Source organism: Poecile atricapillus, chromosome Z (assembly GCF_030490865.1).
Source record: "Poecile atricapillus isolate bPoeAtr1 chromosome Z, bPoeAtr1.hap1, whole genome shotgun sequence".
Classification (NCBI taxonomy): domain Eukaryota; kingdom Metazoa; phylum Chordata; class Aves; order Passeriformes; family Paridae; genus Poecile; species Poecile atricapillus.
In genome coordinates this window covers 35,406,493-35,478,581 of record NC_081289.1, presented here as the reverse complement: position 1 = coordinate 35,478,581, position 72,089 = coordinate 35,406,493, and the positions used below count along the sequence as shown (strand labels likewise).

The window sequence follows — 72,089 nt, the reverse complement described above, 5'->3', positions numbered from 1 at the left end:
TAACATTTGTATGCGACCTATAGAAATCGCTGCTTTTGCATATTTTTAGTTTTCTCAGGGTCCTTCAGACCTTTCCTTATAAGGCTGGGAAGACGGGTCTTAGCTTAGTTTTATTGGGGGAAAGAATGTGTTCTGGCATACCAGCCTGGTTTCTTTGAATTATTCAAACCGTGCTTTTATTTGTATTTCTTCCTTAGCCTTTCTGGCTAAAGAGTCATATTTATAATTTCTTTCTAATTCTACCTTCCCAACAAAGATCAAATCCAGTGACTATTGTAGAGCTGTTTGCTGTGGCTGGTACAGATGGTACTTTCTGACTCTGTCAACTGAAGTCCAGCTGTGACACTCCTGTGTTACCTCTCCACTCATCTTCCAACAGATCATTACTCATAAATATGTCTTTTAGGCTGATTTTGATGGGAGTCCAAGGTAGACCCACATAGATATAGTTACCACAGTTGTTTTCCTGGATATGCTCTAAGTCTCAGAGTGAGAAGGGTATAAGATTCTCCCACAACTGATTAACTCAGCACAACTAACATCTTTCTAGATCTTTTTCCTTTTGTTGACACTACAAAAAATTAATGGATGGATGCTGTGTACTATGTTTCATCTGCTTAGATTCAAGAAGTTCATTGTAAAATGCCAGTCCACAAAGTGTTTATTATAGTGTGCTCTTGCACCCTCTGCAATATAATTCATGTGTCTCATTTTAATCCATGCATGGTATTACTCCTCTGTGTAAATAGTTCTTATCAAATCCAGATGTTGCGTATTCTCCTTTCGTAAACTTGCCATGACATTTGATGCTAGAGCTGTGATGGCATCCATCCTCTGTCCACAAGAATAAGAACATTAATACCTTGCTCTCCTAATCACATACAGCTAAGCACCTTTTCAGCTCGTGTTCATACTAAACCAACTCCTACAGAGTAGTATCTTTGAAAGCCCCATTTTTCTTTGCTGTTGGCCTTGTTGCAGCACATCAAAGATAGTTGGTTTGATATTGGGGAACAACCTGCCTAGATGGAAATTAGGCTGGTAAGGGTGATCTGTTGGGATAGCCCTGACACAGAGTTTCAGCAGTGTAAAGACTGGGCTGCCCTGTGTACCCTGGCAGCATGTCCTTTGTACATTGTGTGAAAAATGATCAGGTACAGTGGTTTGAAGTCAGCTTTTAGACAGCTGTTCAAAGAGAATCTTCTTGTAGCACTGGTATTTTACCTCCTTGAAACTTGTGATGTTAGAAACTGCTGAATTTCTTGATGGTGACTTGCATCCTGAAGTATTTAAGAATATGACTCTTAATTAGTAAATTAATTTAATAAATGATGGAGACAACCCAGCTACATTCCTGAGAACAAAGCGGTTATTTATGCCCTCTAATGAATGTCACATGACTGGTGAACAGAAAAAAATAAAAGTTCCTGTGAAAAACAAAATAGATTTTTAACTTTTTTATGTGAAACTCTAATACTGCATTTCTGGCACAATGGGATGCTGTTCAAAGAAGGAAATTAACAGTACTTCCTATCACTTTGTCGCTCAGAAATCTGCCCTTAAGCAAAAACTTATTTTTTCCAATTTCTTAGTGTAAATGAAATCCAGAGCAACCAGCAAAAGTGCGGGCAATACTGTTCTTCAGGAATGTAACACAGTTAGTTTCCCATCTCTGCTGGAACTCCTTACTAAATTTCGAACTCCAGTTTTCACATTATCCACATTTTTTTCTTTAATATTTTTACTGTGTTTTCCACTGAACTCTCTCTCACTGAGATGTTAGATTTTTCTCTCCGTAAGAGTCTGTTTGTGCTTCAGTTTATCTTTCTGTTCATCTCGCTATAAATTTGTGGCTATGAAACATAAGCCAAAGTTTTCAACTTATGTTCTCATGTAATACATTGAATTTACATGTTTGGTTATGTGGTTTTTATCACCTTAAGATAGCATGAAGAAAATGAGTGGCTTCAGGTAAAACTTTTAGTCTGATCAGTTATAGACATTTAATTTGTAAACTATTACTTCTTCCTCAAGATCTTTTGTCGCCAGTCATTTGGAAGACATTTTTGGATGCCTTTATATTTGAAGGTATTGACAGTTATTTACGTAACTGTTAATATGTATATTTTCTGTTTAGTACACAGCTACTTCTAAAAATACATGAATGAAAAGTAAGCAAAGCTACAGAAGGGTGAGCTTAGTACTATTTTATACCCTAACCTCACATGGATACCCTCAGGAGTAAAAATACCATTCCTCTGTGTGATCCGTGTAATTGCTGCATGCATTCTGACAGATAAAGTATGGGGGCAAAGCAATCAACTCATGTATTTTGTTATACTCCATGTTTTACAAAGATTTGTTATTAAATAACCTTCTGAAATATCTCTTAGTGTGAAAACATGTATTGTTTTATTTATTTACCATCTGGTGGCCTGTGAACTCAGACCTGTGCAAGTCCTCATTCTTGAAGAAGGCTTCCCCTTATGAAATTGCTGTAAATCTGACTATATCAAAATAAAATAATTGCACATGTAATGATTTATTTTCTCAATATAGAACTCACATATATTAGCAGAATAATATAAACTTCACATAATTGTTTATAATGGTATAGGAACCAAATTTAGGCAGGTCAATAAAATGCAAATGTTTATTAAATAACGTGAATCAGTAGTAAAAATGTGCAAGTCTCAGGATTTCAGCTAAAACAACTGAGAAATTGAACAAGTTCAAATGTCAGTCTACAGGGTATAATTTCATTACTTGCAGACTTTTATAAACTCAACTGCTTGCAAGAAACTAAATTTAATTGGAAAGTAAAGATGGAGAAGGTTCTGCATAAGCATATTTTGCCCTTTCCTCTACAATTTTTAATGGGAATTTTTTTTTTTTTCCAAACCTGAAAACCCAAACACTGATTTTTCTTCTTAAGGAAACTGAAACCTGAAAAAGACATTTTTGTCCATAAAATTCAGAAATTTGTGTATGTGTTGGCTAAAGGGTCAGCATTCTTGCCAAAATCATGTGTTTTTCAAAAGAGTTTGAGGGAAGGATGTGCTCTTTTTATTTAACTGAAAACTAGTTTAGCAATTAAAAAAACATTGACAGAAAGTATTTCTTAACACCAATAATAGGCCAAATACTGTGTGATAAAGGCTGTCCACCCAAAGGAACAACCACTTTTTCATCTTTCTGCTATCAAACATAGTTTTAAAAGCATTTAATGACAGTGGTGGCCAGGATAATAAGTTTTCATGCTCTGCAATCCTATTCTTATTTTTTAAACTACCTTTAAACATTTCTCCTTATTTCTCTGCAGTTGAAGCACTTCAGGGAAAAATTTGAGTTCAAAAAGGAGTGGGGAAAAAAAACCCAAGTTATTATATTGAAATTTTTGATTGCACAACTAATTTCATGTTTCATTTTGTTTTAAAGTAAATACTATAAACGAATACTTTTCCTTTGAAAGCAATAAGATTTCTGAGGGTTTAGATTATGTAATTATCTGAAATCCACAGAAGAAGCCTGTATTGGCTGAAGCCTGCACTTTGCTGCTCTAAAAGAAGTAATGATTTAATTTAGTTCTTTCTTTAATAAATATTTAAAAGCCAACAGTAACTCTGGTTATAAAAGAACAAATACTAAAACCCACAATAAAAAAACAAACAAACAAAAAAAACAACAAAAAACACCTTTCCTGTTTTGACCTTAAGGAACATTTCACTGTGTGGTCTGGACAGGTACTTCTGATCAAATTACAATAATGAGTCAGATTTCATCTCTTCTTTGTGTTGTGAATAGGGAAGGCAGTTTATGTGGAATCAGTTTGGGAGTCATCCTTTATAAAACAATGTACTTTATTACAGGACCCTGCAAAAGATAGCAGTTCATGTAATGATTTGTTAGCAGCACACAGTTACCCTTCTGCCTCATGGCATGAAGGCTGGATAAATCATGTTTCCATACCCAAGCAATAGAACTTCAATGTGTACTGTAGTCTTGGGAACACCTGTACACCAACCTTGTCATGCCAGTAGAGATTACGGATCAAAATGCTTAAATAATTCACCAGTTTTACATCAAAGAGAGACAGATTCTGACAAAACAAAACAAGCTAGAATAAACAGAATATAGAGAACAGGAATTTCCTGTAAAAATCTTTGAATTCTCCAGATGTCACTGTGTAAGTAAATTCTGAAAAAAACAAGGGATCACTTTAGCATCCTGTAAAATGTGATCGTTTGTTTGAACATTTTTGTCCAATGCTGCATAATGTGCATTTACCATTGCATTGCCAGGTTCAGTTTTAAAAGCTATATGCTTTTCAAATGGTGTGAAACTGAAATGTAAAATGAAATTTAGTACTGTATTATGTACAGAAGAAAAGCTTATTAGACTTCAGAAATAGTTAATAAAATCCGGTATTGAGACAGAAAATAGATTTGCAAAGCAGAAATATGAGATAAGACTTTTGTCTCAATCAAAAGGACTTTTCCAAAATGTGTGAAATGTAACAGAGAACAAGGTTACATTTTTGTCTCATTTTTAATAGCTTGCGAAAAGAAAGTACTAGAGCCAAAATGTTGCCTTTAATGTTATTTTCAATATTCCATCATGATTTTTATCAGTCATCTCCCTTTATAACAAGGCCTTTTTTCTCTTTCCATGTTGGGGCCAGTCTTACTACAGAGCAAAACAGATCTTCATTTCCTTTTTCATTTTTAACCTAGTCAAATGGTGAGAAGAAACATAGCAGTCTGATGTGTTCCCACCCTCTTTTCTCTTTTGTAAAATGAGACATCAATAAAACCCTAGATCATTTCAAAGTGTTAGTTACAGAATATCTAGCTATCCTAGGTGCTAAACATAATGGGAAAATCACAAGCCATGTTTTAAAGAGCATCAGTTTTCAACTGATTTTACAAGGACTATGCAAAGAAGGTGAAAATAAAACAAAGTATGTTTAAAAGAAAAAGAAAAATATTTGAAGGAAGACTTCTTTCAGTATGGGGGGAAAAAAGCTAAAACAATAAAAACCAAGACTTTTTAATAGGTGTGGGGGAGGTACTTGTAAGCAGTTGAAAAGAATCAGAAAATGAGAAATCACAGGGTGAAAAAAAGTTTAAAAGGTGAAAATAATGAAATGTAAATAAATGAAACATAAATCAGAACCAGACTGGCTAGAATAAATTGAGCAGAATTTACAAGGGAAGAAAGAAATAAAAAGAAGCAGATTTATTTCAGAACTAAAGGCCCTTCAAAGAAATCCAAAATGTATAAGAAAGTTGACTTAAGTGAAATGATGTGCAGTTAAGACTGGAAACATAATTAAAAGTTAAGTGGTTGGAAATATTATTATGAACAAAAACCTGAACACTTAAAAATTTAAAAGAACCAAAGAATAAAAATTAACACTGCTGACTGAAATATAAAACTCAAAGTAAATAAAATATAATTTAATTCAGACTGCAAAAATAATATGGTACAAAAAGCTGCAAGAGTTAAGTTTGTTCATTTCTAAAACCTACCCCAATGGAAGAGATTTGACCTTCATTTTAAATATGCAATCAAAACGGGAAACCATTCTTTTCCATAGGCAAAACCAAAAACTGTCACTTTTTATTTGCAGCACAGTTATGTTTGGGTTTTTTGTTACAATTTCTCAACATGGAAGTTGGAAACACACTAAAAACACAGATCTCTTATTTTTCATTTTACTGACATTGCCTTGGCAAACACATACCCTCAAACAAGCTAAGATCATAGTCCTTCTTCCCTGATGCCTCGTAATAACAGGCTCGATATCTTCGACTCTCTCGACTGACAAGTGCCTACAAATGGACACAGAGGCTTGTTCATGCAAAAACTGACTTCTTTTCATGTATTTCTATACCAAAGGAAAAAATTAATATTTTTTTCGATGAGAGGAAGGATAAGAGAGAAAAATAAAGTTTCTATCAACTTCCCTGAAGTCTTGTGAAAGATAGCATTACATTTCCTTAACTGACCAGCTAGTCAGGATGAAGTACATCTTTATATTATGTACTGTACTGCTACTTGAGGCAGGGACCTGTTCTTTTTCTGTACTCATGGTGAGTATAGAATCTGAAGATTGCATATCTGGTTCCTACAGAGAAAGAACAGATGTTTAACTCACCAAAGACTTCATGACAATCTGGTACCTAGGCTTAAATGCTCTTTCTTTTCACTTAAGAGCTCTACTAACTTCAGTTTGAAATCAGAAAAAAAAAAACAAAGCTGCAGTGTGAGCCTGGTGAAATGAGGCTGCCAGAATATATTTCAGATATTTATACTTACTGTTTCTAAAGATCTAGATTTGTTAAGTTTTTATTCATGGTATTGCCTTGAATTTACTGCCTATATTAAACATCTCTACAATAAATACTTCTATTTCTTGTTCCAGTGTAATTTTCCGGTTATAGTATATGGATCAGAACTAAGAAAAATCAACACATCTGCTACTAAAATACCTTCACTTACCTTAAAAAAACCTAAACCTTTAAGAGCACAGCATGAAGTCATTCTGATCCACATTTACAGTAAGAATGCATGTGACAAAGAGACTTTCAAAACTCAAAATCTTCTTAATGAGTATAATATTTCCTACTATTGGAATAATCACCATTCTCTTTTCGAGTAGAGTATTTTATTTCAAAGTATTACCTTTGGTTACCACTGTAGAAGCAACACCAATGGTTTTAAAGTTTTTGAAACCTGAGTTGATGCCAGTAACAGTGAACTCGTGTTTCTTTTGAAAACTCTGAAATGTATGGAACAAGCAGCTATTTGAAAAGATATCCTTAAATAAGAAACATTCCTTAATCCAACATGAAACGGAGGATTGCTGCTCTCCATACTGTAGAAATATTTTCTAATTTCATATAAACAAAATGGAAATGAAACTTCTTTATGTGTAGCTTTGGTGTATCCTTAAATGTATAGTAGCATATTCAAGGCTGGCATTGAGCAACAAAATTAGAGAAATTCATGTTGCCTGATGATTTGGCTAATGTTTTGATACTGAGGGACAGCCAGACTCTTCCCTGTTCTCTGCAGGTCAGCTGGCACAAGCACTCATGATGGAGAAAAATGGTATTGTCTCATTTTGTTGAAAAAGATAAATGTCAAGGACACCCTACACTGGGATTGCAAATCCATCATGACTCACAGGCTAACATACAGCTCATAGGCTTGTCACAGCAATAAGAGCACTGACACAGTATCAAGAGAAAATGATGCTTACAATAAGGAAAAGGAAAGATGGACATCTGGAAGTGTAGCCAAAGGCTGAACTGCCACAGATACCTGGACAAAATCCTACAAACTATATTCCACAGGATACGAGCTTGGGGTCAGGATCATTAAACTTTTTCTTGGTTTCTTTTTGCCGTACTCTTATTATTTCAACAGTGCCAATGCTGCTGGCTTTTGATGCATTCAGACAAGGATTCTGTGTTGCTAAGACCCTTGACTGAAAAAGGAAGGGAATGTTTACTATGGACATTATGCAGCCTCCTCTACCTCAAGCAGTTTCTGAAAAGTCTTTGTGAACATGAACTTCTCCTAAGGAGATGAAGGGAGGGGGAAAAAAGGTAAAAAAACCAATCTTTGCTCTTTTGTCCATTCTTACTGTGCCAGAGAGGAGGTTTGCAGTTTCAAAAAATTAATGAGTCTCCCAGTTAGAATATGTCCCTATACTTCAGCATAATTTTCAATATTCTGTTTTGTTATCCATAGTGAGTTAAATCACCTGTATCAAGTGTTATGTTGTACAAAAACTGTCTGAAGAAACACTATCAAAATTTTATGACAAAAGGTATTGAATTTCCAGAAAGATGATTATCTGCTCCTTGTCACCAAACTGATGTGTGATTTAGAAGTTTTAAATACAGTTCTTAGTTATCTAGAGAGAATGAACAGATATGAATACAATGTGCATTTGTCACAAAGTTGAGAGGACAATTAAAGTGCAAGAATAAAGAATACAAAGTAATCTAATTAATATGTATGTGGTTAATGATTTTTAGTATGTTTACTGAAACAAAACATGAAATTGCTTTTCATTAAATTTGTAGATGACACACAGAGAGAAAGAGTATTTATATTCAATTTATTTGGCAGGGTTTGGCAGCAGAGGAGCTGCTGGAGTGGCTACTGTGAGATCAGATCAGCTTAACACACCACAGTCTTTTCTGGTGCCACACGTGGGCTCTGGAATTTGAGAAAAGGGCAGTAACCAAGAGAGGTAATGGGCAAATCTTGATCTGAATATTACCAGAAAATGGAATATTTGTGAGGACTGTTTTGTAGTTGTAATGTGGTATAGGGGCAAAAAATGTGGTGTGCATGTGTTGTCCACCGACGTTGGTGCAGTCATGATACCAGTTCAAATTTGGTGGATAATACTCTTCATCAGTGTATGTGAGGTTTGTGTAGACTGTGTGATGAATGTATATTTTAATGATAATTTTAAAATACGTTCTTTGCAGAGGTGAGGGAGGATATCTGGGGGGCAGATTACCCAGTGCAGGCAGAATAGATGTAACCTGAAAGATGCTGCAGCATCTTTCAGTGGGTGGGGGACCCACATTGGAGCAGCTCTGGAAGAGTTGCACCGCATGGAAGACCCTTGTTGAGGAAGTTCATGGAGTATTGCATCCCATGGGAGGGACCCCACAATGGAGCAGGGAAAGGGCATGAGGAGGAAACAGGAGCAGACCTGAAGCATTATGAACTGACCACAACCCCATTCCCTATCCCCATGTCCCACTCAAGAGTTCGGGGGGCAGAGGTACAGGAGTCAGGAGGATCTGAGCCTGGAAAGAAGTAGCAGTGGTGAGAAGGTGTGTTTAGTTTTGCCTTTTCTTCTCACTATCCTACTCTGTTTCCAATTGGAAATAAACTAAATTATTCTTCCTCAATTTTAATCTCTTTTGCCTGTGACAGTAATTGGTGAGAGGTCTCCCTCATTCAACCCATCGGTTTTTAATCTTACATTGTTCCCTTGTCCTGCTGAGGAGCAGAAGCAGCAAAGTGGCTGGGTGGGCACCTGACAGCCAGCCAAGGTCAACACACTGCAGTACTGAACAATGAAAGGGTAGTTTCTTACCAGTATCCCTGTTCTCTGCAAAGTCTGTGCAGTTAAAAATAAAGTCAATAAGCTACACAAAACTGGAGGGCAACTTTTAAAAGCTGTGACTAAGAAAAAGGTACTGAGAAAACCAGATGAAAGATAATTGATTGAAATTGCTTTCTGCTAAGTGCAATTTTTGGGAATATAATGGTGAATTTATTATGTGTAAGCAGAGCATAAGGATTGGAAGATGCAAGTGTAGGTACTGTGATTTCCTACTGCTTTTCTCTGTGTGGCATTTGTGAAATAATTTTCTGATGATGCCCACTTCTATTTATTCAAGAGAATATCTTGTTATCTTGTTTATTCAAGATAAGAATAAGGTGATTGCATTCCTTTCTGTAGGTATGTGTGGAATAAATTTCTTAAAGTACAGACATCTGTAACAGGCAGAAATTTCACAGTGTACAGTGGCTGGAGGCTTATATAAGACAAATCCAGACTAATACTGAGGAATTTCTTTTTAACACAGAGCAGCTAGCCATTGAAATAGCTTTCCTATGAAGCACTGAACATTATATCATATGTATATGTCATCTGAAGTCTTTAAATAAAGGCTAGATCATTTTTCTAAAATGTCTCTAGCTCAGAAGTTGCAGAGTGGATGTATCACCAGTTCAAAGCCTACAGCTTCTGCAAGCAGGTCAAGCTATGATGATTCCTTATAGACTTGGAATCTGTTAATTCTTAAGAAGTACATTAAATGTGAGTGGTAGGTTGGAAAAGTAATTGCCAAGAACAAGGAAACTTGGACACAAATTTAGTGAAGTGCATGTAGAGGTGAAAAAGCCAAACACAGACTTGTTTTAAAAACACAAAGGTCTGCATCCAAAAAAATATGTGGATTCAGTGCGTGACAAGTGATTTCATTTTAATACATCTTAATATGGATTTCGTCTTGTAAGATGAACTGGAGAGATTTTTAAGAAAATCAACAATTCTGTTGGAGAGAATTTCTTTTTTATTGTGGTATTTGCATTTAATTATGTACATTTTTTGTCTGAATTGTAACATTTTAGTCAATAGTTGCAAATGGCAAAGAGAACGTGGTGCAGGACACTCATCTTTCTGAAATTCAGCTCTAGAATAGGGTGAAGCCAGGTGCTTATCACAAACTATATTCTATATATAGTTGCAGATCATTTGTTATGACTTCAGCCATGTGCCTCCATTCAGGCTGAAACTTTCACTCTTTTTTGGAGGTGTTTAGAGAATGCTTAAAGATGAAGAAATTTCCTCATAAATTTATTCAGATTGGAACAACTACCATAGCATTTCTCCCTGGACTATTCAACAACAAGAAGCTGACTTTATGCAGCTGCTGACAGCAGAAGGAGAAATCAGCAAGGATAAGGTGTCTACCATTAAACCTGGAGCAAGCTTACAATTAAGCAAATAGTGAAAAAACTCTTATGGCTGAAACCATACAAATATTTTGGTTTTGGTTTTTCTTTTTTTTTGGTTTCCAGTCTGTGGATCCTATCAGAGTAACCATATGTTTTTATTATATTAACAATAGTGCATTGCTTCAGAAAATAAAAGTGATTAATGATTGTTTTGCCATTGCTCTGTACTTTACCATGTGGTTTTTGCTATGCTTCAATTTAAATGCAAGCTTTATTGCGAACAGCTTTGTTCTACATCCCTCCAAGATTGCTTTTACACAGTAGGAATAGCAAGGAAAACTGCCAGAGGAAGGCCAAACTTTTCACATAGCACCTGTGCACACAAGAGCTGCACATCCGTAGTTTGTCAGAGGGCAGACCAAGTTGATCAGTATGGTTCCCTTTTCTTTTAAGGACAGTGTGTCTTGTGGGGAAACAATGTCTAAAGTTTGACATCCTGTTACGAACTTCCTCATCTGAAAAATAGAAATTAGGGTTTTTCCGGTTCAAATGAGGGCTATTCAGATTTGGGAGTCAGGTACAGACAAAGTTACTTATTAATAAGTCCATTTTCCTTTCTGATTTGATTCTTCCCCCTGGCTTTAGCAGCCTACCTGGTCTAGCCAACTGTGTTCTCTCCTTTTCTGGATGGCATTCACAGGCAGATCATTTTTTACCTCCACACTGGAACAGAGTTTTCCTGGAGTAGTTCTTCTTTCTCCGAATGGAGGATGACAGTTCAAATGTTCTTAGAGCCTTTGCTAAATGGATTTTGGATGGTTTCTTAAGAAGAGGCAGAGCTGGATACTGATCAGGATGTCTTGCTGTACTAAACCAAGATGCATGGGTGCAGCAGCCTTAACCTTTTTTTCATTTTCTCCTTGACTGCAGGGAAAAGCATTGTATTAAACCACAGCAGTGTAGATTCAAATACAGTTTGGAATTTCAAAGGCAGAGTTTGGAATAATTTTATGATAAGTATCCTTTGATTCTTTCTCTTCTTGTGGGGCCCACTAGTTCACTACCTACCTGCATGCCTAACTAACTAATTAACTAACTGGCCAACTCTTAACTAAACTGGCACTAAACCCCCATCCCTGCATCTCTTAGAATCTAGGAATTTCAACAAGTGGAGCTGATGCTTTCCTTGTGCAGTAGGTGAAGTGGCAGCCACTGACACATTCCAATATTATATCCTGCTTCTAAACAATGTTTTTCCTGTAAAGCACATTTACAGTAATCCTACATCATTGAATCTTTTAGTATTCATATTATTCATATCAGCTGATTTCTACTATCTTTTACCCTTCAAAAAAAGTTAGAAATCTCTTCCACATGTGATTACCCAGAAAGCTGGTTGTTGACTATGTGTGAGTCACTGGGGGAAAGTATATCACTACTTGTGAAATTTTAGAAGATACACCACAGTTCTCATTGTGTGGTTTTATGAAGTTATGATGCATTCAGTTGGTTTGCTTCAAGCTATCTATTATCTGGTTCCGTTTTACATGAGGATAGAGTACTTTCCAAGTACAAACCCAGACCATTTATTATATCAAATAATTGACTCTTATCCACAAAAAAAAAAAAAAAAAAAAAAAAAGCAAAGCTAATTCCATAGAAAAGTTGTAAAACAGATCATGCAGTTGATTTAGGAAAATAGCTTTGCTTATAGTAAAATGCAACTAGAAGGTAAGTGGGTATTTCTTTTCAGTAGCAGAGGTAGTGAAATTTCTTCCTGGCTCATATTTGTGGATTGAAACAAATAGGTGCAAAGTTCTCAAGCAAGGGGTTTTTCACCTTTGGAAATATTCTCCCTTCATATTTTAAAACTAAATTTATTTTCTGTATGTAGAGAAAAGAAACTGAAGATCTAGTGATAAACTGGCTTTTTCTGAATTTTGGGGGGGTTTCTGTAGTCCCTTGTTACTAGCCAGAATGAGACACTACAGCACCTCATGTAATTTTTTTCTGTTTATTTGGCTGGCAGTACTGTAAACCTTCAGCAGCTACATGGCTATGCTGCACTGTGTCTTTTTGTGTCCATGAGTATGTTTCCAAGGCTCAGAAGTCTGATTCAAAGAAACCATGAAAATGCACAGGCAGCAGAAATGACAACCTACAATATCTTCTGTGGTTCACAATGGATGGGAGCCATGACTCCTGACTCCCCTTATTTTGTGTGGGTGGTCACTTGACAAGCTATCTGCAGGAATATTACTAACACACTGATACTTTTATTTGAAGTCCAAGCCTATCAGTTAGAATGAAATCATGCTGAAGAACAAACACATTTTATGAGGACAGTGAAAACTTTCTTTGAAATTAAACTTCGCCTCATGAAATCCACAGCTCTGGCAAATGTCTCCAAGTGGATGACCTATTCATCACCAGCAGTCTCTGTAGCTGGTTGAGGAAAACTATCAGCAAAACACCTCATTCCCATGAGCATCAGAACATCCCTGCTGCCAAAAATAGTCTCATTTTTATGACTGCATAACCTGCCAGCTTCTAAATATGACTATTATCCACAACACTGTGGAGAAAAACTGCTTTGATTTTGTGAGCTGAGTACTCGCAGATCCCCGTTACGCAACAGTCCTAATAAGAAATCCAGGTCTCATACGGCCGCATTTCTAGGAAGAGCTGCATGTACATTAGTCACAGAGGTGTTTTACTTCATGTAAAAGCCACCAAAACTTCTTGTACCAGTCTACACATGGTAGAGTTTTTCTGAAAAAGCTAAATATATTCTCCCATTACAAATAAAATCGGGCATTAATAAAAGGTTTCAACATCTGCTGTTCTCACCCTGTTTCTTTGATTTTTTTTGATTTTTTTTTTTACTGGAAATAACTGGGGAAAATGTGGTATTTTCAAGAAAATGTCAGTACCAAATAAGCATCTTTCTACCTCAAAGAATTTCTAAGCAGCTATCAACTACAGCTTGTCAACTTCACAAAATGATAACAAAATCCCAAACCTTCCTTGAAACCTGCACATAAACCATGATTTCTGTCCTGCAGTTCTCTGAGTGGAAACAGCCTTGCCTGCATTCCCCTGTATGTGGTGTGACTGAATTAACAGTGCCAAATTATGATACTGAACTTCTTGAGAAGAGCTCCAGCCGATGTCCGTGCTGGATGCTTTTTTGAGTTCCATTCTGTGTGGGGGCAGCCTTATGTATCACGCTGTCTAACCCATTCATAATTGATTACCTCAAGCCTCTGTCCATAAAGCTGAAATATTATGCACAACACTGTATTGAATGGGCTGGATGCACACTTATGACTACACTTGAAAATGAAATGGGTAGACACTCTGCCCTGAATATAGTGCTCTATACTGCCATAATGGAGGAAACATAATAGAGTGTCACAAAAAACTCTCAGGCATTTCTGTCATTGAGAATAATGGTTTTCATGAGGATTGACCAATCTATCTATCTCTGTACCAATCCATATTTCTGTCTTCATTAATCTATTTCACAAGAGATATGCAATGTTTCTCCAAATATGTTGCACAGATTGAAATCTGTGTTCTTATCAGCAAATCTTTTGACCCAAAGCACTTCTGCAGTGTAAATTGAAGGACTCACAAGAAATTAAAATCTTCATTTGCCTACCAATCTGTTAATCTGAGATGTTATTTTACTATTTGGTTTGAATTTGTGGGCAAACTTCTGACTGAAAGGCTAAAAATCAACTTGAATCTCATTCTGCCTTGGGAGTGGCAGAGTTTTATTATTTCGCAGATCAGGTAATTGTTATTGTTGTTACAATGATCAGATTCACAGTTTTACTACTTCACTCCCAGTGTAGTCATATACTGGTAGAAAATTGTATCAGTAGATCAATGACTCTTGCATTTACAAAGATAATTTCTGACCTGACCAGCCACAGCCTAACTAAAAAGAAAAGTGAAGTTACTTATAAACCTAACTATGAAAGTGCTAAGCCAGCTTCCTTCAGAGGAAGTGGGAGCAGATATTTATGTCTCAAAGTGGCACAGCATATCTGGCTTAAGATACAAGCAACCTCACCTGAGATCGCAGGCTATGAAAAATATATGCTTTAGCTAAGTTAGATGGTGGCGATTGTTTTTGGCAGAAAGGAAAAGTGAAGGGATTCTCCACTGCCAGTGGAGCTGGCTGAGTCTAATACTGACTGCAAGAGACCTAGAACTTTATCACTGCTAATCTGATATACCTTTCCTTCACTTGAGTGTACCTAGAATTTCTTATACCTTCTTTAAATGAAACTCAATATAAAAACAGAATATTGATTATTAACTGAAAAAGAATACTCACTCTGCTATTTTGACTGTCTTTAACCTAACAGTGAAAAATTCATTATTATTGTTATTGTTATTATTATTATGGGAATATTAAGATATGGGTGGCAATATATTCAGAATTTATGCAGAAAATGACAGGTAGTAGAGAGATGAATTAAACGAAATCACACAAGAAATCTCTGTCAAAGTTAGGTTTAGAACTAGTATTCCCTGATGTATAACTCTGTTCTTGGACCTTAAATTCTCTCCTGTCAGATACTTGTTGCATATGCAAAACATGTTTCAAGCTTACATTTTATACCTGTCCTGACATTCTTGGTGCTCAGCTGTTTGGCCATTTGTGCACCCTGTGTCACAGCTCCACATGTGCTGTCCAGAGCTCCACAGCACCTGCTGCCAGGCAGTCTCATTGTCCCAAGGCACAGTCATGTGCTATATATGACTGCACATCATCAGGAAATGTCAACATCCATTTGAATTTTCTACTTTTAAAGCAAAAATACCCAATTAATTTTTTTTCCACCTTAAAAAAAAATGTAATAGGAGAAAAAGATAGCTAAACCCCTCAATTAAACTAGGGAACTGCCTGTTCCCTCTGTTAGTTGAAGAAAAGCTATATAAAGCCCCCTACGGTAAACACGTTTCCAAAGGGTTATAGGGCTAGTCAGCTCTGCACTAGGTATGTGAAATTGTATCAGTATCCAGTGTCTCCTAATCCCACAAAATACATTTCAAAGTAAGGACACATTTCTTTCTTTGTCTTCATAAGGAAAGTGTCAGCTTCTTTCTCTCCTTTCCAGTGACCATGATGTGATCTTTGTTTCAAGCACATCTGTCCCAAACTTCATTTGTTTCCTTTCTAGTTTTTTTTCTTCCCTGCACAATGGAGATCAAACATCCTATTTCCTGGGATATTTGTGTAAATACAGATTTAAAGTAAAAAAAAAAAAAAAAAAAAATTAAAAAATAGAAAGCATTCATCATGGATCTCACAGTGATGGGAAGGGGCTAAAATGATCCAAATTATTTTTGCTTTCTCATAGGCTTAGAACTGTTGGAGAATTAGTGTTATTGAAACATCAGCAAAGAGGGAAATCCTGTGTATGTTGTGCACACCCCGTGCACTGCCTGCTGTTTTGAGCAGCAATGACAACCCAACCCATTCCCAATTGCTGACAGCATCCTGCCTGCTGTAGATTGGTACCTGCCCCTCTCCAGGCATAGTGCAGTGCCTGGGAAGGGGGAGTATCCCATGGAAATTGCACACAGTTCTACCTGCACAAGAAGAATCCTCCCACTTGCTGATTTGGAGGTTTTTACAAGGTTACCAAACATTATTCATGACAAAGATGACAATCTCTCAGGTTTTGTAACAAACCTATCTCACTGGAATCAATTCCCAAATCTGTAATCTGTTTTTATTCTTATCTTCTTCTTCTTAGTCTCTTTTTTTCTTTTTTTTTTTTTTTTTAATTTATTTTATTTCATTTCTATTTTTTATGAAAAGAGATGAAAAGTTAGAGATGGGGAAACACCAAATTACACAACCACCTACAAGCATACTCTTCCCTCCCATGAACGATACTGTCTTGGGAAAGGATTTTTTTACAACTCAAATAATTATTTTTAATGGCACCTATCAATGAGTAGAACTGTCTCCTTCATGTAGAAAGGAACTAGCATTTGCCAGCAGAGATGGATCTTTCTAATGCTGGTGATGATGCAGCTATATTAGTTCAAGGCTAGATTGTCAACATAAATTAGAAGCCAGAGCACTGTAAATCAAAAAGATACTGGCACACACTACACAGTTTGGCACAATTTTGTGACATGTGAGCCAGGATGTGTAGCACATGAAATATTCAAAAACCAAAATCTTCATTCCTGATGGTTGCACAGGGATGTCTTCAAAGAGTTAAGCGGTGTGACACCCATTAAAGCAAACAGAGGTTTAAAGCTTAAATCTTCTGTCCCACTTTCAAGACTTTCCACATTGTAGTGTGACTTTCTTCATACAGAACATGAAATATCATATTTTCCTTTTAAAACCTGAAGTCAACAAAATGAGGGGTTAATCCCTTCAGTTTATGATGCACTACCTCACCTCCTAAATATCATATACACAAAAAATAATAAAAAATATGAAGAGAGGCATTATTTTCTCAGTTTTGGAGTGGTTTACTTGTTATTTTTTTCTTTTAAGAAGGGCAAGTGAAGAGGAATATGTGAGCATCACAGTTACGGTCTCATTTTGTTGCTGTTGCATTTTTCTCCCCATTTTAACAATTGCAATAAATCTGGGTTTAGGGAGATGCAGACTGGGGAAACAATGATGCTACCCCACAGGTTGCTTCTGTCCAAAAGGGAAACTGTAAGACTGTTAAAGATCTCTGAACTTGGCTCTTGTTCTGTTTGTATTAAAGAATTATATCCACATCTCGCTAAAGATCAGAATTCATTTGTCCTTTCTCAGTAAAACACTCTCTTGAGGGAACAGTAAGTATCTCTCACTGGGTATGTTTATCTATACTAGTGTCTGTCAGTACCTTGCCTGAACCAAACCCCAGTTTTCTTCATTTCTAGTCACAGTCTTAAAATCTGTTACACCACATGCTGAATTTCTGAAATATTTTGCCTGGGCAGACTTCATATGTCTGTAAATGTGCTAGGAGTCAAACCTCAGATCTGACTTTGGACAAATTTGAAGTCTTTAAATAAATGGTTTGCCATACATTGTTAAACAAAATTAGATATTCAGTATTGTGACTTATGATGATGAAAGATCAACAGCACACTCAATCCCACTTCAAGACAGGGAAACTTCCTGAGTTAGTTCAGCAGTAGTAGCAAGCAAGCAGGGTTAAAAACTAAAGGAGTGGCAAATTATTATATTCACTTTGAAGACAGGATATGGCTCTAATATTCCCCTCACAGTTTTTTCCAGACGTTACTAACGTGCTTGAATAAGAATGTGCTTTATGAATTTAACACATATTGTGAAAGTTCATGTACACATAAGATAGGCTTTCTATTGATACAGGGGATTTGAGAACTGCTCCTTCTAGGGCAAAATTTAGATTATCCAATCATACATCTCTGTCTTGGTGTAATGCTGCATGATTGAGCAGATATAATAATTTCATTACTAATAAATGAGAGCTGTCCATTCCCTATCCCACTTCAGCAGTCTATTCCTTTCCTGACTGTACAGCGCCTCCTCCCTCCTGCACCTGTGCTTGCACTCATTTCTTCCTGTGATTAATCAGTTTGATTCACAACTTAAGAAAAAAAAATAATTGGAATAACAGGAAAAACAGTTTTCTGAGGTAATGTAATGGATCTGTCCATGAAGGTGTGATGAATATGAAAGTGGGCAGGAGTGAGAGTAGGAAAATTAAAAGAATCTCTTCCTCCTCCCCTTCACCAAATTGCTAGATTTGTTCAGTTGCTTGTTCAGCACATCCCATAACAGGTGCTTCAGCTAAGAGTGGTTTGAAGTGTTGCAGAGAATGAGAATTAGATGTCTGTGTCCTTCACACAGACAATACAAAGAGATGCAGGATGTGTACGCAGCCAGGGTGTGCTCTGGACCAGACTCCTTCTGACATGTGCAATACTGGCACAAATGTTTTCTGTCCAGCACAGCAGCACAGGCTCGGCTTCTCTGCGTTCAAATTGCAAAGGCGATTAAGAAAACAAATGTAGATGATTCAACAATTATTTTTCTTGTGTGTGTGAAGCTGCTTCTGTGATCTCCAAATACTTCAACAAACTGTTGAGTCCTGAAGATTGCCAGTTCTGTAAGGGGTATGGAAGGATATGGATGTGGAAGGAATATAAAATAAAATATATTGACATGGAAGGATACAAAATGTAATCCTGAAAACAGAAGAAAAAGGCTGTGTAACAAAGCTTAAGATTTCTGATTCAGTTTTGGTTTTAATGATTGCTATAAAGTCATTATTTAGTGCCACCAGCATTTCTTATATGGGTGTATGGCCATATATTTGTACTCCATGTGTTGTCTAATTTTCAGCTACCTGATAAATGTAAATTATATAAGACTCTTATGAGGCTGGATACTTTTGCAATTGTTTATTTGTTCATAAGATAGTTTTCATAGAGAGTACTGAATATTTCTAAAGCTGAAAGCAAAATTCTATGTTTCTTTCCTTGGTGGCAGTGCAGGTTTGAGCAATTTCTGCTCTCAGCTCTTCCTTCCTGTCTCCACACCACCACATCCATTGTGCCAGCACAGCTGTTTGTGCAGATTGTGGTGAAAATGGGAACCATCTGAGAAATCCCAGGGCAGCAGAGAGGAATCAAAATCAAAAGGAAGCTTATAACAATGTGTGAATTAAGATGTATGAGAGGCTAACCTTGCATTGTGACATCTATGGGGTCTATGGAGGCCTTATTAAGTTGACCCTAAAGGATCTGAGGTCTGGGGAAACTTTTAGAGTCTCTTATGAAATTTCGAAATATGTCTAAAGAACCCTCTTATTTATCTGATTCAAAACCTTTTTCTCTATCTAGGGACCTTACTTTTTAGCTGTTTGCTGCTTTGAAGATTCTTTATGGAGCAATATTAAACTTACTCAAAAATAAACCTTCCTGAAGAGTTAAGACAGACCCTTAAGTGCCAAGTGTTCCATCTCCTTTTTGCTCTTTCAGAAAGTAAGACAAATTGTAGCTAGATATATGTTAATGTAAACATTAGGTAAAGGGACTGTGTTCCTATAATCTTTGCAACATATTTGAAAGCCACTCTTTTTTTGTGTCAGGTAAGCAGTTTGTCTGGTTTTGCTGCCTGTGGGAGAGAAGAATATTCATGACAGCTTTCTTAAATGCAATATCCATATAATTAAACACAGTTTTATTCAAAATATTTTACGCTTGGACAAAGCCAAACATTTAATTTCTGCAGTGACCCACAGACATTGGTGTCTCACCGGTCTGTTGGGCAGTTTTTCCAGAGTGCCTCAGTTCCTTCTTTTGTTGATAACAAGGGGTTCTGTCACACTTAAGTCTCACACCAAATGCTGCCCATTTATAGGCATATAATTTTGGAGCACTTCACTGTCCAGATGCTTTGCATATGGGAGGCTGGGTATCTGGTTTTCATTCCAGGGACCAGGCAGTAAAATGCATATCTTTTAGGTGCTTTGAGATTTTGGTTAATTTCAAGTCTATGAATAATGGTTGGAACTATTCATACTCATTTTGCTAGGCAAATGCCCAAGAGATTTACTGAAATGTTAAATCACAGTAACACAGTGATCTCCAACTCAGAGCTTTTAGTCACAAACTCATTTTTGTTCATCTCATATTCTCATACATTGAGTTTTCTGTGTTTTTAAGTAATTATTTTTCTCCGTAAACCTTAAATACATAGCAAAATTTCACTGCTATTTTACCCTGATAATTTTGTCTTCAGATCAGACAGCTAAAATGAAGTCATTTTGGAAAGCTGCATTTCCTTAACATCTTTCCCTAGAACATCTCAAAATGCATTATGAAAGATAATCAAGCTCTTTGGTATGTCAGAAATGCTTGAAGGGAACTTAATTCTGCTCAAGACTTTCTTCCCAGCCCAGTGTTCTCCTGTCCTGATTCATTCCTCCTCTCTCCTTCTCCTCCTATGCTAACAAAACTTCACCTACCCTTGATTCATACCTGTTAAACAGCTATATCTTACTGCAGACTATTTCTTCTAAAGGTTTGATTACACCACACTTCACCAGCCATCAAAACCTGTTTTCCTTCTAAAGTCCTTTTTTTCCCTCCCCATACCCGTTTATTTATCTTTCTTGATCAACTAGTACCTGTCAATTTACACTTTGTCATTTATTGAATGAGTCTTATTTCCTCAGTATCTTTTTCCTTCCTCTTTTAGTGTAGTCCATTTCAGTTTCACCCCCTTCCATCAATCTTTTGACATGTTTCTTAATTCTTTCTTAATTCTTTATTTGCAGGACTGCAAGCATGACTCTTTCTTTGTATGTGTTTCCTTTTTGCTTGAATCAAAAATCTGAAAATCAACTAGACTTGCTTTGAAGGAAATTTGTTTTGCCTTTTCACAGCATTCTTCTCTTCACTAATCAGTTCAACTCCTTTCAGTTAAGAGAGTATGTCATATCTTTGAACTTCTAGTGTTTGAAAACATATTTTTCTTTTTTCACCTGTTGAATTTGGTTTGGACATGAAAGATTCAGAGAGCATCACAAAACCAGAAAATTACATGGGACTGAATAAAAAAGGGATAATGTCTATATCTGTTTTTTCACTGAATGTTTTCTTTATCTTAACACCCTATTTTAAAGACTATGTCATGGGAGCTCTCATTGCAGTTCCGTGTACTTTGCTGGATAAAAATCACTAAAGACATGTACTGACGCTGATTTCAGACAAGGTTGTCTTGGTTAGTCTTCCTCACTCATTTAGTTGTCAGTAATGATGAATACAGTATAAATGGAAGGTACAGTGGTTTTGTCAGAGCTAGTGAGAAACACTTTATACCTTCCTTACCAAAAGAGTTAAACAGATGCCCAAGGCACATTTACTAGCTGTACTGCTCTTAAAAAGGTACCATATATCCCGGTAGCTGCTTTCCTCAGAAGCAATGGTGCAGGCCAGAGTCACTCCTTCAGCTGCTGTCTCTTCTCAGTGTTCCTTGCTACCTCCCCAACACCTTTCATCTACCTCCTGGCAACTTTAATCACTTACTGATGATAGCAGTGAGAAGCATTAAAGTTTTTAATATCATTATCAGTGTTAGTAGTAATATTTGAGTCAGAGGTTCTCTTATTCCACTAATTGGTCGACTATATTACTTTGCTAATTTAAGAAATAAAAATAGCAAGTAATAATATATTTTAAAAATAATAACTAAATAATAAATAGTAATAATAAAAAAGCATGTTAGAAAGTACTGATTCTAAATACTGACTCAAGAACCTGCTGCCTGCTGTCAAGACCCAAAAGTGTACTACTTGGCAATGGGATACTGACAGCTTGGTTTTGCTTTTGATAGCATTAAAAATCTGTGAGTCTTGAAAATAAAAACCCAAATATATAGGAAAGCTGCTGAAGCAACACATTATTAAAGTTCTGAGCTTCAGCAACATCATGGTCATTCAGAAATCTTGTCTTGATAGATAATAAAAATACATTATTCTGCCCTTTTCAAAACTCCCGAGCATTCCGTTTCACCAACAGACATGACACATGAGCACCATCGAGTGGCGAGGCACGTAAATTACAGCTAGTATTTAGACCCTCCTTTTTTCCTCAAACCACGGAATCTAACTAGGCATTTAGATGTTTATATTAAAGTTTCTGCATTTTTTAAAAATTCACGTAACTGTCTTTCTGCTAACTTCTCAGAGATGTGGTAGAAGTAGAAAGATTCTTTGGAATACTCTGCATGTCACCTAAACAGGGCATTTGAGTGGTTAATACAGGCATTTTCACAGTATCTAAAATTATTTTGCAAACACATCTTTTTTTTTTTTTCTCTGCTCTATTATCACAATCATAACCGATTTCTCCCTTGTGTGACAAGACTACTGTTCCCCTCATGGAAAGATAGGGATTCACCAACTAAACTGTATCTGCTGCTTCCTGAGAACAGGGTTACAATTGCTCAACTCTTCTTTCCCCATTTTCATGTTTATTTTTTTTTTCTTGCCCCCATTCTTTTTCTTTTCTACACTGCATGATACTCTTTAAGATATCAATAAAACTTTGATCCATCAAAACACATCCACTAAAAATAGGTATTGTATGTTTATCCTGCACGTCACTGAATTTGGGAACCTCTGCTGAAGAGTATAGAGGTAATTATGTGGCCTTCATTTGTGCCACATTAATGATGACTGGTTCTTTTAAATTTCTGTAGCAAAATCAGATCCCAAAAATCACATTGGTTAAAGAACCCTTATGCCTTCTGCAATAATGATATTGGAAATCTATTTTCACTTTCCACACAAATGATTCTGCTCTTAGGCCATTTCCTAATATCAAAATTGTGTAAGACTCAATTTGAATTTTCTTTCATTTTAAGCATGACTGACTTTTGCAATGATCTCTTCCTTAAACCACCCCCCTTACCCCCCAGATTAATTGTAGCTATGACTGACAGGACACACAGACATTCTGGCTTTTAAGCAGGTAAGTATGAAATCTCTCTTTTCAGCCCTCTTCTTTTACTACTTCGCTCCCAAAGTTGAAGTACCAAGGCAGTCTAAAATTCCCTTGCCTTTAACAGCAATTGTACGTACAGTTTCTTTCTTTGCTTCAGTAGTTCTTTCATTAATATGTAAGAACCTGGATGTCACACTTTATAGCAATTAGTTTTAGATTTTTTAAATCTTCACATCTGGCTATTTTTTTTTGACCAGTACTGCTTCTTTAGGCTGGACAGACTGTGCCTTTTTAAGAGGCATAGACCATCATACTAAACCAGAGCTAAAGAACTTCTGCACTTGAGTGTGTTCAGTCACAGCTATTATCAAATTATGAATTGAACACCTGACAGTCGACAGGACATACATTTTGGGTTTTCTCAAGCCTGAAACATTTCATGAAGCCGAGGTGTTGTGCTAACTGGAGTTAATAGAAAGCAACCAATAGAGAACTAGTGGTTTAAATGAGTGGAAAATCTTAGTACTCATTAAAAGTGTTGAAGTAAAGAGCAAAAGGGCAGATATATATTCCCCAGCAGAATAATCTCCAGCAGTTGCTAAAGCAGCATTAGTCCCCTTTGTGATGCATTAAACAAAAGTGGCTGTTGCACTTCAATAGTAAGATCTTGCTCGCACTCATTTTAACAACTCTTTTGTAGCAGCAAACATTTGACCGTGACTGTACACTGAAAAAAACTAGAGTTTATGTAAGTAAAAGCATGTGCCAGTACAGGTAACTCATCTGTAAGAACAGAATTCTGCACTCTGTGGACTGGGCACAGAGGTGTGCATGGGAGCAGTCACTTTAGAAGCCTGATGTATGATGTTGGAAATTTGCTGTTGCTCTGCCACATCAGGAACATTTTGTACATGGTGAGCCATTACATAAATACCAATATTGCCAATACATCAGTTATAAAAGAACAAGCTGCTTAAATTATGCCAGCTCTACCCCGTACATTGCCATACATGCACTTTAGAGGACTTCTTTAAATGCTTTTTGAGGTGCAGTTTCACATGTAATATAAGCCTGATAATTAAATATAGATTTTTGTCAACTAATGCTACTAGTTCAACTTTCTGACGATTGGAAATGATTTCAAAAGCTCTCAGGTTAAAAGTGGGAAATTATCTGAGATTACTCTCCTGTGACAAAACAGTTATCCATAAGGAATTTTGTCAAGTTGCTAAAGTGCTTTGGTTTAAGATTCTGCTCCTTTCCATTTATTTGACATACCTTTTCCATCCTGACATGGTTAAAACTGTAGTCTCAAGACACACAGCTGCAGAGACCTGCATTTACATCAAATAAATTAATCTGGTTCTTTGATGCCAGGACAATGCAAACCAATTCTGCCTTTTGCTTATTAGAGGTAGAAAATGTCAGACTTTATGCCTAACTTTAAAACACTTAAGGTAAGGAGCAGATCACGCACCAGCTTCCAGAGTATCCTGCCAGTTTACAATGCTGCATCACCTCCTGTATTCACAGTAAATGGCCTTGTCCAATAGTTTATTAAAATGACTGATTTTTTGCTTTGTTCAAGTTCTTTTAGCATCTTTATTTATCTAGCAAATATCATTCTTTCAGGTAGTCCAGATGAGGAAAAAGCAGGCTGTGTTATAATAAGTGTATTATGGTACCACAGAGAAATACTTTATCAATCTCTTTATTTGTAGGTTAAAATGTAATGCCATACAGTTCTTAACAATTACTGACTGAAAAAAATTATCTGCATAAAACAGAAGCAAAACTGAAGGAGACTAATAAAAAAAGCCATCTTGCTTCAACTTTTGAAACGATTACATACAGAATAATATACATATTTACATTACAAGTATATTATATAAATATAATATATATGTAATCTTGTAACCACAATAAATATCAAGGTCTTTTTTAGGCACACAGCATAGAAAAAAATGCAGAATCTGCACAATCCTTAAGATTCTTGGAGTGACTCACTCTAACATTGTTTTCACACTGAAAAAGCAAATATTTTACACAAAATATACAGGCACAGTTTATGCAGTCCCCAGTGAACAGGGAATTTTTGATCGCCTTCCTATAAGTCTACTCCTTGATTTTCTAATACTATTGCTCTATACAGCTATTATATAAGAAAATAGTTTGCAGGTTTGTTTTTTACTCAGCTAATAGCCTAAGTAATTATCAGTGCTAATAAAATAAGTACAGCATATCTACATAAGGTATATACAGGTGTTTACACAAACAGACTTGGTGAACTAATACTGAGCTCACCATTAATACTTGGGAGTTAACCTGAAATTCAGCAGAAAAAAAAAGGTTTTTCAATGATATAACCTCAGAAATATTTTATCATTTGAGAGACCTGGGATTCAGAAATAGAAAGCTTTAAATTTAGAAGTTAATTAAAAAATCAAATTCTTGGCTATGCTGGCAGCGGTCGGCTGCCACTGAATCTGAATGTTTCTTTCAGTGCAAATAAAAACTCAGAATTAATCCAAAGGGAGTTTTCTCACCCAGTACATACAGTCATGACATTTTACAGACTGTCACTATGGAGCACCTGAGATCGCACCCTAGTAAGTGACGCTGACCACTTCTCATAGCAGGGCCGTGGTCAGTGGGAGGAGAAACAAACAGCACTTTTTTTTCCTGTGGTTACAAATCAGACTCTGGCATGTCAGGCATATCTGCCATCAGGTAGCCAATACCATAGCGTCCATTTGGAGCCGTGTCCAGAGTCGGTGACCCAGTCTGTTTTCGATAGATGTTTTTGCCGAAATTTGGAGACGGCACTTCACTCGGACTCTTCCCATGAATCAGACTCGTATTATCTCCCTCCAGATTAACAGGTTCCTTTATTATCCGACCTCTTTTGTAGGAGACAGACGCCAAACTGCCAGAAGTGTCGTCAATAAGGTTGCAACGGCGTACCATGAAGACTATTGGGACAGGCAGTATGGCCAACACCATCAAAGATATACAGACAATCATTCCCCATGTTGGATAGCTGTGGAACTCTTCCATAGCCTGAGAAACACAATAGAAAAACTATTAATACATCTTTCCCAGAAAAATAACAAAATGCCCCAGTCCTCACTGAGGTCTGTCGTTTTGAAAACTATACATTCACCACTGCACTCACAGCGTGGGCACCACTACAGATCTCAAATTGGTAGAGTCGTGGAGATGTAGGACTGCTATCTTTCAGCCAGTGAGAAGGACTAAAACACCACTGAACAGTTTCTGAGAGCACTTCCGCAGCACACAACTCAAGATTTTCACTTTAGGCTTTCTGTTACATTTCTCTGTAGTTGTTCCCTGATCCTTTAAAGGGTGCCCAGAACAGACAAGTGTGCAGTGGTATCTGTAACTAGGCCTGGAAAATTAGCCCTTGTTCTGTAGGCTAATAGCTGTTCTAGACAGGAACCATCTCAGTTGTTGCACTTTGTGTAAACTTTAGATAAACTATAATGCTGGAGCACTGACTACACCCCACACCTCTGCTGCATTCGTGCACCAACAGCCAACAGGCTCCGCTTGCCTGATTTTGTACAGGGAAAGGCACGGCATGTTTGGTATTCTAAGGTGTTTCTCTTTCTAGTTTTTGAGGGCAAGTGTCAAAAGTAACAAAAGCATTTTTCTGAGAATCATGTAGCTGGATAGAGGCAGGCATACTATCTAGCTATAGTAATGCTGACCTCTTACATTTATCCTTTACCTGTCTTTGCTGTGACTTCCCCCCTGGCTAATTTGGGAAAGTTTCTTTAGATGAAATTTTCTGACATTTTCTCTCTCTCCATTTTGCAGAAAAAGCCTGTAGAAATAGCTCAGAGCCTACAACCAGCTGAAGTCTTCAGAGTTACCTTGACTGAGTATCTCTTTGAAGTCAAAACTCAGAACTGTCTTGCTGCTCACCCTGAAAAGTTCTTATCAGAGACAGGTTTTAATACATACAGCTGCTACCTACATTGTCATGTGTTCCCAAAAGGAAAAATTACGACATGGCTAAATCTTAATTCCACAGAAGATACCTGATGTGGTATTTAAAATGATTTATGTAATTGTCACCTCTTTTCTGCAGCAAAGTAAGACTTCATGAATGTGAACAACCTCTTCATCATACATTACAAAATAAAAGTCACCCAGAGGATAAAGGTTTGAGTCAATCAGCTATATTTTAATGCAGAACTACCCTAAAATTTAAAAAACTGTTGGTTTTCCATTGAAGTTACTTAAGATAAAAGCAACTATCATGTCATTATTTATACTGATTTTGTAATTTTTTTGTCTGTTCTTGTGTTTCTCAAACGCTCCCAACACGATCACTATGATGATGGTAACGGTATCACATATACATCCAAACCCTACATATACACCTACACGCTATATACGTACCGTATCTTCAATCCAAGCATTGTAACCAGGAGGACTCAATCCCATTTGGACAATGCTAGCTACCAGCAAACATAACAATACGAATGGTGAAACATACTTCCACATGTAGTAATAATACTGGCTTGGAGAAAACCCCAGCATATCCTTCAGGTCCTCCATAAATCTGTGAAGGGATTAAAATGTAATTGTTAGTGTAGGCATTGAGATTTTGAAAGCTGTAATTGATACATAGCACCTAACCTGAGGGAAACAACACACTAGGAAAAATACATATATAGAAATAGCTGTAGTTTAAATTACTTGATGGGCTGAAAAATAGAGCTTATACTGTTCATTTGTTCAGACCAGATGAACAAAAGGAATCCCTGCACAGTGCAGTGACTTAGTAAGCTGCTTGCTGGACTGTGCTGGAAGATACTTAAAATCATTTTGGTTTTTAAGATATTTTTTTACATTTTCTTGTATTGTCTACTATGTTGTTTACCAGCACATCTTACAGATTGTGCAATATTAGTTTTGAACCAACACATGTGCTGCAGTCTAAAAAAACAACCTTATGCAAAAGCTATGGTTTGCATTGTATAAACTGCTGAAACAAACCTTTGCCAAACTATAAAACTGCCTCCTTTCTCCTCAAAATTCTAAGTTAAGACGTGAACAAAACTCCTATTTTTGTACTCATGATGGAGTATATGGTTCCAGAGCCAGTAAACACAGAGAATGCTTTCAGAAATAATTCTTTTGGAGTGTGAGTAAGCAATGATTGTTTTACTTCCCTTGTAGTCCTACTCCCTTTCAAAATGTGTATCTCAAAAAAGCTCTTATAGAAGGATGTTTTCCAAGCAGTTACACATGTGAAGCTTCTGTCATGTAAACGCTCAGAAAAAAATTTTACCTGCACAGCTTGAGGCATTCTATTGTTTATTTACACTGAAATAAAACACATCATTAAAAAGAAGTCGAATTTACAAATGGATTGTGCCCTCTGTAGATAGCCTTCTCTTCCTGAAATCTCTAGTTCTTCTTTCAGCTGAACATGAATCTGTTATCTTTAAAATAAAGTCTTCCATTTTCTCCACCCTACTTACCCTCTTCTAAAAATCTCCTTTACCTCAAGCTCCTCATAGCACTTGATTCCAGCATGGGAGATTTTCCCTCTTGGTTACAGAGATTCACACATTCTCTCTCTCCTGTAGCACCCTTTGTATGCTATGCCTTGCTTTTCTACTATCTGATCAAAGACTTTATGTCTAATAAGACATTTATACGGAACTTCATCTACAAGGAACCCTTGGTACTAATCACAGCCAATGGCAACCTGGGGCTGTTGGTACTGACAGTTTTTGCAAACTGAATTGCTCGGTTCCTGAAGGATGATCTGGAGGAACATACATCAGAAGAAATACTAGGAATACTCCAGAGGGTCATTTCAAATGAGAAACTTGGCTGTTAACTTTTCACTGTATTCCATCAGAACCCCTTCTGAAAACCCCTTATGAATCACCTGCACTGTGAGTCATAAGCAAAGGATTACCATATTTTAGCTATGCCTAAACATCAACTTCCTCACAGGTAAGCTGCTGACTTTTGACACGTTCACCTCCATTCACAGTGGAGCTTGGACATTACCAACCTTATAACCAGGTCATCTGTTTTATCTTTTGGTTGCATGTGTAAAATAATCTACATGGTGTTTTTATATCTAAATGATCAATTATAGAATTATACATGTGGCCCAAGTTGGAATTCTCCCTTAATGAGTAAGCAGACCATGTACTACTTGCATAGACTAGAAACAATGTCTGGAAACCATTAAAATTGAATTTTCTTCTTATAGTTTTGTTTCTTTATGACAAAGGATTGTCTGATTACTCAGATCAAACAAGTGAAAAGTCAAATGAAACTCCACCCATTCTATGTCACACTTTTTCTTCATGAAAAATTAGACACTTTAATTACTTCAACAGCATTCTCTGTTTGACCTGTGCACGGCACAAGTTTTTTTTGTGACAAACTCTTCTATTCCTTAAAAGTGTGGCACATATTGATCTCACTTCCTGAACACATTCTGCTGATTTTGCATTTAAAATGAATTAAACAAAAAGAAGAAAAAAAATAAGAGGGATTTATGGTCATTCCTCTTCACCCATCCCCAACAGGTCACTTTACTGTCGTAAACTGTGCTGCTTCCAAGAAAGCTTTGACCCTGTTTTTGCTATCATCTCCTTTCTCACAACTATAATTAAAATAGGAATAATTATTGTAAAGAATGGCGTTGATATGGACAGGGAGATACATTTCCTTCACTTACTTGTCTATTCCATAAATTCGGATGACTGCAATATTCTCCAAAATGACCACGATAAGCAGCGGCAGAGTAGCTGAGTAGTCATCAAACATCGTCACAAAATAATTTCCAGAGCGCTGCACAAATATCAGGCCAATAAAAAATGCTACCAAGCAGCAGATGACTGGAATGAAGGACAGAAATGTGAGCTACAGCTGCAACAAAGTTCCATCAACAAAGAGGAACTAATGCATTGTTTCGTAGAAGTAAATTCGGTAACATTTTATTGTTTCGGGAGTGTCTCAATTTCAAGAATATTAATAATCCTACCTCTTTCCTAAAAATGGAGAAGTTATAAAATTAGAATTACTAGATTCACTGTATCACAGCAGTCCTGATTAAGCAGCAGTGATTAATCAAGTGATTATTTCTTACTAAACATAATGTAAATGCAGAGGTAAATCATTCAGTAGGCAAAACATCATACATTCGTGTTAATTGGTCACCAGCTCATTTTTTGAAATTCAGAAGTGAAAAGAACTTAGAAGTGAAAATATGGGGAAAAAAATAATATGAAAAATTTTCTATGATTCTAAAAAGACAATGATTCTAAAAAACAAAAAGGCTGAGTAGACTTCCCCTAAAAGATCATTCACACCATAAAATTCTATTAGGATCTGTCTAAATGTATTTGTACGTTAAGCAACATTTCTGTTCCTTCCTTAGGGACACCCCAAAATATACTTCTTGAAAGGCTGATCCTGCATAATGGATCTCAATATCATTTTCTCCAACTAAAATTGTCAGTAACAGGACTTAATTATTAATTAAGTCAAATATCAATAAATCATGACATCAGTTGTAGGCTGAGCATCAGTAAGACTGATTCTTAAAGTGCTCTTCTTTTTTCTCACAGGGAACTTAGGCTAAGGATGCACCTAAGTAGTCCAAAATTATGTGAAATTAATCTGGGTCAAAATATAAAATATCTTTACAGAATACAGCCACTTCAAGATAATCAAATATTATTGATTACAATACTGAAAGTAAGACAATGACACTGTTTCAAATACTGTGCTAGAAGTCTAATCACTTTCTTGAACCTTGTAGAACTATTACTATAAAGACTTTATGAACTTTCCACCGCTCAGCGTGAGGCACAACATTGTTGAATGCAACATGAATTTAAGCATTTGAGTTGGTTTCCTTGAACTCAAAGAGTTGCAAATGTGCTAACCATTCTGTAAAAGTTGAAAGCTTTTGTCTTGTAAACATGAAATCTATTGCAGACATAATCCTTCTTAAATGCCACCAATACTGCATGAAAAATAATCCAGATATTTCATTTTTTTCAGTAAATTAACAAAACACCACATCAAGTTGTAATCTTTTGAGTACAACTGAGTTTAACTAAAATCATGCATGCACACCACTTAAAAAAGTTACAAGAAAAGGGCAGTTCTTGAATATTTCTTTATCTTTTTTTTTTTTTTTTGGTGAAACCGAGTTAACAAATACTGTAAAATGCTCCATTACTCCAGTGTAATGACTTTATATCACGATACTTGCACACATACTTAGGAAGAACAGCTAATTTCTAATTGTTGCACTGGTTATTCAGCATGAAGTTAAGACCTAATTCAAGAAAACAAACAGACCAAAAATAACTTACAACTTCTGAAAAATCAATTTATTCCTTTTTTTGAAGGATTTGATTTTTTTATCTATTAAATATTACTTATTATCTCAGTAAAGTAAGGAAAGCAATTGGGAAAAAAACAGTGCTCTGCTGTATCAAGGGTTAACTATTATATGTCATTATTTCTCTCACAGAGTTTATTGTTTTCTTCATAGAGTTAGATAATGTTAAAGCACCTTTTTTTAAAATTTATTTTCTATCCCACCTTTTACAGGCATTGATATGAAAGCTGAATTTGTGCATAACACACCAAGTCCGTTGCAGCTGTCCTGAAGGTTTTCAGGAATCTAACTTCACACCTCTGCTGGTCTTTTATATAAAAAAGAGAAATCCCGACTAGTCAAAGCTACATGAATATGCTACACCTCAAACAACTTTGGGCATTTAAGTAATAAAAAAACCGCAAACAAAACAATGCGACTTCTTGTTTAAGACTTTATAAATGTTTAACAGAGAAAAATATGTTTCTCTAGAGAGTAATTGTACCGATTTTAGCATAATAAAAACTTCCTCATAAATTATGATTTCATCTGGCCTACTCAGGAGTAATTTGTAGTAATTTGCAATGTATTTTCACTCTTTCCTTGTCCTTTGTTTCTCCAATGTGCAACACAGGCTGGAATGGAAAGTATTCTGAAAGAAGCCAAAAGGACTGACCATACAGAAACTTGTAACAGACATTAAATTAAAATTTAAGGGTGTTTATGCTACTGTAACATTCAGGAAAAGGTTTTACTGGCAGATATTAATGTGCCTGTGCAGGGAAGTACATTCTGGAATACAGTGATTTACTGCTCTGTAAAATGCTCTGTAAACTTTCATGTCAAAAAACAAAGAAAACAAAAAAGAGAATTCATAGTCTCAAAAAAATTTTGGCTTACTGCTTTATGGAGAAAAGAAAGTTTGTGTAACTCACCAGTAAGAATTTCTTTCCTGACCTTGAAGGTATCAACAATGGGCGTGATAATGCCTTCAATGGTTCCAAACATACTTCCAAGTCCCAAATTTACTAACATGAGAAAGAACATGACTGACCAGAAGGGAGAAGCAGGGAAGTGGGTCATTGCTTCTGTAAATGCAATAAAAGCTAAACCAGTTCCTTGGACTGCCTGTCAGTGAGGAAAAAAAATTAAAAATTGTATTGTTATTCGTGATTTTTTTTTTTTTTTTGTAGTGTGACAGCCTGAAAAGTCTGATTTTGTGTTCATACAGTGTCATTGAAAACACCTTGAAGGCAAAGAGGGAAGTAGCTAGCTAATATGTAATTCTTCCAGTTAATACTAGTTACTGAAACATAAGAATTTTTAAGTTGATGGGCATTAACGCAATTCTTTCATAGAATCATAGATTACTTGGTTTGAAGGTGTCTCATGAATCATCTGGTCCAAACTTTCTTGGCAAAAGCAGCCTCAAGAAGATGGCCCAGCACCCTGTCCAGCTGAATCTTAAAAGTGTCCAATGATATGGAACCCACCACCTCCACTGAGAGATTTGTCCAATGGCTGATTGAACTCATTATGGAGAATTTTCCTCTCATGTCCAATAAGAACAACTTCTTTCTACCTTTCACTGATAATTTTGCGTGACAGCTACTATATAGGACACTATATAAATACACTGTTTTCTCCAGTAAGCACATGAAGGATTGAATTTCTATACTTAGAAATTTAAATCAAATTTAAACAGCAGCCATATTATAGAAACTTTAAATGTCTAAATCACCAATTTTATATTTTATCGTCAGATGCTGGTGCAACTATATAGAAGTCAGTGTTTCAATCTGCAATTGCATCTCTAAAGCTAGAAAACTATAATTTCTGTTACAGATTTGGCTTACTATAAGATTTCAAAATAGGATTATACTCATTAAACAACTACCTAGTAAGTAGATGATAATTATTTTAGATTTAGTGAAGTAGTATTTATATCTAATAATTATATCTTAACATTAGGATTGTCTTACAGTCTAAGACATTGAGTAAGTAAAATCTCTGTTTAGTCTCTGGCAAAACCCTCAAGCTCAATTTTTCTGAAAAACAGAGCTTTCTCTCTGAGAAGAATGATATCATGATCAAAATATATTCTAAAGCAGTGAAGACCATACTAAGACGTCAGACCCAAAAGTCCTCAAGTGAGCTGGAATGCAGCCGTGTTTTCATCCAGGTCTTTACAGGTGCATGGCTCACAGGTACACTGTACTGGTACTTATGTGCAGGTACACTTCACAGCTCACTTCAGGCTTATAAATGTTCATCTGTTCATAATCTCTGTACTCAAGATGTAATCTCACCTTGTCAAGTTCATCTTCAATTTGACAAGATTTCAGACCAAGAGAATCAAACTGTTCTTCTTTGACTTTCTGTATAATGTCATAAACTAAATTGTAATCTTCTGCTGTAATACTTGAGAAATTGATATGATGTGGGATCATATCTTGGCTGAGATTGCCCATTTTCAAAAGTTTTAAAATCTTCTCTGAATTTCTGTAAAACACAATAGAAGAGAGAGAACAAACTCAGTGGTCTGTGTTAGTTCATAAACAAAATAAACCGTAAAAATAATTTTAAAAAATAAATGGATATTCATACTGGGTAACACATTTTTCATTTATGATATTGGCTTTGAAGCCCAGAACTGCAAACACCACCAAAGTTGCCAGCACAGAAGTGAAAAAATTGATGAAGGACACCAGTACAGCATCAAAATGGCAGTTGTTGTCTCTCTTGTTGTAGCTTGAAAAGGCAATGACTCCACCAAATCCAAGCCCTAAGGCAAAGAACACCTGAGTAGCAGCTTCTCTCCAGACCTTGGGCTCCAGCATTATTTCAAGCTGTTTGAAATTAGATATAATATATGTCAGCTATAAAAGGCATTTCTATTATATGAAAAAAACAACAGAATAAACCCTACATCATAAAATGCTAATACTCCACTACAACTGTATTTTAACTATGATAAAATTAAAGCTGAATGTGACCCCTGAAGTTGGCAAACTTATAGGCCAGAATTTCTGTTTATTTTATATTATCTAAACATTGTAGAGAAACATGCTGTAGAGGATGTTCCCAACAATGAGACACTATTGGAGCTATGTAACTGAAACAGCAGCTAGTTATACTGAGAAATAAGAGAGAACTTTTTTTTTACAGTATTAACTGTCTTTTATTTATAGTATATGTACTGACTTCTGTTAGACTTAAGATGTACTTTAGAATGATCAACCCTCTTAATAAATGCAGTGAGTATGATTAAAGTTGCTTTCTTGTTACTTTTCAAACTAACAAAAAAAAAGGTGAACATGAGATACGCATGCTTTTATGGAATTCTATTACATGCAAGTACGTAAAGCAAAATGAAATATATGAAATGAACACTTGCCACCACAAGCTGTATAGTGCAGAAATCAAATATCCTAAGTCAGATGCCTTGAACTTAACCCTGTGTTAAATGGGTCGGGTATTTCAGGGGCAACTAAGCCTGTTACCAAAAATTTAACAATATGGCTCACTGAGATCAACTGCGCTGCTCCTTAAAAAAATAACTTTGTTACAAATTTATGAGTCATCATCTGTCTATCTCAAATTCTTCTAGATACTGAATCAAAAAAAAGAAGTAAAGAAGTTCATGTCAAATGTAAAACATCAGATTTGCTTACGCTGATTCAGAACCTCCATTTATGCAAGTGATTTATTTTCTTTAAGCCCTAGGTTTATTCATAAAAGTAGAACTAAAATGCATCAGCATAGATGCCAGCATTATTAGACTGACTGTCTTAACCCTGAGGAGAAATAAATCTGCTATTGTTACAACATTTTGAATAAAAGGTCAGTTTCTCGTGGAGATAAAATATTTATTACAGATAGGCAGCAGAAAGCTCTTTATTCACTTATATATAGCTGAAATACAGTATAATTGAGAAAAAGTGTTTATGACGATAAACATATTCCTGTTTTATAATCTATTTATTTAGATTATAATTACAATGCACAAGTGGCTATTGCACGTGGTTCTCTGTCACACTGTCGTGCCAGAGCTGTCCCACCAGAGGGAGCGTGAGGAACATTCTTATCTGCACCAAATTTGCCATCAGCTGAAATATCAGAATGCTTCTCACTTCCTAAAATACATCCTTTGGTACCACCAAAAGTAGTGTGTTTCAAAATAACTCTAGATTGATTTGCTATTAACTGTTGCCTGTGTCTCTGTACTTCATATAATCCTATAGTTTAACTGCAGTAGTTGATTTAAGTGGGTTTTTCACATACCTTTCTTTAGGTTTTCCATTAAGTTGCTTATTTAGAACTTTTGCTTTGTTTAACAGCCATGCCAAACAGAGAAATTCTCCCCTACTACATTAGTCTGGAACTCTCACACCTGCAGCAATGTGTGCCAGTCCTCTACCAAGCTGGCATAACTGATGGGAATTTGCACAGAATTCATCTGTGCTCAAAATGTGGCCATTTGCTCAGCTGACTGGGCTGAAAAGATGCTTCTCTCTCCCCTCTCACATCTATCTACCTGGATAATTTTCATTCTAGATAGGTTTAGAACTCATTTTTATAGCCTGGATGTACAAATACAGATGTACAAATTTGTACGTACAAATATAGCCAAATAAAGTGTTAGCACAGCGGAGTGAATGAAACAACAGGTGGGGGCGTCTGGATTTCTCCAGGTAGTCTCATATGAACCTACAGTCCAAATCAGTGCTCAAGTACAAAAAACTGTAATGTAAATATTTTGTAAGGTTTATATTCACATATAATACATGTGACATACAGGCCTCCTAACTTCAAATTTAAACCACAGTTTAAATTTTGATACAGAACTGGAAATAGTCAGAATAAAATAAGAACCATTTTTCTTTTGATATCATTTATATGAACAGTTGAAACAATTGTATAATTAAGTATAACATAACTGTAAAGGAAGCACCAGCTGCAACTTATTTAAGTCTAACTCATGAAATAGTGAATACTGAAGAGGTGTTGGTATCCAAGGGGAGTTTTTATATTTATTTTCCTTCAGTATCTAGTGGTACTTCTCCAGCCAAAAAACACCATCACTGAGAAACCAAATTATATCTTATAGAGGTCTGTATTTCACCTCTGCTTTAGACTTATTTTTGTTAATAGGCATTACATTTCTCTCTTCCTCAGGTTTCCCAAATTTGCCTGAGCAGCCTGCAAGTTCCTGCACAAGTGTAACTCTCTAAAGTGGTGACAATGAGTGAACTGGAACATGACTGCCATCACTGTGAGAGCTGACAAAGGTCATTTTTACAGGATGACAGCTCTCTAGACTGAAAACACCTGGAATCAAAACAACCGACAACACCCTGTCATCTGGCATTAGCCACTATGTGCATTGACTTTGATTATCTTATTATTTTAGCTTTCGTTTTTGAAAAAATAGTCCTGTTCTTGTCAACTGTATTGTGAAGTGGACTTGCAGGAAAGGCCATTTCACAATACAATATGAAACCCAGACTTTTACATTCCTGAGTAGGGTGCTGACTATTCAAACATGCTGTTCCTATAGTATAGATGTAGTTGCAAGCATTTGAGATAGGTGTGAACAGAATTTAGAACTTCAAGCTAAACAATGATTCATAACATCCCTTATCACCTCCGTAGTTAGACAATCTTAGCACAGCTTTCTGTGTAAGGCACGTTCCTGGCAAAAATATCAGCAGTAAAAAATACATGCTTAGAACTGCTGCTGTCTTGGGATGTCATTGGAAAATTGATAAGGAATGCTGAGTGGCGAGTACTTACACAACTTTACTATTAAATACAGGTCTCCTGTACTTTGGGCTACTAAAAAAGCTTTACTTTTTTTCTAAAAAGGAGGAAAATAAATGCTCTTTTTCAAAAGGGACAAGTTAATTATGCATGCCACGATAGTTCCAAGTAAAGCACTGAAAACCCAGAACTAGACATTTGTTTTTACAAATTTGTTTTTTACTAGACATTTAGTAAATGGCAAACTTCTCTTTTCAGTATTTAGAGCTCTCTAAACTTCCTGAATCCTCTCAACTGCACTCTCAGCTGTTTATCTTTGTAGAGGCATATAACTATGGGAACCCTCACCTAAGAGAGGTAACTCTACAGACCCTTGGAACACCTTGAGCCTTTGGACTTTAGGGCTTGGTATTGTGCCACTGAGATAAACAAAAATATTGCAATTTAAATGAACAGAAATACAGCCAAATGTTCTATGAAAACAATAAGCTTAAATGAGAGCATTCATAAATGGTCGAATTGCCAATTGAAACTTTAATACCCTGCAAACAGAAATTAAGTACATACCTTAGGGGTGAACATGTGACGAATTCCATCCACTGACCCATTAAGGAGCAGTCCTCTGATCAGAAAGCATAAAAGTACCACATATGGGAAAAGGGAACTAAAATACATGATCTGAAATACAAGAAGGAAAGAAAAAATGTAACATGACATTTAACACGGACTTCCTTTTCAATAGGTTCATTCACTACATAGTATCCTTTGGATGTATGAGTGAATTGATAATCATATGCTTTAAAAATATGCAGAACACTTCCCACTCCCCTTGTCTCTGCAGAAGAAAGCATAATCACATGACTGCAAAATAAATTAAATTCTGTACCGTACAGAAACAATACAACTGCAACCAACTGTATTTATCACTAATTGATAAAGAGCCACTGGACTCCTAGGGAAATTCAGTATTAATTGAGACAAAAAAAGACAAAAGTAAATTTGCAAAAATGCTTCTCTTCACAAAAGCTCTCTGACTGTGTATGGCAAAGGTATGTAGCATGAATAGAAACTAATTTTGCCTTTGGAAGGAAAGGGGACAACAATCAATAGAAAGTACATAACCAATGAATTCAATCACTAAATAATGCTTACTGTCGAAACAACAAAAAATAGTAATCAAATCTGATCTTTCATTACCCATCACTGAAAAGAAAATTCATTCTGTAAAGTTTAGTAAAATGATTAGCTAGTTAAACTTGCTACTTATTTCTTTAACTGAAATACCCCAAGGAGATCACAGAAATTGCCATGTCAGTGCCAAACTTTTTAATAGCAAAGAATTTTGCTACTGGGACAAATTATTTTACCTCTGAAACCCCCCCCCCAAGATAAACAGAACTAGAAAATCTTTAACCAGCAAATCCAGCTGGCTGGAAAGAAGACAAGGTAACAGTACTCAGATGCAAAGGGATGATGGCAAGCCATTAGTCAAAAGAAACAATCCAGAATCCTGGGAAGCAGCTGTGTTAATGCCAGAAGCATGCAAATGTGAGTACACATGGAAACTTATTTCCTTAGACACTCAGAACACAGAGACTTATGCTGCACAATAAAGCTGAGGTACAGTTACATGCAACAATTAGGCGGATGATAAGCAAAATGATTCTTCTTCAGATCTCAATTCCCTCTAAATTACTGCCATTTCCAATAAAACTGATGGAGTTTTAATGCTTAACTATTAATATTCCTCTACTTGAGATTACACAAATGGAGGGGTGAGTCAAAGAACTTAACCTGCTCCTACAGATTTCATGAGTAAACAGAGGGTTTGGTGACCAGAAATGTTCTGAAATGCTTCAAAATATAATAATATCATGCAGGTAAACAGTATACTCACTTTGCCTGAAGACTGAATGCCTTTGATCATGGCTAAGCATACCATGACCCAGGCAGCCAGCAAGCAGATAGTCATCTTCCAGTTTAAACCCCCACTCTCTGACAGAGAGCTGGAAATATTCAGTGCTTCTCTGTACCAGTAGTAAGTGGTTGCAGAACTTTTTTCACACTCTGGCTCCACAACTGTCAAAGAGACGTTAGCAAGTAAAGAATGGGTTCAGGAGAGATATTTCATAACAGTGTTCTCCCACTTCTCAAAATTTCTAATTGTGCCATCATCACTCATAAGGAAACCAAAATCACATAACAGTCTTAAGACATTGTTTAAAAGAAAAAGTGACTGCTATCAGTGAAAACTTCTGCGTATATCTCTTAAAACACCCTTTTGGGATAATGTGTGCCTCTGCATTATGGTTAATCCTACTCCAAGGTAGAATTTATTTCTCACTTCAGAACTAAATAGTAGGCAGGTTTATATGAGGATATACATTACATTTATCACACATAAAATTACATTATATGTATGTGATCCTATGAATTACATACCATGAAAAGTATCTCTGCAATGAACACAAATTTGAAGACAGAAAACAAATCGTTGATTGTGTCTGCTTTGACATGACACTCAAATTAACAAGGACTTAATTACCATTATAAGCAATAAAATAATAATGATACCAAAGTGATGAGGGAAGCAAATAAATGGTTCCTACATGGATACATTTAATGAAAATTTCTATGTATATTCCAAAAGCAAATCTACAGTTTTTCTAACTGTAATTCTGTTATAGTCATGTTACCAAAGAGTTTAAGAAACTGTGTGCATCTAGGCATGTCACATATAAATAAAAAGATTTCTCTGGAGAAAATATTTACTTAAGTTCTTTATGAATTATTTATGCCTGACAATCAACCATACATGTAAGCATGTCCTGAGTCAAGATAATTAATGGGAAAAAGGGGAAAATACACTATTTTTAAGAAACCTAACAAAGATAATAAATCTTCACTGAAATAACCTATTAAAAATTTTCTCCTTTGTTAGTGAACCAACAACATTTTGCTAGGAAGTATCCTACCAGTTGAAATATAAAATTATCCTTCTTTCACTTTTCTTTTTCATCCAGTATAAAAAGTAGTATCAACATCAGAAAAAGAGAAACAAGATTTTTTTTTTCTGCAACTCACTAAATAGCATTCTCCTAATTTAATTACTCTTTAAAGTGCTGTTGACAGTGACGTTTCTTTCCAAATACACTGTATCTGTCTTAGATTAAGCTTTTGTTGCATCTTTTCAAGCATTATAATGTGATATCTTAATTAGATAGAAAACCACTTTCACATAGAACACTTTTGCACACAAATATCTTCTTGGACTTTTCTCCTTTTTCCTTCAAAATCTCAAATTTTATATACTTTACATGATTTTTAAGAACATTATGTTAACACAGACTTACAGGTATGAGATGCATTTTTGACTAAAGGACATTGGTCCCATGGTAACGGATGCTGAAAAGACTGGGAAAAATAAAACAGGCTCCATCCAATAATGACATTGTAGTACAGGGCCACAAAGAAGCATACCTAGTAAAAAGGAAAAAAAAACCAACCAAAAAGTTACATTTATTAAGTGAATAAAAAAATCCCTGCTGAACTTCTGCATATTTCTGTACATCAGTCAATGAACCTAAATTTAATTCAACTAAATCAGAAGAAAAAAAGAGAACAACTTGTCCCATTAAAGTACCTGACATTTTCTATATTTTCACTTTTCTCCATATTCATCATGTTACACCTCTACTTTTAGAGGCATTTTTCCTCCAGAAGACTACTCTGTTCCACAGTTCCTAATTTCAAAAGAATCACAAAAGTGTCTGACTTAACAAACACGTATACACCAACAGTTGTAATGGTGCAATTCAAGTTCTAAGATCTTTGAAAACACTGTAAATTGACCTTGATGCCCACCTATAAACCCATGGTCTTTCCCTGCAGCAAAACAGGAAGTCTAAATCATAGCATCTGAAAGCAAATGGCACAATGTTAAAAAACTTACTACACAGCTTGCAAATCCAATTCCTCCAAGTTTGGGGCTGATATAATTCCACACACCAATACTCCCTCGACGGATCCTCTGCCCGACAGCAAGCTCCAAGAAAAAGAGTGGAATCCCTATTATCAGTAGCAAGATTAAGTATGGCACAAGATAGGCACCTATGAGGGGAACAAAGTATAAATCAGAGTAAATGGAAGAAGAGTCAGAACTTGACAGAACAAATGTGAAAATTTCTAATAGCTTCAGATTTGAATTAGTGTCCTTCACTGCAAAGCTCTTCTGATCCCATGCAAGAATAATTAATTATAGCTGAACCTTGGTCAAAAGTCTTGTAAGATAACAAAAACCCAAAGACACTTAATTTATAAAGCACTGTAACATGTTTGAGGCAAGCCTTACTGCAAGTGAGATATTACTGAAATGAGTTATTTGTTTGAAATTTTGGACATTCAATCAAGCTTTTTAGAAATACAGAATCATCAGGAGCTGAATCAGTATTTCTTATAAAACTTTACAGCCTGACTTGTAACAGAGCAGCAAGACTGAATATAAAAGAAATACAGAAAACACTGTACACAACATTCTGAGTGAGCATCAATCATAAGAAGTTTCAGAAGATTACTCCATGTCTCAGATGCTCAAAAAGGGGATTTCATGCTGTACATAATAATGATGCTACCCAGCTAAGCAAGGAAACTGTATCAGTCTGTTGTTACAGACAGAAAACAGAAACATAATGTGGAAGCAAAATGAAGTATTGTAGGTCTGCATCTTGCAGTACTCACCAACTCTCTTCTTCAAGACATATTTGAAAATGCAACTGCAACTTCACTTTTGTATAAACATATATATAAAAAGCAATTCCTCTTTTTAAACATCTTATTCCCAGGAGCTGATCATATACAATTCTAACTTAAGGATGCATCTCCATTTATTTCAGGAAGTTTGATTGCAAGCAAGTATATCCAAACACTAAGCGCACTGAGAAGTTCCAAGCCTAACTTCCTCCTTGGTGTTGTGGAGTATTTAGTACCAGAGCTAAGAAACCATGCAGGCATCAGCAATAAGCATCATGGCACCTGACTTTGTGTGGCTCTTATGCTGCAATACAGACCACTGTGCTGGAAAACTAACTCAAAGGCCTTGGAACTCCTGTTAGAAACTATCATAAGGCTAAGGAAAAACATTTGAGAGATGCAGACTGCAGCATGTTGAAGCAGGCTACAAAGCAAAGACCTAAAGACCTAAAAAGCTTAGATTCAGATTTGCTAACCTGTATAATCAATGTCTTCATCCTGTGATGAAAGAGATGAGCGAAGTTCAGAAACCAATTTGGCATTTATCCTCAACTCCCACTATGTCCTACTTCAAGTCCCCTCATCCACAGTCAACCTTCTAGGGCTTTTTTAGGCATCTATCAAAATGCACTGGCATTTTCCTATCCTTAGTGGGCAATTTATCTTATGGAATACAGTTTTTGTCAGAAAAGCTAAACTTTCCTAGGCTGTGCAGGAGGTCTCAGACATTCTGGTAGCATTAGTTTGTGTTTAAGTCCACTTGCTATTTCACTCCTCATGAAGTACACACTAATTGGACATCCCTTTCCATTACAAAGATCTTAAAAAGATATTAATCATGGAGTAATTGCAGTCTTGAGTTCAAGACTAGGGGGACAAAATGAAGAAATAAAATTGGAAAATGTGGGAGCTCCAACACAAGCTGTTGTCCTTCTGAAATGAGTCGAGACACCAAGTTGGCCACAGGACTGGAAGACAGACCTGGGAAAGTTCAGTTTCTCAGTCTGGAGAAGAAAAGGTTCTGGAGAGACCTTATAGAACCTTATAGCAGTACCTAAAGGGGACCTGCAGGAGACCTTTAATAAGGGCATGTAGTGACAGGACAAGGGGGAATGGACATTAGATGATGGAGGGTATATTTACATTAGATATTAGGAAGAAATTCTTTACTATAAGGTTGATTAGGCACTGAAACAGGCTACCCAGGAAGGTTTTGGACTCCCCATCCCTAGAACTGTTCAAGGCCAATTGGATGGGATTCTGGGTAACCTGGTTTAGTGGAAGGTGCCTTGCCTATGGCAGGGCAGTTTAAACTAGATGATTTTTAAAGTCCCTTCCAAACCAAACCTTTCTGTGAAAAAGTACTGGAACACCAGACAAAGAATATTAATCTCATCTACCTCACAGTCTATAGGCTATGTTATCAATGAAGTAGCTCCTATGCTTTATTTTCATGACCTGCTAATATGCTATGCAATGATACTGTCTGACAGCATTGTTTTTACTGAGGTAGCAGCTACCTTCCTATTCAGTACTTTGGTGTCTCTCACAGTCCATTTTCTATGTGCACACAATAGAAAGAATGCAAAGGATTTACCTTCTATTATGAAAAAAAAACAGAAATAAATAAATGTGAGGCAAACAGGGGAACAGAGCAACAACCACATTCAAAAATGAGGGGGACTATCTATCTTAAAAACATGTAACACAGAAACCATTAAATATCCCAGACTGACTCTCAAAATTTCTGTAAGATAGAATTTACATTGCAAGTGAGAAGCTTTGGCATCACTATCTTTAAAAGATCTGCTCATACAATTCATTGAAAGCCAACAGTACACAGGTGTTATATCATATAATGCTACTGTAAATGATACCTTAGATCTTAATTAGACAGATGTGGCATAGCTGAGCAGAGACAAACCTATACAGCTCCAAAAAATTGGGGCCTAGTGACTTACCCTGGATCCCACTGGATGACTGTACTAGAGCAGGAACTGAACCCAGCTCTTCAGTGTCCCAGTCCACAACCTTAATCACAAGGCTGCAAAGTTAAGCACACGTTTAAAGACTGGGCTGATGTGGGTGTTTTATGGTGCAGTATCAACGCAAATTTCAAGATTTATCAGTTAGATTCTACTGAATAAGTTAAATAAATGTGGTGTTAAATCCACATTACATTAGACTTGACAACCCTGTAATTCAGTGGGTAGCCAGACAGCAGAGTTCACCTCTACACTGCTAGGTTTGTGCAAAGCACCTGAAGTGCTGGTTCTTCAGATTATTCAAACCTCCTGAGCTTCCTTCTGATCTTGTTCCTGTCACCAAAACGGACACGGAATGGAAAACTGTGTGTGTGTGAGTTTCAGTGTGATAGAGCTTGGACTAGGTTATACAACTGTATCACACCTGCCATGGGCTTCTGTGCCCCACAGTCAACATGAAACCATAGCATCTCTGGGCAAATACTTTGCTGAAGTCTTCCCATGAAGCTAGGCATACTTTGATGAACTCTAAGACATCCTATCCTCACTTCATCCTAAAAAAGGATCACTATGGAAACATCTCAGCATGTCTCTTCTTTGCCTGCACATGAAAACATGGGTCCTTGCAGTTACAACATTAGATAAGGACCATTCTAATTTGAATTTGAATAATAAATTGGCCTTGAATAACATCCTACAATCAGTTGTTTGCTACACCTATCAGCTAAGCTGCCTTCTGAATATTACCATTCTGTGCAGTTCAGGATCCCCACGTCTCCTTTCTACATTTACAAAATTATTTGGCTGTGAAGTTGCTTTTTTTTTTTTTTTTGCCTATTTTGGTTTTACACATTGGCTTTCATATTAAAAAACCCAACAAGAAAAAAAAAAACCTTCACCCTTCTTCATTAGAATGAATGACAAAGATATAAGAGATTTCATGATAGTTAAAACTGTGCACAGCACTGCTTTGATTTCCTAATTTTTTTATTTAATCAAGCATTAGAATGGGATATCTGGTAAACTGCCCTTCTTGAGATTACCATAAGCACTGCATTTGGCAACATTATTGACAGAAGTGGAATAACGACATTGGTTTTGATTTAAGCTCGTATAAATGCTTCAGTAAAAAACAAATTCATAAAATTACATGATTCATTAGTGATTAAAGAGTTGGAAAACATTTTCAAAAGCAGTAAAACAAGGCAATGTAACCATTATCTCCTTGATACTACAGAACAATTTTCTTCTTTTAGCGATTCTTGATGTAACCTGAAAAACGTATTAACTTTCCACATTGGTTTCATCTGCTGCTGTGCTAGATTTTAATTGTCTGGTGTCTGATTTAATTCTTTTTCAATCATGGTGAAGTTTACTACTGTCTTGAAGAGGGATCCCAGCTCTTACTGCTTGCTAGATGCTTACTAAATGAATGCAAGCACAAAGCTGACAATCAGATGAAGATAAACTTATTTTCAATGACAAATGCTAAAATTTTCTAAGTTATGACAAGTGAGCAATGAAACACTTAACAGTATACTAAGCTTCAGAAAAAAAAATTATTTACCACTACAAAATTGAAACTGCTTTTTTCAGGAAAACTCTGATAAATTGTTTTATGTTTTATCTGTAGGTTTATAGTCTATCCTGATAGGATAGTCTTCTTGTCACTAGTCTTAGTTCAGTATGTGCAGGTGTGCCTGTTTACAAAACTGTGCTCAAAGGGTGAATATCACCTTAGCCAATTAGCTGCAATGAAGAATTACACTTGCAAAATAGAAACAGGAAATTTCAGTACACTAAAGTACAACTAAATTTTGAGTCTGATAATACCAAACTCAGAAAATTATACTGTAGTCATCAGTGAACTCCAGGCATTAAATATAAATTCTTGATCCAAAGCTACATAATAAAGCCTCTGAATCCATAGTCAAGTGTTGGAATACTAGGAAATACTTGTTTTGCTCCTATTTCTCTTGTATTAGTTGTAGCTTCTAACAGAGCACTACAGAGGAAAAAGCAAAACTGCCATGCTTTTTCATTAGACCGCGGAACTTTAATGTCAATCAACTGGTATTTCAGTAAAAAATTCAGACTACTTAACTGTAAAAACTCTCAATGTGACTCTACCTAGGTCAATCTTTTCAAAACATAATGACACTATCATCTGCTACAATTTTTCCTATTTTGCTCACAGCTTTTATCTATAATTGTAAAGTAATACTTTGCACTTTTTACATCACAGAGATATTAAGAAAGACTTACCTTTTAAAAAAAAAAAAAAAGAAGAAGAAAAATCAGGAAAATTAAGTTAACACCCACAAAAATGCAACACAAAATCTTTGGGCATGTAGCACCTTGCAGACTCCTCGCTTCTCTTCAAAGTAACACTCAGTCTATTTTAACTAGTACCACTCAGCTAATTTAATTTTCCTTTGTTACTTCTAATTATGTAACAGTATCATTATACTTCTGCTAATCCTAAAGGGAAATGACAAGCAAACAGAATAAACTTTAAGTATTTTCTTTGTTTGAAAATAGTGAAAGGTGTGCAAGCTGGCCTCCAGATGGCAGTTATAAACAGCAGGAAATTATAAATCTAGTTTGTCACTGTTTAAGAGCATCTTGGCAATACTGGGTAGACCTGAGCAGTTCATTTTTAAGGCTATCAACCACAGGAAGCTGAGGCAGCTCTGAACCATAACAGAGGTTATGAAATTGTTATACAGGAACTGTGCTTATCTGAACAAACACACATATTCACCTGCATGTAGTAAAGGAGGAATAAACAAATCCTACAGTGCAAAAATGAAATCGAGCATATTCAGCTCTAGCACAAATCACCTTTATCAAGGATCAAGGATGAAACAACTTTTTTTATCTGTTAAGCTGGAAAGAGTGGAAGAGGTGCCTTAAGTGCCAGATGAGGTCGGGGCATTGCCTGCCAGGGATAAGAAGGGCCTGGGGTGAGGACAGTCAGTTCATCACAACTTTGCTGACACATCTTCGGCCCCTCTTTCACAGAGCCTAAAACTCCTTTGTGCCCTCCCTCTCAAGTCAAGAAAACCAGCACCCTAGAGTGCTCTCAGTCTGCTACCAGACTCTTTTCCATCAATACATTTGGCATTACAGCTACATCCCCAATGTGGATCCAAGTACATCCCAACTGCATAACAGCCTTTTCTCTCACCTCTCCCAACAAACATTTTTCTGGGAATAAGGTAAGTGAGAAAGTCAGCAGAAAACTACCCTGTCTAGCTGGTTAGTTAACTACAAAAAATACCAGATACTACTCTAAATATTTTTGAGTTGCTATGAATTAAAGCAGCAGGAGTACGTGTTAAATAATCACAAGAAATAAATTGAAGGATGTTGGTTTGGTGGAACAGACTAGACTCAGAAACAGAGATTGCAAAGATATCTAGATATCCAAATTCTCACTGCAGCATAGTGCAACTCAAGTTACTTTTAAAGATGGTATCACAGGTATTTCCCTGAAGCAGTAGAGAGCTCTGACATTAGGAGGGTCATTATACCACAGGCCACAGTCATAAACAAACTAAATCTCTTACTGAAAACAGGGTGGGAAACACACAAATTTTTCTGCACAAAATTCTCAAATAACATATATATATTTGGGCTAGCCTTGCTGTGTCTTATCTGTTTATTTTGTTGCTCTTGTCACAACACAGGATATGCCTTTTCTTTTACTGGTGGTTTTAGAATACAGGGTATGAAGGCTGTGAAGGAAACTAATGAGTATCTATGTTTTTTATTTCTTTTTGGTTTAAATTGGAACTGGATTTATTATTTATTTAACTATTATTTATTATTACTTTTTAATATACTCCCCTCACATGGTATTTTCCAGATATAAGTTCCTTAAACACAGGGAAGAAAATTAAAGTCTAAATGGAAGGTAGAGACCTAGTCATACACTTCACTGAAACAATTCTAGTGAGAAATTCAGAGAAAGTTTACAATACATCAAGAGATATCAATAGGTATTTATAGTAAAGCTTTATCAGAAGATTACAGAACAGTTCTGACACTGATATTTCCATGGGTTACACAAAACTACTCTAATTTTACCTAGAATACTTATTAGAAAAAATAAGTGTAGCAGAAAACAGAACCTCCTATAAAATGTGTGTAGGTTTTCTTACCATGTGTTTGAAGTTTTCACTCCCTCCCCCTATTCTTCTATGCACTTGTGAGAATTATCTGTCCATCTGCACACACATACAGGCACCAAGGTACTTTACATATTTCAAAGTTTTGCGTCACCTTCTCCATCTTGCATTAGGATTAACTTGAAAACCAAGCAAGCTTCAGCTCTAATGATCAATTTCTTTTCCCTGTTGTTCAGAAGGCTGCCATTTGCTAAAATGGTGTAAAATTATTGTTAAAAGCCAAGTACACTCTTGTCTCAGCAGGTGCAGGAAACACTGTATCTCCACAGACTATGTTATACATCCAATTTCCTGCAATCACAGCACAGGAGAAAACTACAATCTCAAGTGACACCTTAGCTACTTTTTCAAGTCTGATGAATAAAGTGTCACAATCCTTGAAGATTGGATGGTTTACTGTTTTGTGGGTTTTGTTGGGTTTTTTTCTGAGATGTGAAATGATTAACTAACTTAATTCATTTATATTTGACCAGAATTAAACTAACCCTCACTGACAGTAATTTTGGAAGCACCTGAGGGCATGAAACCAACAGCCCAAGAAGCACAACAATGGATCCCTTCCTTTGGTTCAAAGGAGAATCCAAGTGGCTTGCAAAATTCCTAACGACATTAGACACAGACTTTCAAAGGGACACAACTACACAAAATAAACTGTTATAGTCCATTATCCTTGAGACTACATCTTGACACCATACTTTAAATCAATGCCTTTCTCTCCAGAATAAAAGAGAAAAAAAAAAACTTAAATGAAAGTAAAAAAAAAAAAAATCAGTAACTAGACATAAAAGAATAACTTTATCCTAAAGATAGAATATTTGAAAGCATAAACTTAATTTTTTAGTGCTTGAATTGAGAGAAAACAAATAAAGAATTACACTTTTATCATATTCTAGCCTCATTTCTGTACTCCTCAGTTACATCAGTTGTATCATTCAGTTTTTAAAAAAGCAGCAAAAGTGGAATGTTATTCTTCATTTTCTGTACACATTCACTTTTTGTATCATAAAAAGTGACAGGTTTGTTTTGAATTCAGCTTAGTAATTAGCTACAATAGAGTGTGCATTATTGTTGTATATTTGGATGTAACATTGGATGAAATTCTAATCTTGCATTCATAGAGGAAAGAAAGTCTCCAGCCTCACACTTCAAACTGACCACAGGTGGTCAACTAACAAACAACTTGATGTTATTGTTTTAAGTGAAAGGTACCTTGTTATTTAGGGAAATAATAAACCCTATAACAGCACAAAAACAGATGCTGTCTCTTAATGTAATGATTTAAATTATTTATCATCAGACAGAAAAAACAAAACAAACAAATAAACAAACAACAACAAAAAACCCCACAATTTTTTCCCTCCCAGAGTATTTTGAAGTTCTTGCCAGAAGTAAATCATGAAAATCATGATCAAATGGCCAGGAGCTAAAAGCAATTAGAAAGTAAAGGTGTGAAACTTAGTACCACTAAATACTAAATACACTAAATACTAAGTACTACTAGTACACTAAATACAAAATGCTGCTTTAGTCTTTAAAGTGGATATAGTTTTAATGCCTTGTACTATAAAGAACACTTAAGCACAATAACCAGGTCCTAAACAATGCAACCCTCCATAATTATGTGTTATGGGTAGCCACTGAATTGAGCAGTAGCTAGGGTTGTATAAAGAGCATTCTACCCTAAAATGAGGAAATGGCATCTTAGAAGAATCTGCTACTTACTTTAACAAATGTATTTTTCTAAATAAAGAAAATGTGGGCTTTTCCTCATAGGTTCTGGCAAAAACTAAAAGAAAAACCTGACATGTTGGAGCAAGTTTGACTGTGGCTCTCTCTGCTACCTTTGAAACCTGAAGAGTTAGCACCATCATCTAGGTACAACTAGCTGTATCACAAAACTTACCTCCACCATTCTTCTGACACAGATAGGGGAATCGCCACACATTCCCCAATCCCACAGAAAATCCAACTTGTGCCAGAATATACTGGAGTTTGCTGTTCCAAGCAGGTCTTTCATCTTCTACATCTGAGCCTTCCTCAACATCTACATCCTTTTCCTCCTGATCATCAACCATAAGTTCACTCTTCTTGAAGGCATCATCTGAAGAGTCCTCATTAGAGAGCAGGTCCTTAACTGACTCAATGACCTCATCATCTAGTTCTCTTTTCACTACCTTGCTGTTCTTAGGCATTTGTAATTTGCAACAAACAGCAAGATGACGTTCAGCTGAGACAGATGGACACTGAAGCAGACTCTCCCTCGGCTTGGGAAAAATACTGAATAAAAAGACTGAAGATTGTGCCTGACGAGTCCTTGATATCAGGGAATCAGTAAGGACTTCTGCTTCTGAACGTTTGTTCTACTGAAAGTATCTGTGGAAAAAAAAAATTAAAAGGATATTATATTATTGTGCAGAAGAAACTTAATTTTGAAATGGTGTGCTTTTTTTTCACCCATTTCTGAATATCTCAATGGTTTGATAAGAGGAGAAAACAAGAAAGGGATGTTAAACCACTTTCAAGTTGTAGGGAATAAGCCCACTGTTTGGTCCAAAAGATGTTATAAAATACATTTCATTCACTTGTTAAGGGTTGTTGGTTTGGTTTTTTTTTTTTTTGTTTAGTTCCTACGGACTGATAGACTGATTGTTCTTATTTTGATACCATAACAAGATTCTTTTCATCAGGCATAAAAGGGTATGCTCTTTACATAAAATGGAGGACTTCAGCTCCATTACTTCCTGACTTAATAGCTGTACTTGAATTTATTAAAAGTGTATTTTAACCAAAGTAAATTAAGTTTTTCAGACCATTTCAGAAAGTCATGCAGCCATTAAAATTTTGATGGAGTGGATGTACGTAGTAGTTCAAAAGCAATGGTGACTTATTTTCTTGTTATTCTTCATCCTGGAATATATAATCACAGTCACAGTGTGAAAGGAGAGATACTCATCTTTTATAAGCTTTGATACTTCAGATATTTCCTAAGAAACTATCTGAAATATTTGAAATGCCGAATCCATTTTAAAAGCCTACTGTTTTAAATGTGTATGTACAGAAACAAAAATGCCTGCGTTTGAATGCTTGTTTTTCTTAAACACAGTAATTTAAAAAGACAGACAGACTTTCTTGCAGCTGCCATACAAAAGGTAACCATAACTGTAAGATTTTGGGGAGGAATGTTTTTCAATAAATTCTTCACTAATCACATAGGATAAAACTAGTGTGTGCAAAGCCATCTGCACAATTAAGAGTCTTAAAAAGGATTTAGATTATGTGTTAAGCTTCATGAAAGCTCTAAAGAGGGCTTCTGTAACAAATACACAAGAAGTCTAATCAAGAACTGCTAACAGATGAGAATCAGAAATTACTTCAGGAAACGTGAGACCTTACAGCTTTTGCTTATGGGCTTGCTGCAACATCTGGTCCATAGTATGAAGGCTGCATCAGGTCCTGACAAAATCGCACACAGTGGAGAACTGCAAAGAACTGTTCACACAGTCACTGAAAGACCAAGCACCTCGCGGCTGCTTTGCGCCAGACCCAAAGCAAAGATGTTACGCCACTGGAACACAGCCCACAGCTTATCAAGATGAGACTTCACAGCACCAGAAATAAAACATCTGCCACCACAAGTACTATCACCAGCCTCCTAGCCAAAAGGGCAATTACTTTTTCCAATAATTTCCAAGGATTTAGAAGTTGAATTTCACTCCAGTTGCCTACTGAACTCCATCGTAACCTCTTTTCACTGACTCCCTAGACTCCGGTCACTGTCTTCTCACTTTCCCTTCTGTTACTGCCTACTCTAGCTCTGGCAGTCAGCCCAATTTTTTTAAGCATAGTAGAACCTACTCAGCTTGTGATCTGCTTCATGTTCACCACTGTCATTGAAGGGTTCAGGGTCCTATAAACCTTCCTTCTGACATGCAGCAGGATTAGCACCAGGTTTTGCTTTGACTGATACCAATACTTAAAAAAATAAAAAAACCTTATGTGTATGAGCTATACAGAGAACATCAGCATAGGGAAGAAGTTGCTTATACAAGAGAGAAATCTTAATGTTCTATCCTGTATATCTGGGCTAAATGAATGTCTGTGTGGGCCTCTTTTCATCTGTTCTGTCTTTTGCACTGCAGTCTTCAAAGGACTACACCCTCTTCTAGTTCATACATGATTCAGTGGCTCTTCGTTCTGACTGAGATACCTATGTAGAACCAAAATGCAAACTTAATACATTAAGTTGAAGCATTTAAGCAGTCCTAATGGAGCTTTGGGACCATAAGCCACAGCATCTGGTACTTCAAACATTACTTTTAGTCACACTGGTCACATTTCAAACTTTTTTTTCCCTTTGTTCCACTGATGTAAATTAGAGAGCATCTTCTCAGTTCCAGTAATTAGTAATAAGTTCAGGGATTACATTAAAATGAAACAGCTGCACATGTGAAACTACATCAGTATTTGTCTGTAAGTCTGAAATCCTTCTCTAACTGTAATAACAAAAAGATTTTCAGTCAAAAAGACACAAGTCATCCATCAGTATTTCCTGAAACGTTTTAAAAGGTCATACCTGTTTTAATTATTTTAGATAGAGTAACTTGCAGGGAAGCAATATGATTTATCTGGAGCTCTCACTGATGAGTCAATTCCAACAAAAATTGCATCACTCTGTCCTGTCATGCATTAAACATTGCAATGCTACACTTCAGGATAAACTGGGCTTGAGACTTTTACTCCTAGCACAGTATCATAGTAATTTCCCTTTCGTTAACCTGCCATTAAGCAGAATGTTATCCACAGAACTATCACTGTATAGACCTGTAATATTTGCAGGGCTTGAGAAAATGTGGGAGGCATGCTCAGCAGACTGGTGCATGGTTCTAATAGTACCGCTTTCCTAATTCAATACCTTATCACTGGCCAGACTGCACCAAGGATGGAGGATAGTCCTTCCGGACACATCACAAATCAAGGCACTCTCCAACTGTCAGATTTAACAACTTCTCTCTGTATTAAAGGAGCTGGTACTACTGAAAATAAGGAGTCCTCTCTCAAGAGATACTACCATCAGGTACAAATGTTTGAAGCGTGGTCCCAGCTGGTTTGTGCAAGGAGTCTACTGCTGTGTGCTTGGCACTCCCAGAACGCAGTCAGTGACAGGCACAGAAGCCTCTCTTTGATCCACAACAAACCTGCACAGAAGACTGATATCAAACTACTGAGCTCACGCTAGGTCTAGATATGAACGCTCCTGCATGAAGTCGGAACAGAGAGAAAGAGTAGAGTTACTCACCAGCACTATTTAGCTAAACATGGACCACTGAACAGGCATTTTCTTTTACTCTCTCCTCATCAGAGTACTGAACTTGAGCATTTCACCATATAAAGTGCTATTCTATGTTCCCATAACATTTGGATGTAGTCCAGTATTCACCAGCATTAAACTAGGAAATATCACAGCAAATTGTTAAATGTCTTCAGTTAGTTCCAGTACTTGTTACCTTCTACACTGCCTTGCACAGAAATACAGCACTATGTGATGAGACATATAAATTTTATAAATCCTTACTAAAATGGAGATTTGCTGTATAGATTTTTAAATGATACTTAGGAGAAACTATCATTTTATCAGGACTCCAAGTCCTAAACCTTGTCAGGTACTTTAAAACGTTACTATGATATTACCAGTACCTTGGATTAAAAGTAAAATGTCAAAAATACAATTTAGCCTTATTAAATGTTTGTTTGTAGGTTGCATTTTTTTTTTCTGTCTTGGATCTAGATCATGGAATTTGATAAATTGATCTAGTTCTCAGCTTCTCATCTTTTTCATGACTCAAATGATGTAACCTGTCAGATGAAAATACTGAAAGAAAATTTTTATTATCACATTCATTGGAAAATGTAATATTTTTCTGGACTTCTCCATGACTGAAATGAGCAAAAAAGAATGGTTTTCCTTTTTTTACGTAAAATTTATGTAAAATTTATAAAGAAATCTAAAATTATTCTTAAACTGACCTGACAAGCGTCTGTATTGTCTGATGGAATTTAACAGAATGGAAATTGATGAACAGTACACAGTTCAGTTAAAAGAACATTTAGAAAATTGTTCTGTCACTGAAATAAGAGCAAATGATAATCTGAGTTGGCATAAACAAACTTTTGCAAAAAAACCTTACTAAATCAAATATGTGAGCTAGATTTTAATTATGTCTTACTAGCATTGTCCTTGATATACTAAAATCTATTTCTTTCACATACTGCAAGATAAAACCATGAGTCTTTTCTGACTTTTTTGATATCAAGCAAACTGCAGACCTCAACTTTCTCTCTCAGAACACAGTGGGAATTTTGTCATTTTTTTCCATGGAAAAAGAATCAACTCAATGCACCAGCATGCAGAAGTAAAGTAACCTGATTAGACCTCCACATTACTAGCAGATTAAGCAATAATAATCCCTTGCAACGGGGAATTCAGACCCAAATTAGCTCTCTGGGAGATCCAGGCTTGCTATAGAATTTTTACTTTAGCTTCAGGCCTGCATTCAGAAATGCTGGCACAGGGAGATAAGACTTGCAATGCCCCCACTGACCAAACTTGCAAGCGTTTGCAGTAAGACCCAAAGGAACTTCATTAGTCAAATCACCAAACAACACATTGAAAAACTTCACTGCACGTCCTTTTCTCACAGTATTTTTTGTATGGAATGGCTAGTAAGGGAATTGTCCTGCTTCTGTTCAACACTGCTGCTCCTCTTCACCATTACACTGGAAATGAATTTTATGTCGGGCTCCTTCCGATGCACCTCTATCAGACAGATCTGCATGCCAATCCACATATAAATACCTTCTAGAAGAACACTGTAGAATTACACTCTTGGCAGTGTAATACCAACAAACAATTACAAGTTACAAGGCTGGAGATTTTCCCAACATGCAGAGAAAAACAGGCACCAAAAAAACCCCCTCACTAACGGATTTGAAAGTATAATGAGTACAGCTGCCCCATGTTCTTGGAAATTCATCACAAACCTCTATAAAAAGCCATTTGTAAGGCAATTTGATGTTTAAAACATCCCACAATACTATTGCAACGACTGATATAACTAAGTATTAACATACTTCTATCTGTTTTACCAACATAAATTGGAACACAATAATTCTTACATTGCGTTTCTTCTTAAAACCAGCACTACCCTCTGAAAAGGAAAGCAATAAATATTCTTTTGCAACACAGTGTACTTTTTTCTTTTGTAATCTTCTTTTTACTTCTGATGGAAACACAGCAATTTGACAAAATTATTTACATTTCATTTTTAATGCATTACAAATAAACCTCAATATGTTTTTAGGTTCAATGTTTGCCTTTGAAGGGATTAAAGAGATCAATGTTCTGTTCTTCAGAGCACTGCGTTCTTCCCTGAGGAAGCAGTTACATACCAACGTGCTGCTATGAGGGCGGCAAAATGCAATAAAAAACTCCAGCCAGTTCACATCACTATAATCTCAGCTTTGGAAGTAGATTGTGCCAGTGCAGTGTACCAGCCCAGTCCCACAAGCTATGTTCCTGCTCACCAGATCTTCCCTTTGACTCCCAGTGAAGAAAGCAGTGTGGTTAAGCAGAGGACATGGAACTAAAAGTCAGGATTCTCACCGTGACACACGTCCATAAGAGATCTTTATTGAAATTCATGCCAAATGTTTCAGTCTGTATGAAATCACTGGAGGAAAATCACATGCAAAAGTGAAGAAGAGGAGCCTTTTGCACCAAAAGGAAATGTACAAAATGCAACTCAAATACAAGTCTACAACCTGGGAAGAAGAAGCATGATGGGAACAACCAATACAGAAAATGAAAACTGACGTTTTAGGAGCAACGGACTGCTGTAACTCTGCAAAAAAGGAATCTGTGCAGACAGGATGAGGGGAATATCTAGTGACCACCATACTTGAGTGAAAAAGAGAGGAAGAAGACTGCAGGAGCACACCAGTCTTCGTGTGAGTACTGTGACTGTGAAGAATGGCTATCGCTGCGGGAATCTGTGTACAGATAATTATTTCAGGAAGAGTTACAGTGTGTTACAGTACTCATTGCACAGGCTGAATTACTGCTGCAATGCAGCATTGTGTTCTTTGGCGGAAATACACACCATAACCTTTTTGCCTAGTCAAGCCCACCTCTATCTATGAACTGAAGGAAGCATTACACTGCTCTTCAGCGTGAGCTACATGATCTAGCATTTTCCCTACCTAGTTTAATACAGCCTGTCAGTAAGATATAGATTCAATAGGTGCTGAACTCAATTGCAATTAAAGATAATTATATTTTATACAATTATACTTGCATTACCATGTCTCTGGAAACATCACTGAAGAATGTAAAAAAATCCATTACACATTCATGAATGACGCTAAAAAAATAAGAGCTCTGTGAGCTATGGAAGACTTAAACACATTCGAAAAATGATTTTATTCTGGTGTCTACAACAGCATCATTTATACTACAGCAAAACTATTTCAAAATGCAAGACTAAATTCAGACCTGCTGCAGATACAGGTAGTTATACAGACTCCAATGACATTGCATCACTTTCATATTGCTGGGGAATTCGTTCTCCATTCCTACAAAATTTTATTCATGGCTTTATCCTACAACAAAACCCTGCTCCTTAAGTTTTAGCTACAGGAGAACACTTCCTACTATTACAGAACCAACACAATAAATGGACAGAACCCGCCAAGTTTCTTTCTCAGGATTGTTCATTATCAGTAGACTTGATCTTAACAGCCTGTATGACTACTGCCAGATCACTGGCCCAATAGAAACATCTACAGACAGAATGTTACAACCTAGAGCTCTTAAATGTCAGTTTTTCTTTCCACTGCACATAATTTCTAAAGAATTAATTTGCCTTACTGTAGTTTCTCACTTCTGCTTTCACAGAAGTGAATTTTTTTTCTCAATATTTTCTCCTCACAAATCAACCTCAGTGAAATACTTCAGAGACTTAAAGGACGAGCTAACTTTAACCTATTAAAATGGAGAAAATGCATCACTTATTCAGCAGTCTTTTCTTATATGTACTTTGTTGAAGGAACAAATTCAGTAGTTACCACTCCTTCAAGTGAAGTAATCTCAGCAATTATGAAGAAACTCTACCTCTGGTTGGTCAAACTCAAAAGGTACAACTGCAGACAACTTGAAACAAAATCTCCATATTTTAAGCTCACCATATATAAGATACAAGAGAGGCCTGAGTTTATTGTACAATTTTATCACACTTCTCAAAAGAGAGAGGCTATAAAAGTATATTTAATATTTCAATAATGTATTAAAAGTTATTTATTTGAGTTGCAAAAATCAATTGCTGAAAATTAGGCATTACCGGATACATAGTTGCCCCAAGACCCTAATTCCCTGACCTCTGTGCTTTAGAATGGATCAATAAGTAAATCATGTTGTCCTTGGGAAGAATTTATGTGATTACTTCTTCCTCTGTGTTTTTTATATACAAGCAAAAAGCCAGACTGGACACATGGGTTAGCAGAAATCTTACTTCTCATCGCATCTGACGATTTGATTTCATTACATGAATCATGCTTTCAAGTTATGTTACAATAAATGCCCATGTCTTTAGAAAGATAACTATTAATACCAATTCCACTACTGAAAATCAAACAAATGTAAATGCGTATTACAGTTTTCATCCCTTCTCCATTTTGGCTTAAGGAGAACATGCTGAATTATTAATATTGCAGTACACACTTCTGACACTTGAAATGCATAACTATCATTAGCCAGCAGCAAGAAACTCTTTTCCCAAAATGGGAAATACACTACTGACACCATGACTCAAGGCACTGTTGTCCACAGCATTCCACAAACTTTTTTTTTGCTTTCTCCCATTCAAAGAAGGAATCCCTAGCCTTAGGAGTGAAGCGTAAGAATGCAGAGCTCTTTTTCAATGTAGGCTTATGGGAAACTCAGTCCACTTACTGCCACTGCCTAATGCAACTGTTCTGGCAGTTAACACTGCATTTTCACACCACTTTTTACTGTCTTGCCAGGATTTCTGGCCCTTCAGTACAATAGTATTTGGTTGTTCTTTGTCAATGACACTTTTTTTCCTAAATTATTTAAATATGTTTCCTGAGTAATGGCAAGGTTGCTTTGAATCAATTTTCAAGGACAAATGGAGTTGCCAAAGTTTTAATTTGCCACCTGCTGATATGTCAAAGTTATTCTGCAACTGAGAATGCAGAGATATCTAAAGTCATATGGAAAAGCAGCTACCATTGCTATGCTGATCTACAAAATTTGGGAGCAAAAATTGTTCTTCCAAAATCAACAGCTATTCTGTCTTTTAATTAAGAATATTACTCATGGAGATGAGTGAAATGGTCAAAACAATGGAAAGTAGTTGTGAAAAGAGATAAAAATGTCCTTAATGTTGTGTGCACTTCTGGTACACTACTCTACAGAATTACCAAAAAAAATCTTCCCAAAAAGATTCTAACACAAATACTTCAAGTGGTAATCCCATACCACTTGACCAGTGACTATTCCTTAACAATGTAATCTAAATCAAAAGGAATAGCTGCCATGAGTAGATTGTGTTTCTGAATAATCTGTGATTTTCTGACTAATTAAGCATGTGAAAATTTTTGTGCACGTGGGTTTTTTCAACATGGAAAAAAGACAACTGTAGGAATGACATGAAAGGTCAACAGGAAAAAGATTATGCTACAAAACTAGTTTTGAGATGCCTTGGCAGTTTCACACACCCAGTTTTCTGTATTGGTGATACATCTGAACAGCTATGAAATGGTTTGGTTTTTTCATGCACAGATCAAAACCAATGGGATTTTTTGTTCTTGAATCAGAAGTGCAGAGCTGATCCTAAAGGGAGTGTCTGATACGCACTGCATGAAGGCTGTGATTCTATGGTTATCTTAATATGGAGTGTGGGTAGACAAAAAAAAACTTGTATATTAGCCAAAACAAAATTAAGCAATCTTTCCTAATTATTTCTCATAGTTTCCTTTCTAATGTGATGCTGATAATGGGAAATATACTGCTAAATAGAAAGAAACTGATTACGTTGCCATCGGTTTTTAAACAGATGGAGAAAGCTGCCTGTGTAAGACATCCAGCGTACATTTATATGACATCAGATAACAAAATCTTTACTATATTTACACTTTTCTTTGTAGGGAGAAAATTGGGTCCATATCCTATGGTATGCCACAGTGACACACAGATGGTAACATACTATTTAAATTTATTAGGCTTATCTTAGAAAGCAACACTACAGCAGTAAGCTTGTTACGTAGCAGTATCACAGGGAAAGTAAAATAGTTGATGATAATGTGGTCTTTAACAAGTAAAAGAAAGTGTAATTTACTGAAATGTTTGAAATCCATCACAGCTCTCATGCGTGCCAGGTCAGTGTGACTGTGCAGACATATTACAATCATCTCATTTACTTCCACAACAAAAGCAATGCCTTGCTAAGAAATTCCAGTTCGCTGCAACACCAGCAAAACGAGACCAAAACCAGGCAATATGGGCACAGAAAATTAGAAGGATTAATAAGCAAATCGAAGAGAAAAAGAATTAATAAGAGAACACTGTAGGTATGAATCTACCCTGTGGACACGTCGTAGTAGACGGCGGGCTGCAACCATCAAAACCCCGCACAGAAAATAAACCCAAGTGGCACAGAGGTTGGGAGAAGGTGCTCATTACCATACCCACCCAAACATGGCTGACACCGGGGCGCCCCAGCCCCCGGCCCCCGGCGGGGCGAGAGACGCGAGCGGCGCTGGGAGGCACCGAGCGGCCCCGCCGGGCGACGCCCACGCTCCGCAGCAACAATGCAGCGGCCGGGCCCGGCCCTGGCCCCGCGGCACATGGTGCGGATGGAGCCCGCGGGCCGCTGCCGCTGGTAGCCGGCTCTCTCAGCAGCCGGCCCGCCCTGCTCTCCCCGGGCTCGGCCGTGCGGCGAGGCACATCACCGCGGATGCTCCCGGGGGGAGGCAGCCCGCGCCCCCGCTCCTCCCGGAACACGCGCCACACAGGCATCTGGCATGTTTTACGCAACACACGGGAGATGAATGAAATTTCTTTCACTCAGAAAAAGATAGAAGTTCCTCGCCCTTACCAACATATACATACCAATAATAATAAAAACGCTGATTAAAAGAGCCCCGTACATCCTTTTAACCTACCGCCGAGTTAGAAGGCACGGGCGGCTTCTAACCGGCGCTTGCTATTGTTTCCCGAGGGGCCGGCTCTCTCCCCGCCAGCCAGAGGCTGGCGCCAGGGCGAAAGGGTGGGCTGGGGGGACCCCGACCCGCAGGAAGGCGGACACCGGGCGGACAGGAACCCCCCGCACATGCTGCCTTCTCCCGCCCGGCGACACACGCGAGGCGGCCGCGCTCCCCCCGCCGCCCCAGCCGCACGGCAGGGCTGGGAAAGCGCGGGCCGCCCCGCGCACCCACGCTCAGCGCCGAGCCGAGCCGAGCTGTGCCATGCCGTGCCGTGCCGAGCAATGCCGAGCCGTGCCGAGCCGAGCCTTACCTCCGCCCGCCGGGCGCCTGCTGCGGAAAGGGGGGGCCGGGTGCCCCCGCGGGCGCGGATGGCGAGCGGGGCCGTGCGGGCGTGGGGCTCAGCGGCGGGCAGGCGGTGGCAGCCACATGTGCCCAACCCTCACTGCGGCGGCGTTTAAAGACAGACATAAAAGCGGCGGGGGGAGAGGAAAGGGGAGGGCAGCGCCGGGCGGGGGGAGCCGCACCTCCTGACGCAGGGAGGAGCGCCCACCCACCCGCCTGCAGCAGCATCTCTCTGCTGGAGGCGGGCGGGAAGGCAGACGCGGCAGCGAGAGGACAGGGAGGGAGGGTGCCTCGTCCCCGCCACCGTGCCAAAATCCCCGCGGCCACGCTTAAGCACTGCGGGGGCACCATTTCTATCTTCATCTTCGTGCCTTGCCGCCTCTGTGCCCAGAGTCGTGACGGTGCCCAGGTGCCTGGTGCACGGCTGCGAGCGGCCCGCCCTGGCCTTCCTGCCGCTGGGTAGCGGCGTGCGGGCGGGGGGGGCCTCCGGGGCGGCCTGGAGGCGGGAAACAGGCACACAGGTGGGAGCTTCCTTGGGGAACACGAAGGTTTTGAAAAGAAGGATTAGTGGGAATGAGGGCTGTGGGACCCAGGAAGGAAGAGAGGTCGGTCGGAGGCAGGGGGGCGGCCGCAGCGAGTACACCTGTGCGCTGGAGGCCGGCAGGCGGCTGGGAGAGAGCTCGGGCGCTCAAGGGATGGAGAGGGACGGTGAGAAGAGCGGAAGGCAGCGAGCAGCCCCGTGGTGATGGTGCACGGGTCTTGTAGCCCTGACTCCAATAGTTGCTTCAGTTGCAGGAAGGTGATGATTCGCTTCAGCGCTTCCCCTAAAGTGTCATTCAGTGTTCCCTACCCTTCCGTCAGTTTTTTCTCCGCTTGCATTTCTCTTTGGGGAAAGAAAAAAAAAAAAAAAAAAAAAAAAAAAAAAAAAAAAAGAGAGAGGAAAAAGCAGATCGACCCTGCCTAGCGAGGAAGACTTGTAGCAAAGAGGAGGAAATGAGCTGTTCAAAGGCGCGGCAGGCAGGTGGGAGAGGCACATTGGCTCTGCTGAGCACAGGCACGACCGAGTGGAGAATGGACTGGTTCTGATGTTCGCTGTGTGAACAATTCCTGCAACAGCTTCACTTAACATGCTAACATGTAACCTTGTTACACCTCGTGAATCAAGGAGAAATTTTCCTTCCGAGTAGGGAAGATAGTCTGCCTAGACGTTTTGCATTCATCTTTCACTTGGAAGCCTGTGATACAAACTTATTTTCGTTTCAGCTTCGTTATTAAAAGTAATTAATCACAGCATTGTGCATTTCTTGCTAATGGTGCTAGTTCACTTAACTAATAATTTCCACAATGTATTTCAATTATGTATCAAAACAGCCCTGTAGACAATAGATTTTATACTCACTGATCGAATATTGTTTGCAGCTCAGGAGAAATGAGCTTGCCTTGAGTAAGTTTCTAACTGTGAATTCAGTTTCTTTTATACTAAGTACTAAGAGGAGGAATTTGTGCTTTCATTTGCCAGATCATGAGTGATACTTTTATTTAGTAAATTAACTAGTTGTGTTATCAGTTGATTGCGTAGTTAATTGAAACAGGAAGAGGCAATTTCTTGATCCCTTTAAATTCTGTGTACCGTTAATGATGACTTTAGATCTGAGGTAGGGAGCTACACACACAGACACAGAGAAAGCCTCATTTGCTTGTCAGACTCTCCAAGTGTCTGCTTGTGACTCAGGAGATATGAGGATAGAGAAAAAAAATCTAAGTGGAAAGCAAGAAATACCAGCAAGACAAAAATCGTTATCCTAAAAAGCAAAGCCCAAATGCTGATGTATAAAAGTTCTACACCATCAAACCTTTAGAGAAAACAAAAATGCAGAAGGAGAGAAAATGACTGGAAGAAAAGCAGTTATGCCAATTTTATTTTTCTGCTAGGTTTTGCTATCTTGTAACTTGTGTTGAGATTTTAAATACCATGAGTTGGAAGAGACCCACAAGGTTCATCGAAGTCCAAAGTCCTGGCTCTGCACAGGACAGCCCCTCACACATGTGCCTGAGGGCATTGTTTGAACACTTCTCAAACTCTGTCAGGTTTGGTGCTGTGACCACTTTCCCAGGGAGCCTGTTCCAGTGCCCAGCCACCCTCTGGCTGAAGAGCTTTTCCTGTATCCAACCTAAACCTCCCCTGACACAACTCCAGGCCATTCCCTCAGGTCCTGTCACTGGGCATCACAGAGATCAGTGCCTGCCCCTCCTCTTCCCCTCATGAGGGAGTTGCAGACTGCAGTGAGGTCTCTCCTCAGTCTCCTCCAGGCTGAACAGACCAAGTGATCTCAGCTGCTCCTCATACGGCTTAACCTCAAGGCCCTTCACCATCCTCATGTCCTTGCTCTGGACACTCTCTGAGAGCTTAATGTCTTTCCTATATTGTGGTGCCCAGAACTGCACAGAGCACTGTGCCGCAGAGCAGAGCAGGACAATCCCCTCCCTTGCCCATCTGGCCATGCTGTGCCTGATGCCTCCCCAGGACAGGATTGGCCCTCCTGGCTGCCAGGGCACCACTGGCTCCTGTGTAACTTGCCATCCACCAGGACCCCCAGGTCCTTTTCTGTGGGGCTGCTCTCCAGTATTTCATTTCCCAGTCTGTCCATACTTCCAAGGTTGTCCCAGCCCAGGTGCAGAATCTGGCACTTGGGCCTTTTGCGTGCAAGTATCGTTAATATTCTCAGTGCATAGAAGTGACACTTTTTAACATGCTGGGTAAATGGGGAATTAGTATTGCATTTTGCACCTTTTGAATCTGTCACTGTTGTTAATATTCTCTCTTTGTCTTAATGTTAGCTCATTGAGTTTTACCTTAAGATATTGCACTCCAGAATATATAAACTGAGTGATATCAGTAATTACTAACTATACTAGTTCATGTAAGAAACAGCCATTCCTATTTTTTCCATATTTTTCAAAAAGCTTAATGATCTAGTAATTTTAAATCACTTATGATCCTTTTCAACATAAAATTTTTATTTATATTTTATGAAATATAGCCTCTTTGGTTAAGAACTGTAGTAATCTATTCAATAAAACAAAAATATGCTTTGCTTCCAACAGTAGCACTAGGATTAATTTAAAAAGCAGAGTAAAGATGTTTTATAAAAGTTGCCTATTGTCACTGATTTTATGATAATGAAGATGTTGAGGAACTTCAGCTGAGCAGAACAAGTCTGCACCGACAAGTCACTGTGACTTCTTATTGCTGCATCATTCTGGCTGCTCTTAGTTCTCTAGGAGATGGCATCTGGTCAAGATTCTGAAGGAGATTTTGCCTCATTGCTCAAGACACAAATTATCCTTTTGGACATAGCAAGCATAGTAAGCATGGATTTCCTGACTGCAGTGCCTGTTTTTGTCTTCTGGAAACACTGAGAAAAACACCTTATTCTTCTCACACTGAGGCAAATCAGAGTACATTGCAAGCATTGGGCCAGTACAGAGATTAAAATATTCAGTTCCAGGAACAGTGTCAATTGTGGGTACGGTTAGTTAGGGTTTGAGGTATGTGTTTGAAATTTAATTTTCACTAAATTGAAAGTTTAGTTGTAATTAATGGAATAGTATAGTGACAATAATTTCTTTAGCAGAATAAATTAAATAACTACCTTATTTTATTTACAGAAGAAAGAATTACCATTAAAAATATTCAGAGAGATACAGAGTATCATGTAAAGTATAAGTGTAGCCATAAATGTATGAATTTTGGTTTTGAAGATAATACAGAAACTACTGCTTACTAAGGAATACTTCCATGTTATGTTCATCTATTTTGAGAACCTCAAAATCTATATTCTCCTTTGAAATCCAGTGCTTACCATAAAGTCATAGCAATAAAATCATACCCAGGGGAAGTTCTAAACCCCAAAATTCACTGAAGAAAAAGATTATAGGAACTCAAAACTCTGCATGAGTTAAAAATAATTTCCTCTTATGATGTGTTCCATCTGAGATGATGATTTTCCAGAAAAGTGTTGGGAATTTATTTTTTAAATAAATTAATACTTCTAAGATAGGATGAAACAAGTAGGAGCTATTATTTCAATTACTACTATTCAGAATACCATGTAAATAACAGAATCTAATATTAAGACAGAAGAAGAGCAGTTATTTTCAGAAATCCCCAAAAGACTTTTACAGATTTAATTAATGATTTCTGTGACAGCAAGGAGTAAAAAGAATAGGATGTTCAATTGCAAGCCATCCATGAGAGATACTTAAAGTGTATTTAGGCAATTGTAGACCACTGTGTCACATTTTGAATATTATACTGAGGTCTCAGTTCAGAATGGCCTTCATGTTAAGTTCCTACCTAAAAGTGCACATGATACTCAGAATTGTTCCTTATATTTGAGCTAGGTAATTATTTATTTTTTTTTAATATAAAGTTTTGCTATACTTTGGGGTTTTTTATTATTGCATGAAGAGGTGAGCCAGAATGGACTCCTAGTCTCCTCAAAATAAATTCTAAAATTCATGGATCTAGGATAACGGGAGATGTGATAATCTGTACATTGCATGAAGAAAAGTGGTTTAAAGAAAAGTTGCAAAATGTCTCTAACTGGTGTCTCATGAGATTTCAGAGCAAGCCAGTTTGCCAGTATATTTTAACATATGTCCTGTGATGACAGGATTCTGGGCTGAGAAAATCCAAGCATATTTCTTAATCCCAGGACTGGCAAGGGCAAATGCAAGGCTCCACTAATGTATGCAATCCTGTGAGTCATCACTGCCCACAGAAGCTATCGTTCTCTACTTGTAGCTTAATAACTGGGTTAGTCTATAATAATATGAAATCTATGTTAGATTCTGCCCATGTCTTACACACACTGTGTCATTTTTAGTTATTGATGGGCAAGGGTGGAAATTTTTTTCTCCTGCATGGAATTTCCTTTAAAATCTGTGTACAAGGGACTTCCATATGCTTCAAGGTGAAGCCTTTATGAATCAACCATAACTTGGCCTTTCTGTCAAAAGACACAAGCAATTCATGTGAAATAATTTTATTTTAATATATTGCAGCCATAAAGCAATGAGGATATGTAAGTAATAAGATATATAAGATTATAGTACATTAATAGAATTAGAATTTAATTGTTGGCTATCAGTTAAGGCCAGGGAATGAGGATCAGGATGTGTGTTTCATACATGGGACTAAAAGACTGGAGGGGACAACTGGCATTAGCCAATCTAGTTCTGTGATATCCTAGTTAACCTGCCTGTGTAAACCTGTCCCTATATTTATCATGTTCATTCTTAAAACTACTTAGGTTTCACCACAGCATCTTGCTGAAGTTTCCCTAGAACTTCTCTCCTGCAATTGTTTGAAACTCTCTTTGAACAGTCACAGCCGATTCATCACTATTTTTTTCTTGTGTCAAAAGGTTTTTAAACTTATTTCTGCCTTTCTATTTTATGTATCATGCATTTTTGGAGGGTAGCTCAGTTGTTCCCTCCCTTTGTTTTAGTAGGATATAAAACTGAGGGTTTTTAGAGCAATGAAAGATGATACAAAACTAACCTCATGCATATTAGTCATGCATATCATGAAATGATACTAGCTTGAGTCTAAAAAGGAGCAGGCATGTAATAGTTTACTCCAGTATCATGACAAGAAGTGTTATTCCTGAGTTAATCTATTACATCTGTGTGAAACAACAAGTGTAGCACAACATAGCACAGTACAGTGCCCATGTAGTACAAGTTGTTTCCAGTTACATAAGGACCAGAACAAAGGTCCACCTGGTCTGTCTTCAGCAGTGCAATATGCTAGGTGTTTACACAAAAGCATGAGGAACAGTGCAAGTATGACTGCTGATATTATAGCAGATGTTAATAAGTTTCCAACAACATTTTCATATAATTAAAAGAGAATACTAGTTTATTCAATAAAAATATGAATCTAGTGTGCATGAATTATCCTTAGCAAATCCATACAGGGCTTACCAATTTTTATTTCTCTTTGACTACTTTTCTTTCAATTTGATTGAAAAATCAGCATATGATTGAAGTCAAATGAGTAGTCTGTTTATCTTAAATATACTTATTTCCAGACATATTTATAATTCTTAACTTTTTCATTGTCAAAAATTACTAAGGAAAGTCTTAGAAACATGTATTAGAATCTATCATGCGTAGTATTTCTTGGTATTCTGGGATGGAAATAATTTGGCTTTTTCCTCCCTTAAATGTCTGGCTATACTTCCAGAAATTGAAGTTTTATTGTTGAGAATTGCTCAATTTTAATCATTCTCATTAGTGAAGCTGCCTTTGCCACCAGGAGTTACACCACCAATTTTGCTTGAAGATTCTAGCAAGCTCTCTAAAATTTTGCATATTTTAGTTAAGGACACTCTGTACTTACTGCGTGTCCCAAACTTCTGTAATAAGTTTCTGAAGTTCTTCCTCTTGGCTCCTCTGAAAACAAAAATGTTAGTTATAGAATTACTTAACCTCTATGCTTATGTAGGCCAAGTTCAAATTTGCAATGGTGTCTTTAGTTTGGACTAGAAAAATTAATAATTCCTTCAAATATCAAACTAGCTCACTCATGAAAATCTGCTGCTGTTTTGGGGTATTTTTGTTAGGTTTGGTTTTAGGAGATCTGGTTGGTTGGTTGGTTTTTCTATACTAAATGCAAAAGTACATATTGGTGTATCACAATAACTTCACAGACATCATTTACCTTTAGATTCCTCTGGGAGGATGTGATAAGTTTGTTTGCGAATTCCTGTTCTGTCCAGCATCTGAAAAGAAGAACCTTAGTTTAGACCAGACTCCTAATTTTGAGGAAGGTGAAAAAGTTTCATTTCTCACCCAGGCATTTTACATAGGTAGAGATATGAGATCCCAAGTTGTTAAATTGGTGTCATTATGACAGAAATATTTTGACATGAGTTTAAGATTCAAGCTAACTAGTTGTACACTTTGACTGAATCCATATTATTAGAATTTGTGATGAAGAAAGGTTTGAAAATGACAGTGTTTGAATGACAATTTACTTCTAGGCTATATAAAAATGCTAGTTTAAAAATAGCAAGCTGTGGAAAAATTGACTTTGGATTCTAGCTATTATTTTGCATCCTATGTATTATATTAATATGGCTATTAGAAAGAGACTATTATGATTCAATTTGGGCATAAAACTTTCTCAAATTATATTTTTCTGAATATGCATTTACAAATGCTAGAAATTTTTAATTCTTATTTGCCTGAAAATAAGCACTGTTTTCTGTACACAGGAATCAACATAAGCAATATTTACACTGATGATATTGTAGGATGTTTCTTTACAGAATAATCTAATTTGGTTTCCCCTTACTGCTAGACAAATGATGTATCAAGGAATTGATGTTGTTTTGCTAAGAATTTTCTTTGAAATGATACCTAGACCTTGAAGAGTCATTTTAGCAATGTAGTTTAAACTTTCAAAATGAGAGACATTCAGCTCTACAGGGCTTGTGAGTCAAAAGAAAGCCTTAAAAGCAATTTTCAAAGGTGATGGTGAAATTTGTAGGGACTGGGGTGCCAGACCAAGGTTTGGAGACTGTGGAGACCTAGTTAGATTAGTTCTTTTTTCCATGCTGTTGCTTGAGCTTGGACATTACTCTGCACCTGAGAGCAGCATGGGGTGTTCTACTGGGGAAATGAAATCACAAACTGATGAGTAGACTGTTAACTTAATTCTCTGCACATATGCTTTTATGATACTGTCTGTTTTACACTGTTCAGGCCTATGACAGCTGGGATTGATCCTATTCTTAGTAAAGTCAATGGCAAAATTTCCATGGTAAGTAGCAATTAGTTTCCCAATCACTGACAGTGTTAAAATACACATGAACAAAAGCTTTACTTTGCTGCAGGTATGAACTAGCAAGAAATAACTCCCCAGAGTAAGAGAAGTAGGCAGGAATGTGCTCCACAGCCATGAGTGCCTCTGGGCAGACAGACACAGTACTTGTAAATTCTGCTGCTTTGTGCACCAGACTTGCTTTAAGCCAAAAGTTCTCTGGAAGTCAGCACATAACCAGCATTTCAAGTGCTAACTGATTGAGAAAGTTTGTCAAGATTGATGTCTGTATAATCATATACTAAGTGAAGTTTATGATTAAAAAGACAGAAAGCTTCCTCATATTTACACATTTTATTCACAAAATAGTATGTTCAAAGTAATGAATCTCTTGCAAATATGTACAAAGAGACGATAAATGCTGGATGCATTTCATGAAAGCACCGGTTAGAAAGCTGATTTTCCTGGTCTCTTATCTTTAAAATGCAGTGTCCCTATTTAAGCATGATGAATGAGGACAAGACCCTGCAAAACAAGCCTTGTCTAGTTCGTAGTTCTGATATCATTGTTTAATCAATGAAAAGGGTGGATTTTGTTTTAAAAGGTGAAAATACATAGTGGATTTCTTAAGGGATCCCAGCGAAAAAGCATGCAGGTAGTATTATTTAACCTGTAAAAGTAAACTGAATATGAACAATTAAACTTTAGATCTTTATTATGAGAAATGCCGATTCATATTGAGGGCAGACAGTTACAATCATGTTTACCCAATAGAACAGATAAATGCTACTAAATTCAACTAGTATTTTTCTAGTTGTTTTACAGAGGATTATGTGTTTTCAAAAGCTTTTCAGAAATCTGTCAAAATCTGGAAAAAAAATTGAGGACAGAGTGTCTTGCTAAACAAATAAACTCATTAATATGCCAAAAGTTGAGAGGATGAGGCTGGGTACATCAAGGTGGCAACTTGAGTGTTGTGTAATTTTGGCAGCCAGATTCATATATGTGTAAGAGCTCTGGTGCTTGCTGGAGGATTAGCACAAATCATGGATTTGGAGAAGCAGCAGCAACAAGAGTCCAGCTGGGAATTTAGTGAACGAGTCAAGAGTGGAGTATGTTGAAGAAGGTGATATAATTTAGCAAGTAAAGTTCTTCAAATATATATTTCCATGTTTCCACTGTTGTGTAAGTATAAGGTCACTACTCAGACCCCACTTTTATTCTCTTCTGTGACAATATTGGGGAAAAAGCACCAAGAAAGTGGATACATCATCCTTTAGACCAGAAAGGAGGTCCAGAATTTAATTTTCAGCTGCCAGGTTCAAGGTCCTGAACAAGGACTCTGGCAGGGTACACCCGTTCTGCATGCCATGGTAGCAAGTACAATGTTTCCCTTTGTGGTACCAAAGAAGGTAGTCACCTTCCTCACCTGTTTCCTCACTACTGACTCATAACATGTCTTTAGTGATCAGAAAAAAGTGGGGAAATGTTCAGTTTTTATTCAATAGAAATGGCATGCTCATTTTTTGAAAACAGAGAATTGTTAAAAACAAAAATTTAGAGACAAAGCTTTAAAAATCTTAGATCATTTAAAGCTGTTATTATTTCAGCCTAATTATTTTCTGAACCAGGAGAATATTTATGTATTTGACAATTTAAGGTTGTATTTAAAAGAGTAAATTATCTGTTGTCTAACTTCATTAAGCCAGCTCTCTTGTTCATGCGGTTTGAATTTGGCTAGGGTTGCAGTACAGTACATACTTGAGGGATTGGCATTAGAAACTAACTTGGGGTTGGAGGAGGGAATGGATGGCTTCAGACATTTTAGCTTTGCATATTTGTTTGCATATTAGTTTATAAAAAGAACTAAAGACAAATAAACAGATAATCTTGTTTTCGCTTTGCAGTGATTTAGCAGATTTTATGTTTCGGTTCTTTAAAAATTTCTCTCTTATACCTGAGCCAAGACACTGGAATCTCTTCTATGTCATCTCCTTTGATGTGAGAAATAGAAGGATTATAAATCATAAAATCCCAGCAAACAGAATCTGCTAAGTCCCTTGGAAAAATTGTGTAAATTAATTTGGATACACCACTGTGAAACCCAAACTGAAACAGCATTTGTTGTAGGAAGGAAAAAGAGAGAGCTCTCAGTACCTCACACCAGCCAAAGGAGGATAGCTATTTTGTGCAGAATGCTTGGTGGGAAAGTTAGCCACAGTTTTTACACAGATCAGCAGGTAAAGGGAAAAGTGGAAGGAAAGCGTTGCTACTAAGTGCTTCTGTATAAAATAAAACACCTGTGGCTCATATTCAAGTTCAAGGAAAACAAATGAACTAGTAAACGTGTAGTGTTTTAATTTAGCAAAAGGACTTTGTTTTACCATGGGGGAAGAAAGAGTGTGACTCTACATTCGCACTACTTAGATGGATAGTGCTTATATTACTCATCATCATACCATGTGCTTTTTTATTACAAGTCTGGCAGGAATAAGATCAATCATTCTACAAATAATGGACTAACATGAAAACAGCTTCGAAATGCAGTTCTTTTTGACCACCAGGTGTTCTTATCAGATAGTACTTATAAAAATACACATTTTTTTGCTGGAGCTGACATATATTCTCTTTCTGTAAGAATGTATTCATAATGTGTTCATCCACATGTACATGTGCATTTTCAGATATATACACATGGATATCTGAGGAGAGGGGTGGGGTATACATGCATACACTAACCTATGGATAAATCATATATTAGAAAGAGAGAATGAGAGAAAGGGGGTAGGGGGGAGGCAGAGACAGATGCATATCCATCTGTCAGGTCCACCAACTCCCACAGCTCAGTATTGTTTGCTTGTGAAGACTGGGGCTGACAAGCTACTGTTTCTAAGCACAGAATGGATTTGCTTCAGGAATTATGCGCTGATACTCAGTGGTGACAGGAGACCAGCCAGGCCTGAAAGTGTGATCAGTGGAGAGAGTTAGTCTAAGGGTGGCATCAAATTTGGAAATCTGTGTCTTCTGGATGAACACCTTTCCATCCACAGGGATCCTGGAGAGACTGTGCCTCCTAAAAAGTGCATCAGGATTAAGTAGTGCATGGTAGAAACGCTGTATGCTTTCCATATCTCTTTGAGTGAACTCTTGTGGGAATTACTTTGAAATGGGTCAAAGGAGGGTGATGGTAAAACAGCATGCAGAAAATCTACTTAATTTATATATTTGCTTATTTTATTTGATTGACTTAATTCAGAAGCTAATGCCAGTTTCTAGACCATATATTGGATGACATTATGTCTGTTGCATATCATCAAAAGAACGATATCCTGCCAGCTTCCCAGTTGCAAGCTGTAAATTTTGTCCTCTGGCTACACAAATCTCAAATTTAAAATGTTGCCCTAACTTGCAAATATGCAGAAATTATTTACTCTTTGCATATTGTTAGACTAAATATAAACTGTACCATTTATTGTTCATTATCTAGTTATTTCTTTTCCTGAGGAGTAGAAGGAAGTCATTCTGAAAGCTATTGGGGGTGAAGATCAGAGCCAAATTAAATCTGA

At 37.1% G+C, this 72,089-nt stretch overlaps 1 protein-coding gene across 1 annotated transcript; it reads right to left on the bottom strand.

The window, feature by feature from the left end:
* Positions 1–24,925: 24,925 nt before the first annotated feature.
* On the bottom strand, positions 24,926–50,264 carry LOC131572825 (sodium-dependent neutral amino acid transporter B(0)AT2-like). The gene is made up of 11 exons (XM_058826206.1): positions 49,972–50,264; positions 41,094–41,251; positions 40,495–40,621; positions 39,039–39,220; positions 37,709–37,819; positions 33,986–34,227; positions 33,688–33,880; positions 32,314–32,506; positions 29,723–29,882; positions 27,412–27,574; positions 24,926–26,043 (listed from the first exon to the last, which is right to left on the bottom strand). The coding sequence occupies exons 1-11, from the start codon at positions 50,258–50,260 to the stop codon at positions 25,672–25,674; spliced, it is 2,190 nt and encodes a 729-aa protein (XP_058682189.1). The 5' UTR covers positions 50,261–50,264; the 3' UTR covers positions 24,926–25,671.
* Between the last annotated feature and the right edge of the window lie 21,825 nt (positions 50,265–72,089).

Bases quoted from the DNA above. Each gene is read 5' to 3' on its own strand.
- LOC131572825 (XM_058826206.1), bottom strand. From the start codon at position 50,260: ATGCCTAAGAACAGCAAGGTAGTGAAAAGAGAACTAGATGATGAGGTC. The intron at 37,820-39,038 runs GTGAGTATACTG...CTTGTATTTCAG, and splicing joins GCATTCAGTCTTCAGGCAAA to ATCATGTATTTTAGTTCCCT. The intron at 26,044-27,411 runs GTACGTATATAG...TGTGTTTCTCAG, and splicing joins ATGCTTGGATTGAAGATACG to GCTATGGAAGAGTTCCACAG.